The sequence below is a fragment of the Moschus berezovskii genome, chromosome 4 (assembly GCF_049115385.1).
Source record: "Moschus berezovskii isolate FMDL1 chromosome 4, NW_MosBer_1.0, whole genome shotgun sequence".
Classification (NCBI taxonomy): Eukaryota; Metazoa; Chordata; class Mammalia; order Artiodactyla; family Moschidae; genus Moschus; species Moschus berezovskii.
This window is the reverse complement of record NC_142463.1, coordinates 10699857-10760804: the sequence shown is the minus strand read 5'-3', so window position 1 is coordinate 10760804 and position 60948 is coordinate 10699857. Positions and strand designations below refer to the sequence as shown.

At 41.2% G+C, this 60948-nt stretch overlaps 1 protein-coding gene across 2 annotated transcripts; it reads right to left on the bottom strand.

The window, feature by feature from the left end:
* Positions 1–214: 214 nt before the first annotated feature.
* On the bottom strand, positions 215–42092 carry AGO4 (argonaute RISC component 4). Of its 2 annotated transcripts, none has more exons than XM_055401990.2 (18): positions 41709–42092; positions 34185–34350; positions 28546–28666; positions 22643–22824; positions 22332–22468; positions 22107–22241; positions 21023–21110; positions 18275–18422; positions 17641–17760; positions 17388–17516; positions 17034–17167; positions 15765–15949; positions 14377–14536; positions 12857–13172; positions 12441–12575; positions 6686–6787; positions 6172–6371; positions 215–4099 (listed from the first exon to the last, which is right to left on the bottom strand). In XM_055401990.2, the coding sequence occupies exons 1-18, from the start codon at positions 41725–41727 to the stop codon at positions 3991–3993; spliced, it is 2586 nt and encodes an 861-aa protein (XP_055257965.1). In that variant the 5' UTR covers positions 41728–42092; the 3' UTR covers positions 215–3990. The 2 variants fall into 2 exon arrangements, with proteins under 2 accessions (XP_055257965.1, XP_055257966.1); XM_055401991.2 differs by lacking the exon at positions 41709–42092 and adding an exon at positions 33940–34018 and having other exon boundaries at positions 34185–34303.
* Between the last annotated feature and the right edge of the window lie 18856 nt (positions 42093–60948).

Here is a 60948-nt window from a genome sequence, read left to right as displayed (position 1 = left end):
TTCTTAGAATATCACTGAAATAGATCTTCCTGTTAAGAGCTATACCCAGAACCCGGATGAAGCTTGTATGTTTTCACAAGTGAAATGTCCCAAGAAGCTCTTCTAAATTTCCCAAATAACAATTTCTAAAAATAGGGAGACCCAGGAGTTAAAAACATGAAGTTTCCCATTGTTCTTCTTTCTCAAACTTCTTTTTAAAAAGTAACCATGTGTATTGCTATGGTAGTATAATCGATATTTATTAGGCAGTTGACAAAACAAAACAAAACAACATTTGGCAAAAGAATGCCAATTTATTCATTTTTGGACACATGAACACAAAATATCCCTGCAGGCCAAAAAAAATTTGCAAATTTAAACAACCATCATCTTATCTCAACACGGGGATATCACCTCTCCCTTTATAGTTTAAAAAGTACCTCGTATTGCTAGAGACATACATCCAGTCCAAATTTAATAAAAATACATTTTAAAACATTACAAGTCTAACAATATAGAAACAAAAATGACACCATTAGTCAAATGAACAAATGCAAACATTTTTTTCAGTCACTAGACATAGAAAGAGCATGAATATGTCAATAGCAAGGGATAAAAAAATGGTTAATCAATAACAAGATCTTCCCTTTAATTTTACAAGGAAAAAGTCCTTGGAGTTGAAGCAGTATTGATACAATGCCCTCAGCCTCCACTTTCTTAAAATGAAAGCAGAGATACCACCTTGCTATTGAGCAAGAAAATCTTACAGCACATCCACAAAGGGTCGCTAGGGCAGGGTGGAGAGGGTGGGCCCGATTAAACAGTGGATTGATTACCTTTTCATACAGGTAGCTGAGCCAGTTAGGTAAGCTCTGATAGAGACTGGGCACCAGATCCTAAAACACAGACTGTATAGAATATGTCTGTTTGTAAATCGTCACCTTTGGAAGCAGCAAATAGAAATCATAGTACGAGCAAATGTGTTCTGCCTGCCCAGACTTCTGGCTGTGTTAAGCCAGCGAGTTCACTTTGCAGCTAACCACAACAAAACATAATGGGTTCACCGTTTGGATCTTCACCGCTCTTTGAAGGTCCCTGTGCCTTCTCCCCAAACTGTTCCTCTTTAGCATTGCCACATTTAAATCTTTCACACCACGTGACAGTGCCTAAACAGGCCGCATTAAAAAAAAACAACCAAACAGTCTAAACCTACTTCTAGAGAATGCACACTTCCCATTGATTGACACATGCATAATGATTCAGTCAGTCCCAAGGGTTTACTGTGTTCAAACTGTCAAGCCAAATTAAAACTATGCATTCAGACCTGCATGCAAGAGTATTGCTGCAACTCTGATTCTGCAGTGATTACCTCTTATAGACTCAGCCCTCAGCAAGTTTTTTCCCCAACAATCTCAATTCTTCTGTCCTTCCTTTTGTCTAAAACCACAGCATTGCACCTTTCAAGGTACTGTTTTCCTATAAAAATAGGCCTCCCGGCTTTTCCTCCACCACTATACTGATTTGCCCCAGTGTACTAGGACTGGCTGAGGTCTTACAAACCATAGTTCAAGGTCGAGCATATAGCCCAACAGCAGGAAGGCGAGTCAGGGCTTCCTGGCACTCTGCCTCGCTCCCTGCTTCATACATGCCAGGAGATGGTGAGAAGGGATGCTTCTTCTGTGCATTATTAACAAGCAAGTCCGAGGCACTCAAGTGCAGATGTGGTGCCCATCAGCCACCCAGCCACCAACAGTTCTTCACATCCTGTACTCCAGCAAGTCCTCCATCTCCTAAGAAAACTTTTGTTTTTTCTCCTCTTGGGTCAAGGGTAGCCAAGCTGAAGGATATTTTCTGTGCTCTCCCTGAACAAGTGTGAATAAAAAGCAGCAGCCAGTGCCTCACCAATGTGTCCTGATTTGTAGTGTCCAAGTGAGGTATTTGCAAAAAAGGAAAATCTTAAGAAATTAACATCTGCCATCTTCTTCACTCCCGCCCATGTTGTGCCTCAATTACAGAGCTTGCTTTCATCCCATTCAATGCAGAGAACAAGGACGTCTGCACTCGTATCTTAATGAGCTTTTAGGATCTGATATACATTATAAAACTCTCAGAGGCCAGTCTCAGCAAACACTGGTGGCATCGCTGATCAACAGCACATGGAAATGTAAACTTTAATGTATTTATAAGCTTGTTTAAAAGACTGAAGAAAAACAGTGCTTTATATTGCTGGGGTTTTGAGAAGGCTAGTTTAAGAGATTTGGACCAGCTAATGAGTTCAAGCAACATCCTTCACCGTTAGATCCAGTGTTTCCCCCACCAGCAGTTTCCAGACAGAGGTGGCAAAATTGTTTTACCACATTGTATCTGTCTCCTCCTCCGGCACCTTCCTCAACCATATGGAGGGGCTCTGGGCCTTTTATCCCTCCTTCCAGCTTTCACTCCCAAGGTTCCAGGACAGAGAATTATAAGTCAGTAAAAGTTGGGCTGGGAAACACTGGCTGGAACTATCAAGACTCTATGTAACTGTTGTCCATTCACAAAGTATTATCTACACTAAATACAAAATACATTTTCCCCCACATTGTAACTGATGCTTGCTTTAGACAACTCCCTTTGTTTGAACAAGAAAGGAATCCTGTCTCCCTGTGAACAGAATCCAGAATCTATTAAGAAAAATCAACCTTTTCTATGCAGTTTTAGTTTAATAAAAGGAAGGAAACCCCACCAAGTATATTTCAGGTTGAAAGAGAAGCAAAACATTTGCGCTACAAGTAATTGTTAGTGACCTTGATTCCCAGGGAAAAAAAGTTTTAAATGCTGGTACATTTTTGCAAGTTGCAGCATCACTCAAGGTACCTTAAGGATTGGCAAAGAATATCCAATAAGGAAGCATCCTGGTTCTAGCTTATTTTAAAACAAAGTGATAGGACACCAACTATGACTATAAAACAGATTAAAAATAATTATTTAAAAAGGCATGGAAATATATGTCTTTTCTGACCAGCTTCAGAAATTGCCAGATTATGATCTATAAGAAACAGCTGATAAAAATCATACCGAAATCTCATCTAAAAAAGTACATTGTTAGGGGGAGGAAGAGGAGGGACCTTAAAAAATGTTTATTGCCAAAGATAACTTTCTATGAGAAAAGTTTAAAAATCATTTAGATCTAACAAATCACACAGCAGCATAAAATGGGCACTTTTGAGAACTCTGAAAAATACTAAAAGCTAATTTTTTTTTTTTCCAAAGAGGGGGAAACATGAGTACTTTTGCCATGGCAGTGTTATCTGTCATCATGGCATGCATCACATCTGTGTTACACATTCACAAAAGTCAACCAAATAAGAGAACTGCCTGTCTGAATCTGCAGCCAAATATAGTGCAATTGCCTGGCAGCCTGTACTTGCACCAGCACCAGTCTGTAGAGATCAACAGAGAAAAGCAGTAAAAACTCATAAAATTCTGTAAAACTTACAAAAAAATTAATGCTCGTTCAAGGCATTTACAGTGGCGAAGTCAGAAATCTCCATTAAAAAGCCTATGGACCCACACAATTAAATAGTTACACTGAACTAAAGTAGATTGTTTGGTTTTTCTCTCCCATTTATGCACACACCCCACTCAATGAATACAGAAAAAAGGAAAAAAATTTTCTCTGGTAAGACTAGAGGGATGCGGTGAACACCACAGCTAGCAAAATAGTCCATAGAAACCTTTCTCATAAAGTCCTTTAGAAAGTTCAGGCTGATCAGCCTTTGCATGATGAGGTAAAAATTCAGTCCAGTGCATCAGAAAAGATAATCTATGAGTATCTATTACTTTAAAAAATGGCTCAATTTTGTTGATGCATCAGACAGTGCTGTGAAGTATAGATTCAGTGCAACTATTCCGAGTTGCTGGTAGAAGACCACCTGAAGTCAACTTGGCTCTCTCTAGAGGCAGTAGGCATTTGAAACATTTTGAGGCTGCGTGGGATAACAAACTGGTTGAGTTCTTTTTCTGAGACTCTCAGGCAAAATACATGGTGTGCTGGGTATCATGGTGGATTTGCACAGCTTTAGCCAAGGCCTGAGGATCTCGGCCATTGCTCTGTCCTGACACATGACTGCCTTCCGCACTGTAAAGAAAAGAAAGCAAAAAAGAAAAAAAAACCAGTGTAACAAAAGACCACTTCAAACTTCAGGTTTCAAATAGCATGAATAGTACTGGATTTGAGATCTTGAGCTCGAATTGTGACTCCTTAAATTATCTGTAATGTCTCTCTAAACATCAGTTTGCTCAACTGAAAAATACAACTTATTTAATAGACTGTTGCAATAATTAAATAGAATAGTGTCTGCAAAGACCCAGATCTTTATCAGTGCCTAAGCAAGGACTTCCCTGTCTTTTATGACTGGTTAATGCCCACTTGTTCTTTAGTTTTCAGTTAGATATCATTTCCTCCAAACAAATCTTCCCTGACTCTGAAGTTCAGTTCAGAGCCACATGAAATATACTTTCATGAAATCCCTACTTTTATTTCACTTGAAAGATCATTATTTGGATAATTATTTATTCCTCCACCAGGATAGAATCTCCAAGAAACTAGTAAATTTGTCTATCTTACCACTAAATCCCTAGTGCCTGGCACATAACAGTGTCTCAATAACCATTTGATGAATCAATGAATGTGCTGAGCACAGTGCTGGAACATAATAGATACTCAGCAAATGTTACTATGCCACCAGTCTTTCTTGTCTTCCCCTTACTAGCTATAGGACCCTTGACAAGTAACAACCCCTCTGAACTTTATCTTTTAGGATAACAATAACTTCTGAACATACCTCTTAAGGGTACCATGTGACACAAAGGGCTTAGTAAATGGGAAATTATCATCCCTCCTGAGTTCTCCACTTAAATTATTATTACCCCCTATCATCCAGGCTCAAAATCTTGGTCATCTTTTACATCATCCTCTTCTCTGTCACTTACACCCAATGGACTGTTGAATAATATCTATTTTATCCCATGAGTAGCCTTGAACTTTTAACAAAGATAATCTTGCTCTGACATACTTTTCCAGCTCCATGCCTGCTATTCTCTATTCAAATGCTCCAGTCAAAGAAAACTTGCTACTGTCCAAACACGTCACTTGTCTTGTCTTCTCTGTGTCCGTTATTCCCTCTGCCTGGAAAATTCTTTTCTCTTCTTTATATGAGCCAAACCTTACCCATCCAGCTATGAAATCTCTAACAGACTTTCCTCTGATGTTCAATTGCACTTTCATCTCTATTGCTTTGAGCTAATCGTCAGTTTTATGTTTGCCTGTATTGTCTACTATACTGAAACATAAAATCCCAGGAGACATGTCTTCCTCAACTTACTGTTTTTAGTACCTAGCACAGTGCTGAGTACATAGTGAATACCTAATAAATGTGTTGAATGAATATATATATTACAGAATGAAAGGTACAAAGCCACAGCTGGGCATTTTCCATAATAGTGTACTTTCAACCCGTACAGAAATAGACTTGCAGTGGAATGTCTACTATTTAGCAGCTGAATTCAGACTTGGGGAAGAGCCCAGAAACTGCTACACTTCACAGATGGTCATTTGAAAAGAAAAATTAATGGAGAGAACTTGTTTAGCTACTCAACAGTAGTTCAGTAACAGGTCAATATATCTGATTCTTTTGAGATCTTTATTTAGGGGTGAGAATGGTCTGGTACCCCACCTCTTCCCAACCCAAACCCAGATTCCTCCTGATGTATTCTCCAAGACTGTACTGAAAGTAATGTGACCTGGTCAGGACCTCCCCCTTGCATGAACTGGAATCCACAGGCCTGTAATTGCTCTGACTGGAGCCAGGGCACTGGGCTAGACGTCTTGCAAGGCTGCTTAGTACTTAAGCGGAACTGAAATGCATTTGGCTCTAAGGGAAAACCACAGGCAGTTCCAAATGAGATTCCTTTTTAAGGGGGACAGACATACCATACAAGTGTGAACAAGCATGGGCACTTTTTGAACCAAAAGTCACAATATCAGCTTTTCGGACCAAAAGTCATAACATGTAATTTTATTTGCTCCATGAAATGTAAACCCTAAAAGGAAGTTTAGCTCTTCCTAAAAGTTTTCAATGGTAGCTCATTTTTAAAAAGAAACATGCTGCCAACACAAACAGAAAGATTTTATTTGCCTGAGAAACTTGCCTGTCATGGTCCTTATCCACCAGATGATACCTTGCCCGGAAGGCTACGAGCCGGGCATAATAGGCAGGGGCTGGAATAGAGACTGAGCGTGTGCACCGCACATAGGTATGACACAGCTGGTAAGTTAATAACTGGAGCTCATCTGCGGTGAAGCAGTTGTCATCCCACAAGACCTGGTAATGTGAAGGACGGCTGGTTCCCTGGAGAAAGAATTGTATGATTAATGTCTCTGACATGCGTTTACTACCTGAAAGGAGAATGGAAACCTACTAAATTCAGAAATAGTCCTGCCTAGATTCATGGGGTCGCAAAGAGTCGGACACGACTGAGCGACTGAACTGAACTGAACTGAGCACACCTACTAGGAGATACTTAGACCAAAAGATAACAGTTTTAGGATACAAGTATTGACAAAGTTATGTACTGTGTTTAATAACAAGTCTACTTAAGCTAGTTCCTGAATTTTCAAACACCTCCCTATCAAGTCAAGTATCTGGACCAGCTTCCAAATTACCTGAATTCCCGCATGACTACAGAGGTAAAAGTCAAACTCGGATGGATGTGTGATGGTGCTATCCACAGTAGTGCCTGCTGGTACATTGCCACTTTTCCCTACCTACCAAAAAAAAAAAGGGTATAATTAGTCATCAAAGAGCAAAATTGCGTTCAGGCCATTAGTAACAAGTAAGTAAATTGCTCTTAAGTGAACTCTTGAAAATCGGTTTATTCAAGATGTTGAATTTTCTGTAAATTTCCCTTGGCCCAACTATTTCATCCTTAAATATTTTCACAAATAAATATACTCCACAGTTTCGCTAAGGGAATTCAGACAAAGAATTATTCTACCTGTGACTTTGGGTTGCATTATTGTCATCAATTTTATAGATGACATGCTGGTATGTTCACAGAGGGGAAAAAAAGACATTTAAGATGGACAAGTTTCCTGAGGGGAAAAAAATCAGTTTTATTCTTTATTTGGAGTTAAAAAAAAAAAATCAACTTTCAGTAAAAGTTAAGATGAAGGAATCTTCGCACTGGTTCACCAGGTTCAACAAAACTAATACTTGTACAGGATCAATAAAAGAATTCACTGGCACATGCATTATCAGGAGGAGTGTACTGAAATGAGAATTAGGAAAACCAGAGTTTCAGTTCTAAGCCCTTCTTTGCAGCTACATACATTGAACAAAGCATAGATTGCTTACATTTTAAAAAGTCTCAAGTTCTTCTATAACCAGACTCTAAAATCAAACTTCCAGAAAAGCAGAAATATAGAAAAATCTTGCTATTTGGTCAATTTTCATCCATTTGTGCGGTACAGAAAGATTCCATATAGGAAGTATATTTAGCATATTGGCACAAATTTGATGGGAATTTATTTGACTCCATTTTAACTATTGTTAACTTTAGTTGAATATCATATGCTATTCATATAATAAAATACATGAGTATAGAAAAGTCTCATTCCATCAAATTCATATGTGACCTTGGGTACCTATCTAGACAAGAGGAAATGTAACTGAGTTGTAATCATTCTAGTATCCTTCCCCAAACTGTATGCTTTAGGAATGCTAGTTCTTCAGGAAGTGTTTAGGTGTTTTATGGTCAAATAAATTTGAGGGACTCTGGTTTAAACCAAAGTTAAAAGGCCTTTCTATTGCATGACTTATCAGAATCTTTATCTAGTAATGCATAACCTTTAAGAGGGAGAAGGAGTATATAGCACTTCCCGAACTTATTTGACCACAGAATCCTCTTTTTAAAAACCTCTTGGAATCTTCAGATGAGAACCTGAAGAGGTGCTGCTCCAGGGGAAAAGGGTCCAGTAATGTTCCTTTTTAATAATTATTGCTTGAGCAACATGTGTAAGGCTCTGCAGCAGATGCTGGGGATGAAGACAGAGGCACAGAGAGAACTAATGACCCTGCCCTCCTACTCTTCACGAAAGTCATATGCAATGGACAGCAACGCAATGTAATAAGGGCCTTATGGAAGGCAGTGGGAAAAGCTGGTAGGAGGAAATGGTTGAGCCATGCTTTATAGCAGTGGTCCCCAATCTTTTCAGCACCCAGGGAGTAGTTTCATGGAAGACAATTTTTCCACAGACTGGAGGGAGGAGTAAGATGGTTCAGGCAGTTATGTGAGCAATGGGGAGTGATGTGGAGTGGCCGATGGAGCTTCACTTGCTTGCCCACTGCTCATCTACTATACAGCCCAGTTTCTAACAGGCCTCAAACTGGTACTGGTCTGTGGTCCATGGGCTGGGGATCCCTGCCTTATAGGATACATAGAGGTTGAATGGAGAGGGGATGGAATGGAAATGAAGACATTCCAATATCCTTTAAAGTCAGGAATGGATAAACAAACTGTGGTTCATCTGTATCACAAAATACTACCCACCAATAAAAAAGGAACAAGCTATTGATACACATGGAGAAGGAAATGGCAACCCACTCCAGTGTTCTTGCCTGGAGAATCCCAGGGACGGGGGAGCCTGGCGGGCTGGCGTCTATGGGGTCGCACAGAGTCGGACACGACTCAAGTGACTTAGCAGCATTGATACAAATAAAAACATGGTTGAATCTCAAAAGCACTATGCTAAGTAAAAGAAGCCAGACCAAAGGCTACGACTTCTTTTCATATGACATCCTGAGAAAGACAAAACTCTAGGGACAGAATATATATCAGTGGTTGTCAGCAGCTAGAGGTGAGGGAAAAGGTTAACTACAAATGGGCACAAGACAAGTGTGTGTCATGGAATCATTTTACATATGAAGGTGTAGTTACACAACTATATGCATTTGTCAAAACTTGTACAACAGCACAATAAAAATGGTGAATTTTACTGTGTCTACATTATATCTTATTATAAAAATGAGGGGGGGGGAAAGGTGGGATTGATGTGGTCATTCCAGGGATAAAAGTACACAATGTACATAGGAAATGGAAATAGTCACATCGGTGTATGAGAAGGTGTATGAGTACATGTTGAAAAAGCAAACTGAGATATTATGCTTTGGCTACCTTGGGGAAACACTGAACACCATAAGAAAGCATTCCGTACCCTCAAGCATAGGCAATGGAGGAAACATGAAGATTTTTGAGCAGTGGAGTAGCAGGATAGGATCTGTGTTTTAAAAACCTAGCCCTGACAGCAGGTGGAGGATGCATCCATGAAAGAGGAATGGAGACAAAGAGACCTCCACGAGTCTTCTGCAAAAATCCTAAAGAGTTCTGCCTAGGGCAGATGGAACACACAAGAGGAAGAGCTGAGACAAGAGATTTCAGGACAGAACACAGAAGACTGTTTGACCAACTGAATACAGGGAGGGAGGAGGAGAATAGAGGGAGAAGAACTGAAAGACAACTCTTAAGAATTGTCTAGCTTGGCTAACTAACACAGTGATACCAAGCAACAGAAGAACAGAGCATCAGGGGAGGAACAGCTTTTGGATGAGGAGAATCCTATTGTTTTGGATTATTCTAAAACAATCAGGAAAAGGTTTACATGTGTTTTGCTTGAAATGACTGTGGTAGATTGGATCACTGGGGCCAAATATTCTAGAGACCCTCTGGCGGAGGGGGGCAGGGGGTAGGGGTACATTATATATCCAATTAACTCACAAGTGGCCATGTAACTTCCTTTGACTGATAAAACGTGGCCTGAAATGCACCACTTCTAGGCAGAAACTTTAAGAGCCAGCATATGGCTTGTCATGTATCTGTTTTCTCCTCTGCTACAATGACTGGCCAAGTTCCAGACAGATGCTTCTCCATCATCCTAGGTTCCAAAGGGAGCACAGCGAGGTCACAGCTGCAGGAGGGCCACAGTGAATGTGTAATGTGATCAAGAAATAAATCTTTGTAAGCCACTGAGACTTTGGAGTCACCACAGCACAGCCTAGCCTATTTTGACTGACACAATGCCTACAGAACATCTAAGTAAACTGGTAGACAATTAGAAGTTAGAAGTACAGATCAGGAGCTGCACAGAAAATCTGGGGCTGGAAATACAGATTAGGTAATCAATAAGCAAGTCAGTGAAGCCAGAAAAGTAGGTGAGACTAAAGAGAGTTGAAATTCAGAAGAGAGAAATATGAAATGCCAGGAAGCATCAGTGTTTAATGGAGAGAGGAAGAAGAGTCAAAGAAAGCCTGATTATAGAGGTGGGTGGTGAACCTGAAATATCATATTGCTGAGTCCAAAGAAGGCAGTCATCCATAAGTGCTGCAAAGAGGTCAGTGTGGGAATTTGACAAGCTCTCATTGGATTCAAAATGAGCAAGTCATTGAGAGAACAACCTTGCTGGAGTCAAAGTCAGGCAACAGAGAACTGAAACATTATGTGAGAAGGTACAGAAAGAAAGTCAAGTCTTTTTTTCCAGTAAGTTTGGTCATTAAAGGGAGGAAAGAAAAATAATGGCAGGTAGACTTGAGAGAGAAGGGAAGTTTTAGAGAAGCCTGAGGAAAAGTTAAGAAACTTTAGAGGATGAGGCGAAGGAGGCAATGGAATGGGGAAAATTTAAATTTTGAAAAATAATGGATAATTAATGAAGTGAGGCTCTGGAGAAGGCAGAAAGGATTAAAACCAAAAGCACAGGCTGGAGTGGGGAAGCATAAGTGGGAGAGGTCAGTGTCCAAGATTCAAGGAACAGGGTAAGAAAACACAAGATTTAGCTAAATTTGAAAACAGAGGAGAGGAAGCTGAGAAAATTCATGCCTTCACAATTGTGTTTTCTGGAGGAAACAGAGGGTTGCTCTATTGCTGGCAATGTAAGTTGTTGCAACGAAGGTGTCATGGTTAGGGTTGGGGATTGAGAAGAGTATAAAGGATTGGAATAGATGCTACGGAAAATAGGAAAAATGAAAAAAAAATTGCAGCATCAAAGGCCTGGCTGAGATTAGCTATCAAGAACTTGTAACATGGTTCATTATTGAATAAATGACTTTTTTCCTCAGCAACTTCAACCAGCCTAAGAGTAGAAGCAAAGGAAACAGGCAAGTGCATTAATTTAGAGTTGGAGACTGGCAAGAGGCATATTTAGAGAACTGAAGATGTTTGTAAGTGTTAGGGGTGCAAAATAGGACTAAGGATTGGGACTGTCAGTCTTCAAAGGTCAGGAGTAACACCGGATGGTCAAAAATAAAGCTATGAGATAGACTGGGATTTTAGAAAAATAATCCAGGTCTTAAGTTCCAGGAATAGCAAGCTGACAGAGGGATGGAGAGTGACTATGCAGTTAAGGAAGGAATGGCAGGATACTTTGTGCCTAGACCTCAGGCAAGAGTTCAGAGAAGGTGAATTAGCAGAATCTAAGAAGTACTACCAAGTCAGAGTCTGGGCAATTTGGAAGACAGTATTTTGAATCTGTGCTGATTGATGAACCTAGGGCCCAAAGATAAAACCTTAGTTCTCTAATGATTCAGAAAATGAGAAGAAACAGCTCAGTTTTGGATTAGAGATAAAAACTAAGCAAGCACTAGAAAACAGTGAGAGTCACCCACAAGACCACAAGATTAGGCAATGGAAAGAACCGGTCTCTCTGGGAGTCAATCAGAGGGGACCTGAAAAAAATAAAGTAATGTCACAGAAAAGACCATAGAAGTAAAGTCACTCAACAATATGTGCCTATAATTTACCTAGTTTGTACATTAATATCAGATTATAAATAGGTTACACAGAATTTTTTTTATTGAATGTTGGAAATTATACCCAAAATTAACATTCATTTAGTAATTTAACCCTTAACAACCATGGAAGCTAGGTATTATATTTATCACACTTTATAGTTAGAACCATTATAGCTTAGAGAACTTAACGTGCCCATGATTAGTAAGTGTGACATCCTAAGTATTCGAAGTGCATACCCTAAAAATCCCCTGCACTGATGTAAAATTATTTGGAAAAGAAATGCTTCTTTATACCCTAGACCCATGCCTTAGACATTGATAACAAAAAGTAGCAAAGGGCAATAAAGTCCGAATAAATAACCCTTCTCTTTGGAGCTTGTCTATGTCACCATGTACCTAGCATGTACCTAGCATGCTTTTTGTTTCCCCCTCTAAAAACTCGAGAAACCAGTACTGCTGTCACATAAGAGAAATATTCAGTCTTGAAAACAAGAGTTGCTCATCTAAGCTCAATTGGAGTTAGTATGTTTATTAAATTATTATTAGGCACTTTTGCTTTTAGAAAAAAATTGTATGTATGCCTACTCAAAAACACATTCACTTGCATCAGATAATAAAGCTTATCCTATGTGTTCTTACCCTTTCTGTTTTATCCGCACAGAAGAGTCGTGTGTGATGTCTTTTCTGCACCACAATATAGGTTATTCCTGGCCGGTAATCTTCTTCCAAGCTAATACATGCCTTTCGAATTGCTATTAGTTCTGGCCAAGCTACCTAGGAGTTAGAAATGGGATGACGTTTAATTGAGAACTTGCCTGTCTCTTAGGTATCTCTCAGATCTGATTTACCCAGAGTGGTAGATTGGAGGAAGTTCCATCAGACACTGAGAAGCTCCAGAGGGAACTTTCCTGGTGGCCCAGTGGTTCAGACTCCATGCTTTCAATGCAGGGGGCATGGGTTTCATTCCTGGTCAGGGAACTGAGATCCCAGATGCCACATGGTGTGACCAAAAAAGAAAAAAAAATGTAGATGCCCCAGAGGGATAATGAGATTACCTGTTTCATCTGTCCCTCGGATACCCCTCCACGGTAATAGATGATCCGGGTGGGTTTGAAGCGTGTGGATTTGTAGAACTGGATCAGCAACTCTCGAACCATGTTGGTAAGATCCTGGATTACCTCCTGACTATAGAGGAGCTCCTGGGAGATCTCCTGGCGGGAGGTCTGCACACGAACCGTGGCACAGTACCGGCTGGGGTGGCCATCCATACTGCCAACCACAGCTGCAATGGATGGCTTCTTCCCATCGCCTGCTGGTGGGTGCGTGACATCTGCTCCCAGGAAGATGACAGGCTGCTGGAACACTGAGGGCCTGCTCAGATTTAAGGAGATGTTGCCACTCAGACATATGGACGAAAATGCTTTCATTTAGCAAGCTCACCAGATACAATCACAAACATAATCTTACAAGAGAGAATAAAGGTGTGCCCACTGGGAGAGACTTCTAAGGCCCACTGAGAGCCTGCCACCCAGTATCACCAATCTGAATTGACTAAAGAAGCCAACATGGTTCTCCTGCAATAGCAGGAAGGAAAGAGTCAAGTGAAAGTGAAAGTTGCACAGTCGTGTCCAACTGTTTGCGACCCCATGGATAGTCCTTGGAATTCTCCAGGTCAGAATACTGGAGTGGGTAGCCATTCCCTTCTCCAGGGGATCTTCCCAACCCAGGGATAGAACCCAGGTCTCCTGGATTGCAGATGGATTCTTTACCAGCTGAGCCACCAGGGAAGCCCAACATAGTTCTTCTGCAATAGCAGGAAGGAAAGAGTCAAGAAAAGAACCTAACCCAAATTTAACAAAATCTCTATTTGTAAAGGGGAAACTTGGGCTTCCCTCATAGCTCAGTCAGTAAAGAATTTGCCTGCAATGCAGGACATCCAGGTTTGATTCCTGGTTGGGAAGATCCCCTGGAGAAGGAAATGGCAACCCACTCCAGTATTCTTGCCTGGAGAATCCCCTGGGCAGAGGAGCCTGGCAGACTACAATCCACGGGCTTGCAAGAGTCAGACATAACTTAGCGACTAAAACACCACCAAAGGAAAAACTTTCCCAGAACAGTCTCTCTTAGGATCCTGGGATTTCTACAATGGATACTGAATTGCAGAATGCACATGATACTAGGACCAAACCCCCAACATGTGAGACTTAAGGAAGAGAATAAAGTTCGTCTCCTTCCCTCTTCTGTTTTTCTCCATAGCATTTATCACTTTGACCATATAATTTACATTTATTTTACTTATTGTGTATACGCACACACAGTGGGCCAGGCCCGCCAGGCTCCTGTGAGCCATCAGGGAAGTCTAGTGGTACCTTCAGGGGTTATCTACTGAGAGGGGCCACAAGGAAGCCTGATGAAGAGCTGGACGTGTTCTGTATTTAACCTGGGTGGTGGTTACATGAGTGCATATATGTATCAGAAAAAGTAACCAAGGGGTATATTTGAGATCTGTTTTATTGTAAATTATGTAAGTTAGATTTTAAAAAACAAATGGAAAACACAGAGTTCAGGATCTTACCTTTGATGAGGTACAAGCACGTTGTTAATTCCTCCAAGCTTTGCGTTTATCTTCAGGCAAAGGTTGGAAAGGGTTTGAGGTGAGGTCTTCACTACATTTTTTACCTGGACACACTGTGTAGCCATTCCTAGGAGTGTATCTCCAACACGCTTCACTTCCGCTACAAAAATAAGTTTATTAATTCATTGTGAATGTTGATATATTCTCCAAAATACTAGAAGTAAAGGGGAAAACTCCTACATGTTAACTTTCACAGAGTGCCTACCATATATTGTACATTGTGCTACCTGCTTTTCATATGTGGTCCTTTCATCTGCTAAACCCTGAGGGCAAGTTTTTTTTTGATAGTTCCTCTCCCTTCCCTTCTCTCCTGCAGGCCTGGAAGTCAGCCTACTTCCTCTGTTCCACCATGCTGCCTGCCAGCACTCACTCAAAAGTCTGTTGAGGTTCCTTTTCTCACAGGACTGGCCTCGGCAAAGAGATTAATCTCCCCAGCTCCCCCTCCTTAGTACACACACCAGCCCTTTGAATTTTAAGGGATTCTTTTCCTTCCTCCACCCCGCTCCCTGCTCTAAACATGACAGAAAAAGAGAAGCTAACAAAAGATACAAATATACAGAGAGCTGAAAACATTTTATAAAGTTCAAATCGCTGGTCAATGTAGTTTCCAAAGCCTTTGCGTAGATGATAGCCAAAAGAAATTTGTATCATTCCTCTTATAAGAGATACAAACTAAGCAGTTCCTGTTCTGGAAGTGGTAGGCTACCCTACCCTGAAACTCCTAAGTGCTTCTCACCAGACATTCTAGTTCTCCCTACTTTGGGGGCTATGGTAGAATTGCACTGCCCTCATTCCCACTGCATTTCCTGCCCCCTATCCCTGGTTGGATGGGCCATATAGTTGGCTGTGACCAAGAAATTGCAGAAGCTAAGAACCCTCCAGAGACTTCTCTGTTGGTTCGATGGTTGACTCCACCCTTCCAATGCAGGGAGCGTGGGTCTGAACCCTGGTCGAACAAAATCCACAAATGCCTCGGGGTATGGCCAAAACAACTCCCCCCCCACACCAAAACAAAATAAATAAAAATCTCCCCAGGCTTTCTGTGTAAAAGAAAAAAAGCAACTCTCCAGAGTTCTTTTCTCTCTGCCTTGGGGCCAGCAACATTCCAAACAGTGCCTGGGTTCCAGAGTGAAAATGATATGATGACATGGAGCAGAGGCTGCAATTGACTTTCAGTGGACACATACCAAGAGCAAAAAAAAAACCTTTGTTGTTTTGAGCCACTGAGAATTCAGGGTTGTTTTTGACTGCAGCATAACCTAGTTTATCCTGAATACTACACCAATTACTTGAAATCATCCCTCATTCATCATTAAAGGGGTCCATACCATATACTGGCGTCTTCCCAGGCAAGATAACCACTATAAGTTGTAGGCCCACATATGTCATTTTCAGGTGTTTAAACATGGGCTCCACGCTGTCAGCACCTTGTGCGTACTTGCAAAAACATGGCTGACCCTGGATGGGCATTCCTGCATCCTTAGAGATTTTACGGAGCTGGTCCGTGAAACTCCTGTTAAAATAGAACCAGTGGCACAGTGCTTTCGTTTCAGGGCACATTCTTAGCATTTAGCTCCCTCTAAGATATTTCTTTCAGTTCTGTAAATTTTTAGCCAAAATTATTAACAAACAAACAAGAAAAGCCCATCTTTCACTGGTTGCCAAAAACAGCTTAGAAGTTGTAACACTGCAATTATAAAGCAGAAGATTCTGTACTACTAAACTATCAGATTATCATTTGGAATTTTTAAAAATTATGCCTCAACTGGGCCTCAGGGCATTCCTGTTCAAAGAATTTCTTTAAACATTCAAGTCAGTGATTCAGGACTGAAGATAAAAGCAAGGTCAAAATTTCAGGTAACGTGTATTTTGGCAAGCAGGTACAAGAATAGTTGGGTAAGCGTGTGTTCAACTGAGAACACAGAAACATTCTGTCACAAAATCACCATATTTAGGATTACATTCAAACTTGTAACAGATTTGATTCCATAACAATGCCAAAGAAAACATCATTTTAAGAAAAAGCAAAATTCACAGTCAAGTTTTAAATTTTGGATTTGAGAAGTTACTCCAGTCTATGTATAAAGTTTTCAGGATAATTTCTTTCGTGCATTTGCCAATATTTTGTAGGATTCCTTTCTTTCACCCTAGTTCCCTTTTCCTGTGGTAATTTTTCCACCCTTCTCACTAACTTTATACAGATAACTGCATCTATAAGATGTGAACCAAAGATCTGAATTAGTGACTGTGAAGTAAGACAAGCTCCCTAGTTAATTACAATGATTAAAAATGAATCAGTTTTTATCTTAGCTGAAAAGATACAATTAACCCCAAAGGAAGCTTCACTAAGAACTCAAGAAATTGCCAGTCAGTACCACTTCAACCTTGTTAGTCACAGATTTCTGCTCTAAATGTAGGAAGCTGAGTCAGATTCTTAAGGTAATTCCCAAGTTTGCAGTTCACTGTTTTCCTACAGCCAGATGGTGTCACTACAGGAGTCAGAGATTCAGTGCCAGTGTACACAGCTCATTCACATAAAGACGGTATTTTCATATCTGCACGGGATATTACTAAGCTGAAAATATGAAGATACTCACTTTAGTAAATCTTCCCTACATTGTTTCTGAGGCGCAAAACAAGCAACTGCCCAAACTTTAATTTCAATGCCAGCATAAAACTGCTTTCCTCGCATGTCCCAGACACCCTGGTTGGGTGTGGCTACTGTTTTATTCTTTAAACAAACAAACAAACAAAAGAAACAAAAGAGAAAAGACATTACAATCCAAGTCCATTTTAAAGTTAATGAGAGGATACATAATTAGTCAAAAGACAAAAAGCAACAATGAGCAAAGGAATGGATAAATTCAGTGTGGTATCGTGGAAAAACCCTGGATTCATCTCTTTTTGACTGGTTGTTGGAAGAAACTTGTTGAATAAAATAAAAGGCTTACCCGGCCCCCGTACTGCAGCATTGGTGCTGGAAGAACCCTGCCTGTGAGCTCTGTCATTTCATTGTGGACAACAATACCAAATTCTTTAAGGTATGGGTCAGGTCCACCCACCATGCTGTTACTCTTCACCTAAAGAACAGGAAAGCCTGCATATATAAAAACCAAAGAGTAACTGTGTCCCATCCGGCATTTTCTATTGTTTCTTTTTTTTAATCTGAAAGCTAGCTTATCTTAAAGACCATGCCTTACTGACCAGTCTACTGATTTCTTCCTGTCGGTCAGGAGCAGATCTTGCTGTGGCCTTGATCATCGTGGAAGTCTGATTGTCTGTGAGCTTCTTTATACATCGCTGTCCTGCCACTATATTACAAACCTATCAAGAGGCAAAGAGGAATTAGTTTGTGTCTTAGGCTTCCGTATCTTAAGATTTGCTGAAGTGCAGCTTACATCTTCCATTTCCAAACAAATGAAAATTCTGCTCTAAGGTGAAGTTCAGTTCAGTTCAGTCACTCAGTAGTGTCCAACTCTTTGTGACCCCATGAATCACAGTACGCCAGGCCTCCCTGTCCATCACCAATTCCCGGAGTTCACTCAAACTCATGTCCATCGAGTCAGCGATGCCATCCAGCCATCTCATTCTCTGTCGCCCCCTTCTCCTCCCGCCCCCAATCCTTCCCAGCATCAGCGTCTTTTCCAGTGAGTCAACTTGTCACATGAGGTGGCCAAAGTATTGGAGTTTCAGCTTTAGCATCAGTCCTAGTTACCCATCCAAAATATTTCAGAGATTAATATTAAATTCTATCACTAGTTTAGAACATGACTTTAAAAGACACAAACACACATTCAAGAGATTGACAGACTGGAAAAGAAAATTTAGTTTAGCTTACCTCAAGTGGCAAGTATGTATGCTTTTGTTCTTGTCCCACTTGGAGACAGGGAAGATGGGGGTATTTCAGCTGCAGATTGTACTTTTGCTTAAAATATTGAGCTACTGTACATTCCATAGCTTGACCATTTTCTAACTGTAAGGGAAAACTATAAGAGAGAATATCTTTTTAGAAATTTCTTCAAGCTCTTTTTTCTAAACAAGCAAACAAACAAAAGCCTACTAACATTTTCTACCTTGACCAATCACTTAAAAAACAAAGGTCAATCTTTATTTAGCCATTTTCACTTAAGCCATCTTAGTATTTAATAAGACAGCGATTGTGTTGGAATTTTCCATGTTTGTTTGTTGAAGATAGGATGAGAAAAAAATTTAATTAAAATGGAAAAAGAACTTAAATTAAGAAGAAGCTGCAGAACCAGAAAATACACAGATTCACTAAAGGTCAGTTAACCCTTATCAATATAAACACAATCTCTTGCTGGCTATTTTTTTTGGCTGCACTGGTCTTAGTTGCAGCATACAGTTCGCTGACCAGGGATCAAACCTGGGCCCCCTGCATTGGGAGCATGGAGTCTTAACCACTGGACCACCAGCAAGTCCCTCTTGCTGACTTCTTAGAGATGAATAAATGCAAATAAGGCCCTGGACCATTCACATATGAGTTTTAATTGCTTAAGAGAACTTCTGGTAAAATGAGTGCAGTATAGTTACTGAGGCCACATTTTTAGATTCCCTGCTGCTGCTGCTGCTAAGTCACTTCAGTCGTGTCCGACTCTGTGCGACCCCATAGACGGAAGCCCACCAGGCTCCCCCGTCCCTGGGATTCTCCAGGCAAGAACACCAGAGTGGGCTGCCATTTCCTTCTCCAATGTGTGAAAGTGAAAAGTGAAAGTGAAGTCGCCCAGTCGTGTCCGACCCTTAGCGACCCCACGGACTGCAGCCTACCAGGCTCCTCCATCCATGGGATTTTCTAGGCAAGAGTACTGGAGTGGCTTGCCATTGCCTTCTCCATTAGATTCCCTAAACCAGGACAAATATACGTGGATTTGGAGGCCACAAAACCAAATACATGAACTTGAGACCATGTCAAGATACTTGATACAAACTGGAGAATGTGATTTAAGAGAATCCTTATTTGGCTCTTCCAGGAGACAAATTATCTCAAACAATCTGGCACAATAATAACTTTAATCTTGATTTTTAACCGTTAATGCCCCACAAAGTAATAATGCAGCGAGGATCATCTATGTGATATCTAAATCTATGTGCTTTTAATTTTTAAGCAAAAATTATACAGTTCTGTAAGTTTAATTCTTCTTATAGGGTGTGCTGTGCTGTGCTTAGTCACTCAGTTGTGTCTGACTCCTTGCGACCACATGGACTGCAGCCCATCAGGCTGCTCTGTCCATGAAATTCTCCAGGCAAGAATACTGAAGTGGGTGGCAAACCCTCCTCCAGGGAATCTTCCCAACCCAGGGATCAAAACCCAGGTCTCCTGCACTGCAACCAGATTATTTACCTCTGAGCCACCAGGGAAGCCCATTCTTTTGGGTAACATGCAGTAATTAAATAATGAAAAAAGACAGGATTTAAAAAAACAAAACCAAATGCTATAATTTGTCACTATAACAAAAGCTATAGTGACTTTTATTTTCCCTAGAGAATGCATTCAATGGTATAACATGAAGAATACATAGAATATCACTTTATAACTCAAGAAATTCATGTGACAAGTACATGAGTTCATACTGAAGAACGTGTTCAAATCAGACTGAATTGATATACTACATTTATCCAGAGGCCACTGTAAAATCTCAATTATCTAAAGCAAAGTCATGTAGGTGATTCTGATTACACTTGTTTGAAAAAGTCTTCTGAGTAAGTATGTAAAATAATGTAAAGTTAATATAGTTAAGTTCATGCTCTTAGCCAGTATTTATATTTAGCCAGACATGAGTTTAATGATCTTGATTACAAGAATAAAACTTACATATATGGTAATTTAAAAAGCACTTTCATATATATTTTCTCATTATGCACAGTTCTCAGTGGATTAGAAGTTAGGTGACTAGAGAAATGAAATTGAGGAAGTATAAATGAATCTGCTGCTGGAGGCATGCCATACACACTGACAGCTGGAAGAAATGACAGTCAGCTCCAAAAGGGGGGAGAAAAATCCACATAAAACTCAAAGCAACATATATCTTCCCATGACAGCGTTTATGACATACAGTTCTTAATAGATCCTTTTGGGCCATGCGTTGAGAATTACAACACTAGAATAAATGATGTTTATAATGATGACTCTGTACCATTATATGAAAGTTGATCTATGTTCAGCATATTTTAAAGGCAAGAAATACATTTTATTAGTATTTCTATCAAAAACATTTAAAAGCTTTTTAAAAGCTTTGGCGTTTAAAATGAAGATCTGGGTGAGTTTTTTCATTATAATGTGTGCGTGCAAGCTAAGTCACTTCAGTTGTGTCTGACTCTTTGTGACCCTTTGGATTGTAGCCCTTCAGGCTCCTCTGTCCATGGGATTCTTCTGGAGTGGGCTGCCATGCCCTCCTTCAGGGGATCTTCCCAGCCCAGGGATCGAACCCATGACTCTTGTGTCTCCTGCATTGGCAGGGGGGTTCTTTACCACTAGCACTAATATGGGATACCAATTTCTCAAATTATTATAGTAGCTTCCTTCGATACAAAAAATGTAATGGTACAATTTTAGATGTGGTTAACATACGTTTGATGACTGGCTGGCCGTCTGGTCACATTACACACTCGATATTTTCGTTTCATCTGTCCACAATGGGTCACCTCAACTTTCAGACCTGAAGTTAAAAAAACATCAAAACATCAGTATTAATTAAAATCATAGTGACCAAAAAAAAAAAAAATATTTGAAGGTTTTCTTCAGAAAGGCATGACATTGTACAAGACAAAGTTTGCAAACATACGGGAACAATTTTATCATGCATAGGCAAAAAAGCCTCAGCCAAGCAGAAAAAATTAGAACCCAGATGACTGAAGATTAGCAATCTACTTTAATGTATTACTTCATTCAATAAATATATATCATGCATCAATCATGATTTAGTGCTTACTTAGTCTTAGACCTAGAGGTAGCCCTAATGAAGCTTATGGCATAATGAGAGAAGACAGCTAACAAGTAAAGAAGCAAAGAAAATCTGAGAATAAACAAACTTGCATTATTGTATTAACCTGAGAAATCTTAGAAATCTGAGACTCATCCTGATCCTTCTCTCGCCTTCTCCAGGAAGCCTGGAGGAGGACCACCCTGAGCCCCAGAGGGTAGAAGGAAGACACAGGGAAATGCAGGGAGATGAGGGATGGGGAAACGGGAGCAAGAACAGCATGCGAAGTCAGACACCTGGGGAAACAGACATGCTCCCCCCCACACACACACAGGCGCACACCAGGGGTGTCCATCTTTGCCCCAACCAGAGAACACTGGGGGAACATCACAGAAGGAGTGGGTACCCATGAGACATTTCAGTCCTTCCATTTTATTAAAATGAAGGTTTTCAAGTAAGTAAAAGTAACAGTTACTAAATGCCTGACATGTGCTAGAAGTTTATACATCCAGTTGCATTTAATTCTCACAGCAACCTTACAAGATTCATATTATTATTTTTACCTTAGAGAGGAATACACTAAGGCTTACAGTGGTTAAGTAATTTGCCCAAAGCCCCAATGATAAAACTGGCAGGAATGGGATGGAAGCCCAGGGGTGTCTGACTGTAAGACGGTGCTCCCTGGACCACACTGAGCTGCCTGACCAAGACCACAGTGATGCAAATACCTACCTCTGATTTCTTTGGTAAACTTGACACGCTGGGAATCTGTTAGAGGTTTGGTTTGTTCATTGATGTTCTGAATATCTAAAACCTCACACATGAACTCAATGATAGGCTGAGCCCGGTAGAAAGCAGTTGCAGATACTAAAACAGAGAAGGATACTTGGCTTCAGGGAAAGAGAAAAGACCAAAAAACCAGCCCAAAGAGTAAACATTAACGGAGTTCCATCCTACCATCAATATTGAGCATCATATTCCACATGGCGGGTCTCACGGACTGATGAAAGCCAAACCAAACTTCCCTGCCCCCTCCCAGAGGGTGGTAGTAACCTTCAGGAGGTGAGAAAAAGGAGCGACCCACTGGAGTGTACCTGAAGAAACAAGAATTTGCATGCTTCACAATAAAAACTTGAAAGGATCTTTCATTTCACTCTCAACTTTGTAAACTGAAACCAAGTTTGAACTATGACTTATGCAGAAGTCATGGGCACCAATGCAACCTACCAACAAAAGTCTGACATTTGTGGCAAAGAATTCAAACTAACCTCATGGAGGGAAGGTGTCTTGTGATAACATCAAGTGCTTGAACTGAGTCATCTGGGACTTCATTCAAGTGCCCGGCCAAAGCTTCTAAAAGCAACTGAAGGCTCACCACTGACACCCACTGAACAGACACTTTAAAGGTTTGGTCTTTACCCTCACCTGGAAGGGTCACTTCCATATCAACCTAAGGAAAAATACATATACAGACACATTTACAAAGGCTGAGAGACCCCAGGAATAGTCAATATAGTATACCTATAAGGATATCTAACACTTTCTGTAATTGCTAAACATTGGAAACAACTTATGTTCCATCAGTAGGGGGATAATTTAATATTAAATATTATGTAATGTTCCACAGTTTATTGTGATCGACACAGTCAAAGGCTTTGGCATAGTCAATGAAGCAGAAATAGATGTTTTTCTGAAACTCTCTTGCTTTCTCCATGATCCAGCGGATGTTGGCAATTTGATCTCTGGTGCCTCTGTCTTTTCTAAAACCTGCTTGAACATCTGGGAGATCACGGTTTACATACTGCTGAAGCCTGTCTTGGAGAATTTTGAGCATGACTTTACTAGCATGTGAGATGAGTGCAATTGTCTGGTAGTTTGAGCATTCTTTGGCATTGCCTTTCTTTGGGATTGGAATGAAGACTGACCTCTTCCAGTCCTGTGGCCACTGCTGAGTTTTCCAAATCTGCTGGCATATTGAGTGCAGCACTTTCACAGCATCATCTTTCAAGACTTGAAATAGCTCAACTGGAATTCCATCACCTCCACTAGCTTTGTTAGTAGTGATGCTTTCTAAGGCCCACTTGACTTCACATTCCAAGATGTCTGGCTCTAGGTCAGTGATCACATTATCGTGACTATCTTGGTCATGAAGATCTTTTTTGTACAGTTCTTCTGTGTATTCCTGCCACCTCTTCTTAATATCTTCTGCTTCTGTTAGGTCCATACCATCTCTGTCCTTTATCGAGCCCATCTTTGCATGAAATGTTCCCTTGGAATCTCTAATTTTCTTGAAGAGGTCTCTTGTTTTTCCTATTCTGTTGTTTTCCTCTATTTCTTTGCATTGATCGCTGAGGAAGTCTTTCTTATCTCTCCTTGCTATTCTTTGGAACTCTGCATTCAGATGCTTATATCTTTCCTTTTCTCCTTTGCTTTTCGCCTCTCTTCTTTTCACAGCTATTTGCAAGGCCTCCTCAGACAGCCATTTCGCTCTCTTGCATTTCTTTTCCATGGGGATGGTCTTGGTCCCTGTCTCCTGTACAATGTCACGAACCTCCGTCCAGAGTTCATCAGGCACTCTATCAATCAGATCTAGTCCCTTAAATCTATTTCTCACTTCCACTGTATAATCATAAGGGATTTGATTGAGGTCATATCTGAATGGTCTAGTGGTTTTCCCTACTTTCTTCAATTTAAGTCTGGATTTGGCAATAAGGAGTTCATGATCTGAGCCACAGTCAGCTCCTGGTCTTGTTTTTGCTAACTGTATACAGCTTCTCCATCTTTGGTTGCAAAGAATATAATCAATCTGATTTCGGTGTTGACCATCTGGTGATGTCCATGTGTAGAGTCTTCTCTTGTGTTGTTGGAAGAGGGTGTTTGCTATGACCAGTGCATTCTCTTGACAAAACTCTATTAGCCTTTGCCCTGCTTCATTCCGTGCTCCAAGGCCAAATTTGCCAGTTATTCCAGGTGTTTCTTGACTTCCTACTTTTGCATTCCAGTCCCCTATAATGAAAAGGACATCTTTTTTGGGTGTTAGTTCTAAAAGGTCTTGTAGGTCTTCATAGAACCAATTAACTTCGGCTTCTTCAGCATTACTGGTTGGGGCATAGGCCTGGATTACTGTAATATTGAATGGTTTGCCTTGGAAACGAACAGAAATCATCCTGTCATTTTTAAGATTGCATCCAAGTACTGCATTTCGGACTCTTTTGTTGACCATGATGGCTACTCTATTTCTTCTAAGGGATTCCTGCCCACAGTAGTAGATATAATGGTCATCTGAGTTAAATTCACCCATTCCAGTCCATTTTAATTCACTGATTCCTAGAATGTCGACGTTCACTCTTGCCATCTCCTGTTTGACCACTTCCAATTTGCCTTGATTCATGGACCTAACATTCCAGGTTCCTATGCAATATTGCTCTTTACAGCATCGGACCTTGCTTCTATCACTGGTCACATCCACAGCTGGGTATTGGTTTTGCTTTTGCTCCATCCCTTTATTCCTTCTATAGTTATTTCTCCACTGAGCTCCAGTAGCATACTGGGCACCTACTGACCTGGGGAATTCCTCATTCAGTATCCTATCATTTTGCCCTTTGTTACTGTTCATGGGGTTCTCAAGGCAAGTATACTGAAGTGGTTTGCCATTCCCTTCTCCAGTGGACCACATTCGGCTGTGGTCCATGTGATCAGATCGGCTAGTTTCCTGTGATTATGATTTCAGTTTGTCTGCCCTCTGGTGCAAGAGAGTTTCAGAAAAACATCTATTTCTGCTTCATTGACGATGCCAAAGCCTTTGACTGTGTCGATCACAATAAACTGTGGAACATTCTGAAAGAGATGGGAATCCCAGACCACCTGACCTGCCTCTTGAGAAACCTGTATGCAGGTCAGGAAGCAACTGTTAGAACTGGACATGGAACAACAGACTGGTTCCAAATAGGAAAAGGTGTACGTCAAGGATGTATATTGTCACCTTGCTTATTTAACTTCTATGCAGAGTACATCATGAGGAACGCTGGGCTGGAAGAAGCACAAGCTGGAATCAAGATTGCCGGGAGAAATATCAATAACCTCAGACATGCAGATGACACTACCCTTATGGCAGAAAGTGAAGAGGAACTCAAAAGCCTCTTGATGAAAGTGAAAGAGGAGAGTGAAAAGGTTGGCTTGAGGCTCAACATTCAGAAAACAAAGATCATGGCATCTGGTCCCATCACTTCATGGGAAATAGATGGAAAAACAGTGGAAACAGTGTCAGACTTTGTTTTTTTGGGCTCCAAAATCACTGCAGATGCTGATTGCAGCCATGAAATTAAAAGACGCTTGCTCCTTGGAAGGAAAGTTATGACCAACCTTGATAGTATATTAAAAAGCAGAGACATTACTTTGCCAACCAAGGTCCGTCTAGTCAAGGCAATGGTTTTTCCCGTGGTCACGTATGGATGTGAGAGCTGGACTGTGAAGAAAGCTGATCGCCGAAGAATCGATGCTTTTGAACTGTGGTGTTGGAGAAGACTCTTGAGAGTCCCTTATACTGCAAGGAGATCCAACCAGTCCATTCTAAAGGAGATCAATCCTGGATGTTCATTGGAGGGACTGATGCTAAAGCTGAAACTGCAATACTTTGGCCACCTCATGCGACGAGTTGACTCACTGGAAAAGACTCTGATGCTGGGAAAGGTTCGGGGCGGGAGGAGAAGGGGACGACAGAGAATGAGATGGCTGGATGGCATCACCGACTCTGTGGACATGAGTTTGAGTGTACTCCGGGAGTTGGTGATGGACAGGGAGGCCTGGCGTGCTGTGATTCATGGGGTCGCGGAGAGTCGGACACGACTGAGCGACTGAACTGAACTGATTATGTAATAGTTAAAAATAAAGTAGATGCTGCAACATAGATGAACCTTAAAAACATTATGCTAAGTGAAATAGCCAGACATAAAATGACAAATATTGTATGATTCCTCTTACATGAGGTACCTAGAAAAACTTCATAAAGACTAGAAGTAGAATAGTGGTTACCAGAGATAGGGGAGGAGGAAATAGGGAGTTGCTGTTTAATGGGTACAGAGTTTCAGTTTGGGATAATAAAAAGTTCCACAGATAGATAGTGGTCATGGTTCCATAACAATATGAATATATTTAATGCCACTGAATTGTACACTTAAGAGTGGTTAAAATAGTAAATTTTATGTTATATATTATTTAACCACAATAAAAAAATTTTAAAAGTAAGGTAGATGTAAATGTACAGAGATGGAAAGATCTCCCAGATATATTGTTAAGTGAAAAGTGAAAAAATAAATCACAGAACAATATGCAAACAAATAATAATGTATATAAACATGCATAAATGGGCTTTCCTGGTGGCTCAGTGGTAAAGAATCCACCTGCAATGCAGGAAACACAGGCTTGATCCCTGGGCCGGGACTATCCCCCGCAGAAGGAAATGGCAACCTACTCCAGTATTCTTGCCTGGGAAATCCCATGGACAGAGGAGCTTGGCGGGCTACAGTCCACGGGGTAGCAAAAGAGTGAGACACCTCTTAGCGACTAAACAACAACAACAACAAACATGCCTAAGTAGCTAATGCACATAAAAATATCTGAAAGGACACATACGAACTATTATAGTAGTTCCCTCTGAAAATGAAAATGGGATGAGGATGCAAGCAGGTGGGGAAGCAGGAAACCGTAGCATTTCTAGATTGTCTGAATACGTTTATAATGAGTATATAATTATTCATTGCTTTTAAATTTTAAGAGCAAATGTCTTAAAAAGTTATTGTGGTATCATAAATATTTTCATAAGTGAGTGTTACACAATATTTTACAAGTAATAAAAATTCTACTGTTCAGATTCAGGTGGCACTTTCACACTGTGAGAAAGTTGGAACATATATAAAGATGAAATTAGTTCAATTCAGTCCCTCAGTCGTGTCTGACTCTTTGCGACCCCACGGACTGCAGCATGCCAGGCTTCCCTGTCCATTAGCAACTCCCGGAGCTTATTCAAACTCATGTCCATCGAGTCTGTAATGCCATCCAACCATCTCATCCTCTCTTGTCCCCTTCTCTTCCCACCTTCAATCTTTCCCAGCATCAGGGTCTTTTCAAATGAGTCGGTTCTTCACATCGGGTGGCCAACATATTGGAGTTTCAGCTTCAACATCAGTCCTTCCAATGAATATTCAAGACTGATTTCCTTTAGGATGGACTGGTTGGATCTCCCTGCAGTCCAAGGGACTCTCAAGAGTCTTCTCCAACACTACAATTCAAAAGCATCAATTCTTTGGCGATCAGCTTTCTTTATAGTCCAACTCTCACATCTATACATGACTACTGGAAAATCCATAGCTTTGACTAGACGGACCTTTGTCGACAAAGTAATGTCTCTGTTTTTTAATATGCTGTCTAGGTTGGTCATAATGTTTCTTCCAAGGAGTAAGCATCTTTTAATTTCATGGCTGCAGTCACCATCTGCAGTGATTTTGGAGCCCCCAAAAATAAAGTCTGTCATTGTTACCATTGTTTCCCCATCTATTTTCTATGAAGTGAAGGGACCAGATGCCAGGATCTTAGTTTTCTGAATGTTGAGGTTTAAGCCAACTTTTTCACTCTCCTCTTTCACTTTCATCAAGAGTCTCTTTAGTTCTTCTTCGTTTTCGGCCATAAGGGTGGTATCATCTGAAAATCTGAGGTTATTGATATTTCTCCTGGCAATCTTGATTCCAGCTTGTGCTTCATCCAGCCTGGCATTTTGCATGATGTATTCTGCATATAAGTTAAATAAGCAGGGTGACAATATACAACCTTGACGTACTCCTTTCCTAATTTGGAACCAGTCTGTTGTTCTATGTCCAGTTCTAACTGTTGCTTCTTAACCTGCATACACATTTCTCAGGAGGCAGGTCAGGTGGTCTGGTATTCCCATCTCTTTAAGAATTTTCCACAGTTTGTGGAAATAATCAACCTAAATCCTAAGAGTCAATTATCGATTAATTAAAAAACAAGAAAATATGTACAGAATAACAAATCTATCACCACCATGAGAAACAGCTTTAAGAATTGAATTGTCATTGGAAAGGGAAATATCTTTGTCCTATGTAATTACTACTAAACGACCTAAGTCTAATAAATGTTTCTTGCTGTTAACACTTACCCTATCCCGTCCAATGGGCAGTGGATGTGCTGTGTACATGTTTCTTTTGCCATCATAGCCAGGCTGCCGATCACCAAATATTTGCATCTTGAAGTGCCGCACCATTGTATCTACTACCTCCCTTAACAGTAATGGAGACAGTGGAGGTTAGCTCTGAGAAATGGTGGTGAACAGGAAACTATCACTATACCTTAATTATCTAAATTCAGGTCAAAACTCCTTGGAGGACCTCCCTGGTGGTCCAGTGGTTAAGACTTCCTGGAGAAGTCTTAAGACTTGTGTTCCTGGAGAACCCAACCCAGAGGGTATGGGTTCGATCCCTGGTTGGGGAGCTAAGATGCCAGCAATATTGTAACAAAGTCAATAAAGAGTTGAAAAGTGGCTCAGAGCAAAAAAAGAAAAAGATGACCCAGGCCAGTTCTGCCTGGAATATGAGGATCAAAATTCTTTGGAAAAAGCAAGAGTTAAAGTTACAGATTCAAGTAATTAAAAAAAAAAAAAAAAGCAAGTGAACAAAAGCAATCATGGGATGACAACAAAAAAGGAGAGAATAAAAGGAAAGAGAAGAAAATTTGCAGCATCTTCTCAGATTCTTGCTTTCGAAAATCCTCTCCTATGATAAATAGAACCTTATAAGAGTAACCTATCTTAGGTATCTAAATTTGGCATGTTCATAACTGAACAATAATAAGTTTGTTATCAAATATGCATCCTGATTCAAGTACACTGGTTTTGGAAAAGAGAGTGGGCAGACATCTGAGGATCAATAAATCTAAGATGCATCATAGTCAATAGACTAAGGCAACTCCTTTGACTAAAGTAATTTATTATTCTGCACTGTTGCTGTTCAGTCACTCAGTCATGTCCGACTCTTTGCTACCCCATGACTGCAGCACGCCAGGCTTCCCTGTCCTTTGCTATCTCCTGGAGCTTGCTCAGACTCATGTCCATTGAGTTAGTGATGCCATCCAACCATCTCATCCTCTGTCGTCCCCTTCTCCTCCTGCCTTCAATCTTTCCCAGCATCAGGGTCTTTTCCAACGAGTTGGCTCTTTGCATCAGGTAGCCAAAGTAGTGGAGCTTCAGCTTTAGTCCTTCTAATGTCATATTATATGCCAAACTGCTTCCAAGCAGTATAAAGAAGGGAACATCATAAAATTTCCTCCTCCCATAAAATATCCCCATTCCATTACTAGTGTAGTTTCTTTCTTTTTAGAATGAAAGCCTTTCTCTCAATCAAACATGAACAGTGTTTTGTCATATACACCAGATCACACTGTATGTAGGATCTAAGATGAATGCAGATGTGGGGAAACTAGAATCTACTGTTTAAGATAGAATTGAATCTGTGAGTATTTGGATTGAATCTTTAGTATTTGGAATACTAAAGTCAGTGAAAAATCAGGTGCTATGCCTCATCAATATTAGTGAGCGCATGTGTGTGAACTGTATCTTAAAAGCCAAAATAAATCACAACTAGCTAAGGCACTGGGGCTTCCCTAGTGGCTTAGCAGTAAAGAATCCACCTGCCAAGAGACACAGGTTAGATCACTGGGATGGAGAAGATGCCCTGCAGAAGGAAATGGCAACCTTCTCCAGTATTCTTGCCTGGGACATCCCATGGACAGAGGAGCCTGTTAACGCTACAGTCTGTGTGGTCACTAAGAATCTGACAAGACTTAGCAACTAAACAACAACACACAAAAAGCCAAGGCGTTAAGACTACTACAAATGAAATCTGTGGGAAAGTCATATGTTTTCAAACTAAGTCACGCAACTGCAAAAAACTGATGGAGAAATATAGTTTCATACATTCCCAATTTTAAAAAGTTGACTTAAGAATAGTATATTTTCAGACTGAGAGAGTAATTTCTTATCTTACATTCTTAAAATATAACCATAAAATTTTACAGTAAGAAAACATATTTTCACCTCTATTCTCACTTAATCTTCACAACAACCTGTGAGACAAGCAGCACAATAATTTTTTCAAAGAGAAAAAGTTAAAAATTCAGAATGGCAAGTAACTTGCTCCTGGGAGTTGTATGGCCTTGGACAAGTTACTTACTCTCTCACATCTATTTCTTTATTTGTAGGATTACAATAATCATAAAATCCACCACAAAAATTGTCATATTAAGTGAATAAGTACACATAGACGAACTAGAACAGTGCTTGTCATGCAATAAGCCTACTCCTTGCAGGACATTTGGTCCTGTCCAAAACATCCATGAAACATTTGGTCCACAACAAGAGGGCCTTGATATTCAGCTCCATCCAAAACAAAAATCTGGCATGGGCTGAATACGTTCACAGACGTTTTGAATAGGACTAAATTTCAGAGACCTTTTGACGTGGACCAAATATCTTATGGATGTTTTGGACGAGACTATATGGCTGCGGGACTTCCCTGGTGGTCCAGTGGCTAAGACTTAGCGTTCCCAATGCAGGGGGCCTGGGTTCAATCCGTGGTCAGGGAACTAGATTCCTCACAACTAAGAGTGTTCACAACTAAGAGTTTGCACAACTAAGAGTGCGCATGCCCCAACGAAGAGCTCACATGCCACAATTTAGACGTGGTGCAGCCAAATAAATAAATAACAATAAGTATTTTTTAAAAAGGGGGCTTCCCTGGTGGCTCAGTCAGTAAAGAATCTGCCTGCAATGTGGGAGACCTGGGTTTGATCCCTGGGCCAGGGACGATCCCCTGGAGAAGGAAATGGCAACCCTCTCCAGTATTCTTGCCTGGAGAATTCCAAGGACAGAGGAGCCTGGCGGGCTATAGTCCATGGGGTCGCAAAAGAGTTGGACACAACTGAGCAACTAACACAAACATTTTTTTTAAAAAAAGGATTTTCTTTAAAAAAAAAAAAAAGAAAGAAAAAGACTAAATGGCTGCTAACCAGCCTATTTACTCTGGTATGCTCAAGGATATAACTCCAGGAATCTTCATTTCTCTTGAATCATCAAAATTTTCCACTCTACTGAATTATTCTTTTAAGCATACAAATACCTACAATTTCTCTCATCTTAGAAACACTGAAATTTGACCCTTCCTCCTCATCTGAGCAGTCCATTTCTCTGCTTCCCACGGCATCAATCTCCTGACAAAGTTGTCTCTAACTGCTCCTCCATTCTCTCTTCAATCTTCTCTCACGAGGCTTTTTCTCCTTCAAAACTACTCTTACCAAGGTCCCCAGTGAGCCCCACATTGCAAAATTCAATGCTCCTTGAGCACTGATGATCAGTTCTTTCAGCTTAAAACAGCCTCTTCCCTTGCCTCCTCACTTGGCCCTGGTCTTCCCTCATCCCAGCGGCCTCTCCATGCCACCAGTCTCCTTGCTGATTCTCCCTCATCTCCCCAGTTTGCAAGCACTGTCACCCCAGGACTCAGTCTGAGAGCCTCCCTTTCTTCAACCACACTCACTTCCTACATGACCTCACCCAGTCTCATGGTTTTACCACCAATACGCTGATGATGACTCAAATGTCTGTCTCCAGCCTATAACCTGGCCCCTGAGCCCCACCTCATGCATTCAACTTCCTGCTTGAGGTCTCCACTGGGATGTCTAGCACACATCTCAATCATAGCATTTCAAAAACTACAGCTCTCCTGACCTGCCACCCCTGTTGCCTCTCCCATAGTTTTCGATTCATGGCAACTCCATCTTTCCCTCTGCTCAGGACAAAAACCCTGGAATCAGCCATGATTCATTTCTTTCATACCTCACCTTTAATCCATCAACAGATCTTGCTGACACCACCTTTAAAATATTTGTAGACTCTGACCACCTCTTGTCACTATCTCTTTTACAAACCAGGTTCAAGTCACCATCCCTTTTCACCTGAATCATTACAAGAGCTTCCTAATTGATTTCTTGGCTTTTCAGCCTTAACTGCCAGGCTTCATCTTCAACACAGCAGCCAGAATGATCCATTCAAAATCTAAGTTAGTCACATCAAATGTCTACTCAAACCCATCTAATCAGAGTAAGCAGTAAAGTCCTAGGATGACCTACAAGACTCTGCTTGATCAGGCCCTTAGGAGTTTCTCTATCACTCTCCCCCTCACTCCAGCAGTACAGGCTTTATCTGCTGTTCCTTGAATACACCATGCAAGCTGCTACCTCTGCCTGGGGTTCTCTTCTAGGAGATATCTCTCACCTCCTCTAGGTTTCTCCTCAAATTTCACTTTTCAGTGAGACTTTCCCTAACTACACTATTGTAACATGCACGCACACACATGTACACATACACACACGCATATATATTATGTGTATATTACATGCACATATAATATGCGCACTCATATATACACGCATGCACGCGCACATCTTACATAATATGTGTGCAACACATATACATGCTTACTCACTCAGGCATGTCCAACTCTTTGAGACCCCATGGACTGTAGCCCGCCAGGCTACTCTGTCCATGGGGATTCTCCAGGCAAGAATACTGGAGTGGGTTGCTATGCCCGCCTCCAGGGGATCTTCCTGACCCAGGGATCAAACCCAGGTCTCCCACACTGCAGGTAGATTCTTTACTGTCTTAAGATATACATATTTACAATATACATATATACCATATGTATGTATCTATACATACACACATAAAATCAATGGCCCATCCTCAATCTGTATCTTCCATCCTTGTTTTATTTTTCTTCATAGACATTATCATCAACTAGTAAATAATATGTTTTATTTGTTTATTCATTTAGTTTTGGACTTTTCCCCCATTACAGCATAAGTTCCTCAAGGGTAGGAACTTTTGCCTGTTTTTTCATGTTATATTCCCAGAACACAGAACAATGCCTGACACACAATGAGCACTATATGTTGAATGCATCAATATTAGCCATTACCATCTCTTCTATTACTGTTGGTTTCAGTTATACAACAGTCAAACAATTAAAGGTTTACATGAGACTGAACTATACCAGAAAGCCAAAAAATTGATCTACAATGAGAAAAAAAATCAAGCCACAAAAAAAATATTTCACTTGACAGTAAAAGTATTCTTGAAAAGGCAAGAACTATAATGTTAATGACTGTCTGAATATCAGTGAAGAAACAGAGACGAGGAAAGCGAGTGATCTCAGCACACTAGAAGAAGATCTGTTATAGGGCTATATCTTCACCTTCGGTAAACTCCTGTTATACAGACCACAATACTTAAATCATCCTGTCTAGACTCCTCTTAACGCTAGAATTAAACAGAGCTTCTCTCTGAGTTTAATTTCTTCAGTACCCCAAGATGATTCTTCTGTCTTTACACTTACATTTTTCTCATGTCCAATACCAACTCTTAATAAGAAAATTTGAATTTCCAGATAGTTCTATTTTCCATAGATATCAATGGTTTCATCTATTTCTCATAAATTTCTGCTACCTTTGGACGTGAAAGAGGGCCCATTCTTCATTCATTATTTACTGACTGAAGGATGATGCATCCAGCACTCTGCTAGAATCTATGAAGGAGAACCAAGTATGAGACAGCATATCTGCTATCAAGAAACTCACCATCTTAGAGAAAAACAAAGCCTACATGTTAAAAGAGTTTAGAGAACAAGATTCATAATAAATAAACTATGTGTATTTAAATACATATAGAAGTGTATTCTTTTTAATCCTTACCTGTTGACTCTACGAGGCCGTTTTTCTGGTTTAATATCCACATCATAGTGATACACATCTATTTTGGGAATCTGAACCTGAAAATGGTTGGCTAACAGTCGAATTGGTTTTCCAACAGTTCCAAGGCCAGGACGACGAGGTGGCTGAAACAGGCTGGCTGGAGGTCCTGAAGAGATTGAAAGATTATTTGATGTGCTATTGTTTGTGAAGGATAATATTCCCTTCATCGTGATGATGATGATAGCTACAGTTGAGAATTCCCTGGCAGTCCAGTGGTTAGGATTCTGCACTGTCAATGCCAAGGACCCAGGTTCAGACCCTGGTCAGGGAACTAAATTCCCACAAGCTGTTGCAGCCCAGCCAAAACAAAACAAAAACAGCTACAATTATTGTGATCTTAACATTCGCTGAACATACTCTGATATAAAAAGTTATGTCAAAAGCTTTTTGGCCTAAGATTCTCTAGATTTCTAAATATTTTTTCTATGCTGCTATTATTTTGAATATGGGGGATGTCAACAGTAGATACAATATGATGAACTCTCAGATGCACTCTACCTCTCTAAAATCTTTTATCAGTATCAGCAGATCTACAACTAGGCTTACAAAATTGTATGCGTTTTAAAATAAAATCATCTCTAAACTCTGGAGGCCATCATCAGTGCAGGCTGGAGATGATCCATTAATCCTCCACAAATTAGCTTGATTATTATAGTTTTGTACAGATTGTCAGAGATTAAATAGCAGCTATCCTTATCAATTTAATTGCTAATTTAGACAGTGAAACAATACCAATGAGGCTAGACTTTCTTCCTTATAACCTGAAATTTAAAAAATCTGGACAATCTGATATTTCCTGACCATAAGATTTAGCTTATTTCTTCAACAAACATTTATTCATTTATTCCATGTCTAAGCTGTACTGTAGATTCAAAAAAAAGATAGAACCTCTGCCTTCAAGGAACTGACAGTCTAGACCAGCAGTTCTCAACCTGGGGGAGCTTTTGTCCCCCAGTAAACATTTGCCAAATATGTGGAGACCTTCTTGGTTGTCACGAATTGGGGGATGATACTGACAATGCACATGACAGCCCCCCAAAATACAGAAGTATTCAGTCCAAAGTATCGAATAGTACTGACGCTGAGAAATCCTGGTCTAGATAGAGCAGTCATTCCAAATTATTCTGTTGATGGTTAACAAGATATTCTATAAAAAAAGAAAGGTTTCCATAAATGAAAAAAGAACCCTGCATATTCTCTTCCCTTCTTAAAACTCCAATATATATATTATCATATTAAATTCTGTAACAAGTCAGGTAATAAATACGCTTGTTTAACTCATCATTTACCTGACTTATTTTTCCCCAGAACACACACACATGCACACACACACTAACTCTTTCTCTGTTTTTAAAATCAAACATCTATCAATAGTCAGTAAATTAGGGTTTAAGGAAACAGTCTGGGAAATATCTGTCTACAGAAAACCTTATTCCTTTCTGATGATATTGTCAAATACACACCAGTCCAAAAAATAAACATTTTTTTTCTGCTATGAATAGGTGTTGAGTAAAGTGAGCTGTATTTACAAAGGGAAGTTACAACAGGTTCTCTTGTTGCAATGGTATTTCACCAAGAACAAAGACAATTCACCAAGGAGAGAACACTTTGAAGTAAGAAGCTGTTCTGGTCCAATTTCACTTAGGAAAATCAAAGCAAACACTTCAATGAAATTTGTGTTGACAGATCACCACACACTAATTCCTAAAATACTGAAAATCTTTTCATGTATTAAATTCACTGTTCATTCTTCCCATGAATTATACTTGTCTTTCAAAACTCTGGTCAAGTGCAACCTCCTTGGAAAGCTTTTCCAGACTCTCCTAGGATAGAGGATGCATCTTCTGTGTCCCCAAGATCTTTTGTATAGGGAACATGTAAGACAAGTATCTAGAAACAACTTGTTAAATTACGGTTTCCTTTGCTAGACTGTAAACTCTTAGAAGGCATGGACTTCCAATTCAAAGTTATCTTAAAACCTAATTCAATGATGAGCACATTGTAGGAATTCAATAACTGTTGAACAGTACTAATAATATTTGTAGCAGTTTCAGATAGAAACTAAACAGAAATCTAGTCATTTCTAAAATTAAAGACTTGATTATTTTTCATTAAAACAAAAGCACATAATTTATACTAAAATATATTTCTTAGAGCTGAGTTCCATTTCTGGTGAACAAGGGGCTCTACTCTGGGTGTGATAAGGCATTTATAAACAATGTTAGAAGCAGGCAATAAATAACATCAGAGGTGGACAGGCATACTGTATTCACCCAACTAAATCATATAGATAAGTCAGCCTTGCATATTCCAAGATACACTTAAGCAATCACTGTATCACAAATCCAGCTTTATGATAGAAATTTGCAAACAGAAATCTGGAACAAATGACTTGCCCAAGGACATATGACTTCCATTTTAAATCATGACTAGAATCTAGGTCTCCTAACTCCCAGTTCAGGGCTTTTTCTTCTTCAGTATATTTCACAATCCTATGGCATCTATACCTCTCAGAAGTACTTGATGCTCTTTAAAGAGACAGAGGCAGAGTAAATGAAGGAAAGGGATTAAGAAGTGGAGAAAAGCAAATAGTGTGTTTCTTTTCCATGGCAAGAGAGAAAAGTTAGAAAGTGAGTGATCATTCCTTTTAATAAGTTTAGATTTATTTAGAAAAATATATTCTAAACTTTTCCATCCCCAAAGCTGGTTTCTTTGAATTTATCAAGCAACTTCTGAAGAAATAAAGTCTGGAACCAAACTGCCTGGGTTTCAACCCTGGTTTTACCACTCCCTAAATCCTGAAAGATGATGCTGTGAAAGTGCTGCACTCAATATACCAGCAAATTTGGAAAACTCAGCAGTGGCCACAGGACTGGAAAAGTTGTCTTCATTCCAATCCCAAAGAAAGACAATGCCAAAGAATGCTCAAACTACCACACAATTGCACTCATCTCACACACTAGTAAAGTCATGCTCAAAATTCTCCACGCCAGGCTTCAGCAATAGGTGAACCATGAACTTCCAAATGTTCAAGCTGGTTTTAGAAAAGGCAGAGGAACCAGAGATCAAATTGCCAACATCCGCCGGATCATGGAAAAAGCAAAAGAGTTCCAGAAAAACATCTATTTCTGCTTCATTGACTATGCCAAAGCTTTTGATTGTGTGGATCCCACCAAACTGTGGAAAATTCTGAAAGAGATGGGAATACCAGACCACCTGACCTGCCTCTTGAGACCTGTATGCAGGAAGGTTTCAGGAAGCAACAGTTAGAACTGGACATGGAACAACAGACTGGTTCCAAATAGGAAAAGGAGTACGTCAAGGTTGTACATTGTCACCCTGCTTATTTAACTTATATGCAGAGTACATCATGAGGAACGCTGGGCTGGAAGAAGCACAAGCTGGAATCAGGATTGCTGGGAGAAATATCCATAACCTCAGATATGCAGATGACACCACCCTTATGGCAGAAAGTGAAGAGGAACTAAAAAGCCTCTTGATGAGAGTGAAAGAGGAGAGTGAAAAAGTTGGCTTGAAGCTCAACATTCAGAAAACTAAGATCATGGTATCTGGTCCCATCACTTCATGGGAAATAGATGGGGAAACAGTGGAAACAGAGTCAGACTTTATTTTGGGGGGCTCCAAAATCACTGCGGATGCTGATTGCAGCCATGAAATTAAAAGACGCTTACTCCTTGGAAGGAAAGTTATGACCAACCTAGATAGCATATTAAAAAGCAGAGACATTACTTTGCCAACAAAGGTCCGTCTAGTCAAGGCTATGGTTTTTCCAGTGGTCATGTATGGATGTGAGAGTTGAACTGTGAAGAAAGCTGATCGCCAAAGAATTGATGCTTTTGAACTGTGGTCCTGGAGAAGACTCTTGAGAGTCCCTTGGACTGCAAGGAGATCCAACCAGTCCATTCTAAAGGAGATCAGTCCTGGATGTTCATTGGAAGGACTGATGCAAAAGCTGAAGCTCCAATACTTTGGCCACCTCACGCGAAGAGTTGACTCACTGGAAAAGACTCTGAAGCTGGGAGGGATTGGGGGTAGGAGGAGAAGGGGACTACAGAGAATGAGATGACTGGATGGCATTACCAACTCGATGGAGGTGGGTTTGAGTGAACTCCGGGAGTTGGTGATGGACAGGGAGGCCTGGCATGCTGCGATTTATGGGGTTGCAAAGAGTCAGACACGACTGATCAACTGAACTGAACTCAACTACATGACCTAGGGGCCAGTTTCTTAGCCAATTAATTTCCTTATCTATAAAATGGAAGAGGTATGATAATACTAGCACCTGTCTCATAAGGCTATTGTGAGGCTCTCATGAGGTGATGTATATAAAAGGCTTGATGTGCCACGCTACATGGACTGTAGCCTGCCAGGCTCCTCTGTCCATGGGATTCTCCAGGCAAGAATACTGGAGTGGGTTGTCACGCCCCCCCTCCAGGGGATCTTCAACCCAGGGATCGAACCCACATCTCTTTAGGCTCCTGCATTGGCAGATGGGTTCTTTACCCCTAGCGCCACATGGGAAGCCCAAAAGCCTTAATACGGTACCTCATAATGGTAAGCACTTGATAAGTGTTAGCTATTATGACTGCACTTGTATAAATGTTACAGTTATTTCTCAAAGGTCCCCATGTTGGGAGCATCTCAAGAACTTAGTGACAAAGTCTGAGAATTACATCTTCCAAAAAGGTAACAACTATGACTCAACAGAGACTAGATGAAGTCAGCTTAACGGAAGAGGAGGGCATTAGACACGTGATCCAGACTCATCCTCATCATTTAGCCCTGAGCCCTTGATATAGACACTTATGCTCTCTGAACCTCATCTGTAAAATGGGGATAATACCTTCCTTACCTACCTCGCAGAAGATCAAATGAACTAACAGCTGAGAAAGCACTTTCCAAACTGTAAAGCACTGTAAAAAAAATAAATGTTAGCAAGTGGTAAAGAATCCACCTGCCAATGCAGGAGATGTAAGAAATGTGGGTTCAATTCCACATTGGGTTCAATGCCTGGGTGGGAAGATCCCTGGAGTAGGAAATGGCAACCCATTTCAGTATCCTTGTCTAGAGAATTCCATGGACAGGGTGGGCTACAGTCCATGGTGTTGCAGAGTCGGACACAACTGAGCACGCATGCACTATTAATATGACAGTGTTAGTTACTCATCATGTCCGACTCTTTTGTGACCCCATAGACTGTAGCCCGCCAGGCTCCTCTGTCCATGGGATTCTCCAGGAAAGAATACTGCAGTGGGTTGCCATTTCATCCTCCAGGGTATCTTCCCAACCCAGGGACTGAACATGGGTCTCCTGCATGGCAGGTAGATTCTTTACCATCGAGGCACCAGGGAAGCCTTACTATTAATATAAACAAAATAAATGGTAATCTAATCTAAAACTTCCTAGTTGCTGTTAGAAATTGAAACTGGGTGAGAGAGAGCAGAGCAAGACTAAACATGCTTCAGTGATTGTTCAAGTGAGGAGGGAACAGTGCACTAAATCTATGTGCTTCAACAAAGAAGCAAGAAAGCTTCTCCAGGTTCTTGGCCTGGATGAAATATCCCACAAGACTAGCAACTCCCTTCGCTCTGATTCTATGCTCAACAAGCAGCTTCTTGTTATTAATTGGGTTTCCAAGGTACTGTGACACCAAAAATGGAGTTTGCTAGACAGCAGGCAAGAAAATATTCCAACCAACAGAAAAGATCTGTGTTGGCTCTTTCATTAGTATCTCGTAAATGTGGTTAGTGAGAATTAATTTTCCATAATCCTGGGTGAACTGATAAGCCCTCAAACCTGCAAAAGCTAAAAAAAAAAAAAAAAAAAAGAGTCCCTGGGATGTTCCTAACACCAACAGATTGATCTTTTCCGTGAAATTTAGTTTGTATACAGTTACATAGCCTCTTTCAATATCAGCTCATAAAGCCAACAGTTGATTCAGTTATGACCTACTAACAGGGAAGAGAAGGAAGAAACATTTGTTGAGTATTTTCAATGCATTACTATCTACAACAAGACTTCTCACATACATTACCTTATTTCATACTCACAGCAATCTTGCAGCACATAATTATTACTACCCTCATTTTATAGATGAAGAAATGAAAGTTCAAAGGAATTAAATAATTTGCCCAAGGTTATACAACTATTAAATTACTAGATTGGATTGAACAGAAGTCTGTTACATTCCTAAAGACCAGATCCTGCTTTTAGCTGGAGGATGTAGTTGAAGGAACTCAGTGTAATACTCACATTGAGGTTTATCTAATAATATTAATGTGACAAAACCAATTTATTTTTAAGAGGCATATGAAATTAGATTATGAAGTCCTTTAAAAAATAAGCAGCAAATTAAGGTGGAGTTGAATCAGTCAGTCATGTCAACAAGTTTTAAATAAACAAACACACCTTCAAAGTTTCCAAACTCAAATAGTAGACTGAGTTTTCTATGCACTAAAACAATGAAATGCTCCACAACTAAGTCAACTACGTAGATAAGATATAATATTAAAGTTAATTCTAACACAGACCCCCTAAACCCTGACCTACATTAGAAACTTGGAATTCCAAGTGGGAGCAGCAGACTCCAATCTGCAGGGCATTTGTTACAACCTGGAATGATTCTTCTGGTTTGGGCAAAGTTGGGGAGATAACCAGAGGCCATTCATAACGACGAGGAATTACAGTTTCCAAAGCACTTTCTCCTTCATTTGATCCTCAAAACTACTTCCAACCCAATTAGAAGATACTCAGGGCGTTAAAGCTTGAGCTGGAGTCGCCGGTGTGTAACTCGCCTGTCACGGAGGCGCTAGGACAGACCACTGCGGGTCTGTTGCGCAGAATGACAGGTGGACACAGATACAGAAACATATTCCTCGAGACTTCAGGGCCTTTGAGAAAGGGTGGGCACTTTGCCCCTTGCCTTCAGGGCAAAGGAGAAGTGTTTAGGGGAAGTTCTTCTTCCTTATCTGACGGCTCTGGACTGTCTGCCAGGGCAAAGAAAAATAGGGGTGCGGCCCCAAGCCAAAATATCCCTGGTGGCGGAGTCCTTCCCGGTCCGGTCCGGGCCAGGCCCCGCTGCGTGCCTGGTACAGTCGTTCCTTCTGTGACCCCCTCTGGCCTCGCCTCCACCCTGGAGCACAAACCCCCTCCCTGAGGTTGGGTCAGCTCTCCCTTCCACCTAGGGTCGTGGGCCACCTTCCTGGGCCTCCCCGCCTTAGACCTAGAGAGCCGGCTCATCTCTCCAGGCTGGGGCGCGGAACCCGTGCCCCCGCCCGCCTCCCGAGGCCGGGGTCGGCTCCCTCCGCCTTGTGCAGCTGGGCACGGCCCCGTTCCCCCAGGCCTGACGGCCCAACCCAGGTACGCACGAGCCGATCCGGGCCACCGGATCGGGCCAGCCTTCCCGGGGTCCGGTCCGGGTCCCGGCTCGAGTGCGCTCCTCACCCGGTCCCAGCGCTTCCATGGCGGCGGCGGGGGCCGCCTCGCCCCGGTCCCCGGCGCCTCCCGCTCCGGGCCCCGCCGCCGCCGCCGCCGCCGCCGCCGCGTAACGCTTGATCTCCGGAATATTGGCGCTCGGGCTGCGCCGCGGAGACGCGGGCACTGGGCAAGGGGCGGCGGCGGCGCCCGGCCCGGGGACAGGGACCCGGCTCCCGCGGCTCTTCCGGCCTCAGCGACAACAAAAACAATCCCCGCCGCAGCCGCGGCTGCCAGCGGGAGCGGGAGCGGGAGCCAGCGCGCGCGCCCGCCGGGCGGGGAGGGGGCACGGGGCGCGGGGCGCGCGCGGCCCGGGGGCCCGGCTCGCGGAGGGGGCGTGCGCGGCCCGGGACGCCAGGTCCTCCCAGCCCGGCGCGGGGCAGGGGCGGGGTGGGGAGCGCGCGCGCGCGCCCGGGGAGGGCAGAGCCCCGCGGACCTGTCGGGGGCGCGCGCCCGCCCGCACAGCCCGGTGGCCCCGGGCGGCTTTCTCCCGCGGGGCTCTGGGGGGCCTACGCGCTATCCACCCAGACTCTCCCAACACCCGGTGGCCAGAGAAAGGTCGCCATTCCAGACTCCGCTGATCAGGACACAGCTCTCCACTTCCCTCGGTGGAAAGTGTCTTGAGATTCACGTCGGACACCTCTACTCCTTCCTCCCACCTCGGACCACTTCGTTCTCTTCTGTCTCCTCTTTCTCCGCTGTCCTGGGACTGAGGACACCGGGGTCACACGGACGCAGCATTTCCTTTCCATTTCTTCATCCAGGGGTGTACTCTTAGGTGCCCGTCCCGACCATTGCAGCCGAAAGTACCACGGGAATGGACTATGATAATGATGCACTCTCGTTGACTATGCACTCTGCTCAGCAAGTCACCAGTCACTTCAGAGAGAAAGGTTTTGCTTTCTTGGATGACTTCACGGTAGCGGCCAAGAGTCAAAGGAGCAATTCCCAGCTCCAAGATCAGCCCAGTAGACCCAGCATCCTTGGGACTTTGAGTTGGGACTTTCAGTTGGAGAACATAGGACAAAACCAGTTTCTAGTCTTGAGAATAAGGCAGCTCTCCGGCCACCAGTTAAAAAGGTACAATGTGTATATCTTGTACTCGTTTGCTAGAGCTGCCATTACAAAGTATCAAGGACTGAGTGTTTTAAACAACCAAAAGTAATTTTATTACAGTTGTAGAGGCTAAACATCTAAGATCCATTGGTTTCTTCTGAGAGCTCGCTCTTTTGCATATAGATGACATCTTCTCCCTATGCTTTCTCATGGTTTTTCCTCTTTATACAGTCTGTGTCCAAATGTCCTCTTCTTGTAAGGACGTCAGTCACACTGGATTAAGGCACACCTTACAGATTTCATTTTACTTTAATTACCTGTCACTCTAAAGACCCTCTCTCCAAATACAGTGAATTCTGAAGTAATGGGACTTAGGATTTTCAGTTCAGTTCAGTTCAGTCGCTCAGTCGTGTCCGACTCTTCGCGACCCCATGAATCACAGCACGCCAGGCCTCCCTGTCCATCACCAACTCCCGGAGTTCACTCAAACTCATGTCCACAGAGTCGGTGATGCCATCCAGCCATCTCATTTTAACGGTGTGCAAATTCTTTGGGGGCACAATCCACCCCATAACATGTGTAGTGAGATAGTCATTTGAGCATCTGCAATGTGCAGCCATAGAGCCAAGAAATTTTTGTATGATAAAAATGATTTAAACAAATATTTGGGGCACACCATGGCCAGGCACTGTGTTACGGGCTTCACATGTCGTTTAGTCTTCTTGACCACCTGTAAGGTAGGTATTATTAAGGAAAGTATTTGTACAGATGAGGAAACTGCACCTCAGGGAAGCTAAAGAAGTCAGGCTCTGCAATACATGATACAGCTGAGAAGCATGGAAAAATTGGAGTTCTAAATCCTGAATTCTAGTGCTGGCTGATTCCATCCTTGGTTGGCTATAGAACTGAGACTTTTAATCAAGTCTCTAGATGCTAGTCTGTTGATACCATACTCCAAGTTCTTTCCATAGCACCATGCCGCTTCTCTGTTAAGCCAGATATTAACTGGAAACTATGATAGGGTCAGAAAGTTTGAAGGGGAATTAGTACTCACTAAATGAACAGACTAGCAGACAGTTAAGAGGATAAGGAAAACCGACTAAAGGTCAAGCTTTGAGTTAAATCTAATAGCCACCTCCCTTCTCCACTCCAGGCTAAATTCTTCCTTTTCACACAGCGCTGGTGGCTTCCAGCCTGGATTGAGACTGACTTTCCCCCTCCTGCTTCCTAGCAAATTTCCCCCCATATTCTATTTGGTATGCTGAGCAGAAAACATAGCTTGTTTCCTGCACTGAAAATAGCCCAGAAACCTCGGAGTATGAAGTGTACTCGGGCCATAGTCTGGACCGCAGTCTCTCACCCTTGTCATTCGTGACTGCTCTGAGGATCTGCATTCTCCCCAAACTCACTCCCTTTCAGGCAACTACTGCCCCCTTTCCGAAGACCCTTCTGACTGAACCCCCGAAACCAAAGTTCTATAGTCAATAAGTTCCCCTAAACCTCAGTGCGTTTGACAAGCCCTCCCTCCACTTCCTGCTGTGGCTGAGAAGCTGGGCCCCAAAATACCACTTCCCCCTCAGCTTTCTCTGATGGTGCCTGCTCATTCTCCCACACCGCACACATTTACAGGACAGGGTGGGAGATGAGTATAGAATTGACAATCTGTTTGCCACCTCCCCACTTACCACCGCCCCCGCCCCCTGAATGTCACCAAACCTCGAATTCTCATTCTCATGTTAAAACTACTTCCCATCTTATCAGACTACAACTACTACAGGGATTCCCTTGGTAGTATGATTAACTCAGCTCTTGGTCTCCTGTCTCAATTCAGGACTGGTTCCCATTGCATTATAAATCCTTGAGAGCAGGGCTTATGCCTTATTCCGGTATTTGGGTTTGTGTTTCTGTTGCCTAACCTGTGGTTGTGTTGTTGTTGTGAAAGTTGCTCAGTCGTGTCCAACTCTTTGCAACCCCATGGACTGTAGCCTGCCAGGCTCCTCTATCCATGAAATTCTCTAGGCCAGAATACTGGAGTTGGTAGCTGTTTCATTCTCCAGGAGATTTTCCCAACCCAGAGATCGAACCCAGGTCTCCTATGTTGCAGGCAGATTCTTAACCATCTGAGCCACCGCCTAATATGTTACTTGGCGCCAAATGCCTGTTTGGGGAAATGTATAAATAAATAAATGAATGAACAAGTAATGTGTAAACTGTGGGAGCTAGAAATGGTCCAGCGGAGGCACTTAGGTGGAAAGCTCTGGGTGAATTCCCAGCTTCTCCAGAAAGCAGACTTTCCAATCTGGGTTCACATTCTAGTTCCACAGCATACCAGCTCTAAGAACCTGGGACAAGCCCCTTCACCTACTGCTGAAGGATGTTGTGAGGAAGAAGTTAAACCAGAGATGTGCATGTTCCTGGGTGTCTGGAACAGAATGAGTGCCCAATAGTAACCAATTCTCCTCCTTGCCCTCCTTTCCCACAGCTAAAAGCTGCTCCCCTGCTACTGTCTTGCTCTCCCTTGAGAGACAGTGAGCTTATGATCTCAGCTCCGTCCTGGAGAAGGGAGCAGAGCCATCAGGGACTGAGCGTGTTTACACATCCTGTGTCTGAGCCGTCTGAGCACAGGGACTTGGCGAACCCATCTGACAGTGAGAGCCAGAACACGCTCAGTCGAGGTTTATGAATGGCACTGGACTTCTTGAATGTATCAGTGCTCCCCCCTGAAACCAGATGTTGCCAGAGGGAGCCTTGCTAGTGGACACTGTGCCAGATGGCAGGGCTCCAGCCACCCATGCTGCTTGTGCCACTCCAACCCTGGTCTGGGCTGCTGGTCTCTGGTGGTGTTTTGACTTCCCAGCCTCTCCTCATTCAATCGTTCCACAAGTCTAGAGCTTAGAAGTTGAGGAGGAACTTCTTTGCAGTCGATCAGTTGGGCTAGGGGCTTTCACTCTTCTTGAGTTGGGGACCCCTTGTTCAAACAAAATTCTTAAGTGGGAGCTGAAGTATAGCCACTCTGTCTGAGGACGGAGACCTGTGTTGCACATTACTGAACTAGGCTAGCTGTCCAAGAGACACTGCCTGGCATCTCCACAGAACTTCTGCCCACCTGCTACTACTCCATTGGCAGCCTTGGTCTTCTGCATTAAAAAAAATTGAGATATAGTTCATATGGTATAAAATTCACCATTTTAAAGTGTAAAATTCAGTGGTTTTTAGTGTATTTGCAAAGTTGTGCCATCATCCCTACCATCTAATTTCAGAACATGTTCATCACCCCAACAGAATGCTTTAGTAGTCACTCCCCTCAGTCCCTGGCAACCATTCATTTTTTTTCTGCCCTTTATGGATTTGCTTATTCTGGGTATTTCACATAAATGAAATTATACAATATGTGGTTTTTAGAGCTAGTTTCTTTCACTTAGCATAGTGTTTCCAAAGTTCATCCCTTATCAAATATATGACTTGTAAAACTTTTGTTCCATATTGTAGGATGTCATTTCACTTGTTTTTTTTTTTGCCCATGCCATCCAACTTGAGGGATTTTAGTTACCCTACCAGGGATTGAACTCAGGACCTGGCAGTGAAAGCATGGAGGCCTAACCACTGGACCACCAGGGAATTCCCCATTTCACATTCTTTATGGTGTCCTTTGAAACACGAAAGGTTTTCATTTAAAAGTCCAATTTTTCTTTGATTGCTTATGCTTCTTTGTCATCATATCTAAGAAACCTAATTCAAGGTTATGAAGTCTTATTTCTAACTTGTTAAGAGTTTTACAATTTTAGCTCTTAGAGTTTTTTGATCTATTTTGAGTTAACTCATGTATAGGGTGCGAGGTGAAGATTCAGATTCATTCCTTTGCATGTGGATACCAAGTTGTCCAGCACCATTTGTTGAAGACTATTCTTTCTCCCAATGAGTTGTCTAGCACCCTTGTCAAAATTAATTGATTGCCTATAAGGGTTTATTTCTGGACTGTCAATTCCATTCCATCATTCTTAAGTCTATTGTTATGCTATTGTCTTGATTGTAGCTTTGTAATAAGTTTTGAAATCAGAAAGTATAAGTCTTCCTATTTTTTTCTAGGATAAGCATTTTTTTTTTTGCTCATGAGTTTATGAATTGACTTATGGGCTCTGCAGATCTGGGCTGGGCTTGGTGGGGTTCACTTACAGGTCTGGTCAACTATAGTCCAGCAGGGTGGTTTTGCTAATGTTGGTGATCTCTCTCACTGTCTGGGGCATGGCGGGGAGAATGCAGCTGACTTATGTCTGCTCTGTGTGGCCTCTCATTATACAGCAGCCTAGAAAATCCCATGGATGGAGGAGCCTGGTAGGCTGCAGTCCGTGGGTTCGCTATGGGTCGGACACGACTGAGCAACTTCACTTTCACTTTTCACTTTCACACGTTGGAGAAGGAAATGGCAACCCACTCCAGTGTTCTTGCCTGGAGAATCCCAGGGATAGGGGAGCCTGGTGGGCTTCCGTCTATGGGGTCACACAGAGTCGGACACGACTGAAGTGACTTAGCAGCAGCAGCAACAGCAGCCTGGCCATGTTTTCAGGGAGCCTTTTCCAAACAGAGTTCCAAGAGAGCAAGTGGAAGTTCCTGAGACTTCTTGAAACCTCTGCTTAAGACTAGCACCCCATCTAAGTCCTTCAACTTTGTTCTTGTTTTTCAAGATTGTTTTGGCTATTCTGAGCCTCTTGCATTTCCATATGAATTTTAGGATCAGCTTGTCCATTTGCACACCTGCACACAAAAAAGGCCGTTGACTTTTCATAGGGCTTGCATTTAATCTGTAAATCTTCTGAGGAGTAGTGCCATCTTAACAGTATTGAATATTTCAATCATGAACACAGGCTATCTTCCCATTTATTTAGGTCTTTAATTTCTTTCAATAATGTTTTGTAATTTTCAGGGTACAAACCTTACATTTCTTTGGTTAAATTTGTTCCTAAGTATTTTTTTTGGGGGGGTGCTATTGTAAATGGAATTGTTTTCTTAATTTCATTTTTCAGTTTTTCATTGCTCATGTATAGCAATACAATAGATTTTGTATATTAATCTTGTGTCCACAACTTTACTGAATTTGCTCATTACTTCTAATAGTCTTGTGTGTGTGTATTTTTTTTTTTTTTTTTTTACTGTTTTCTATATATTAGATCATGCTATCTGCAGATAGAGATTGGTTTTACTTCTTTTCTGATATGCAGGCTTTTTCTTTTTCTTTTTTTTTTATTGTTACTGCACAAGAGCTCCAGAGCATGTGGGCTCAGTAATCGTGGCACTCAGACTTAGTTGCCCCCATGGCACGTGAGACTTAGTTCCCCGACCAGGGATTGAACCCATGCCCCCTGCATTGGAAGGTGGATTCTTAACCACTGGACCACTAGGGAAGTCCCCATGCTTTTTTTTTTTTTTTTACTTCTTGCCTAATTGCCCTGAGTAGAATCTCCAGTACAATATTGAATAGAAATGACCCTTTTGTTCTGTTTTACAGGCAGCTTTCTACTTGTTCAGGGTTTAAGGGCAAGGAACAGAGAGACTTGGCAACTATATTTGATTTCCCCATCTCTGTCAATGAGATGCCTTAGCTAGCAAGGAAGGTAATGCATGAGGCTTTGACAAACAAATCAATTAATATGTTTGCTTTTACTTTCAGCTTTTATTTCTACTACACTTTTTAACAAGGGTGATTGATTTTTATTTTTCTTTAAGACAAAGTTAAGAGGATGAATTAGGGCATTCCCTAGTTCATAAACCTGGACTCAAATTCCAGTTCTATATTGTAATTCTCAAAATTCAGTTTTGTAGACCATGTGACATTGGTAAGTCGCCTCACCTCTCTGCACTTCAGCTTTCCTCATATGTAAAGTGGATGCTTTGTGGGTTATTGAGAGAATCAAAGAAGATAAAGAGCAGAAAGCACTTCGCATAGTGCTGGCACTTAGGTTGGGCTCAAAAAAATGCCCATTCCCTTTGATTTCTGAACAAGCCTCCTTCATCTATAGGTTGGAGAAAAGAACTAATTTTTAAAAGATTTTTTTTTCTAATGTCCAGAGTGGTCCAAAGAAGGAAGGGTTCTCATGAAATAGTGAGCTCCAGGCTTTGGGGGAGTGTGTTTGTTTAACCATGTTCACACTTTGTTCAAGCATGTTTGAGATGATGAAAAGATAAGAGTTTATTCAGTTTTGTGAAAATATTTATCAACATATGTTATTTCGTTTTCTCAGTAACTATTTATCGAATCTTGCCGTGTGTCAGACCCTATTCTGGGTCATGGGAATACAGGGGTGAGCCAGAGAAGCAGGATTCCTGTCTTTATGGAGTCCACAGTCTGGAAGTGAGACTAACAAGAAAAAGAAAACAAACCAAAACTAATGAATAGATAATTACAAACTGTGATGAGAATTGTAGAATAAATTAACAAGATAAGATTGAGTACCTAGGAGAGGCAATTTTAGAAAAGGTGGGAAGGGATAGCCTCTCTGATATAGTGACATTTGAGCTGAGAACTAGTGGTGGTTTTAAAACATGGCTGTAAATTCTTTAACATCTCACTCATTAAAAGGTGGCTCTATGTCTTCTCGCTTTGTTTTGGCTGCACTAGCTCTTCCTTGCTGTGAACAGACTCTTCTCTAGTCATGGCTTGCAGGCTTAGTTGCCCTGCAGGATGTGGAATTTTAGTTCTCCAGTCAGGGACTAAACCTGCGTCCCTTGCATTGTAAGGTGGATTCTTAACCACTGGTCCTCCAGGGAAGTCCCTATGCCCCCTTTCTTTGAATACAAGTGGGCTTATGACCACTCTGACCAACAAAGAACTGCAGAATTGATGCCACGTGACTTCCATGGCTAAGTTATAAAAGGTCATGCAGTTTTTCCTTGCTTGCTGGCGCTTTCTTTCTGGGAGCCCAGACCTGCCCTATAACTGACTACCCTGAGGTCACCACTTTGGAGAGGCCATGTGTAGATGCTCCAGCTGACCGTCCCAGCTAAGACCAGCTTTCTGGCTATTCTTGCCAGACAAACAAGTACAAAGCCTCCAGATGATTCCAACCACCAGCCATTTGAGTCACCCTCCATCTATTTGAGTCTTGCTAGCTAAGACTCCAGTCATTGCAGAGCAGAGACAAACCATTTCCACTATCATTTTCTGAATTCCTGACCAACAGAATCCATGAGCATAATAAAATGGTTGTTGATTTTTTAATTGATATATAATTGACATACATTATATATCAGTTTCAAATATATAATGTAATGATTTGATATGTCTATACTGCAATATGATTACCTCAGTAAGTCTTGTTAACATTTGTCACCATATAATAAACATGGTTTTCCTTGTGATGAGAACTTTTAAGATTTACTCTCTTAGCAATTTTAAAATATGCAATTATTAACTATAGCCAACATGTACATTATATCCCCAGGACATATTTATTTTATAATTTGAAGTTTGTACCTTTTATATATATATATATATATATATATATAATTTTTTTTTCATTTTTGCTAGGCAGGATCTTAGTTCCTGGGCCAGGTATCAAACTCATGCCCCTGCAGTGGAAGTGCAGATACCTCACCTCTGGATTGCCAGAGAATTTGGAGAAGTTTATAGTTTTTGACCCCTCTTCACCCATTTCCCATCCCCAGCTCCTGCCTCTAGCAAACATCAATCTGTTCTCTTTATCTATGATTTGGTTTTTGTTTGTTTTTATATTTCACATATAAGTGAGATCATAAGATCTGTCTGACTTACTTCGCTTAGCATGATGTCCTCAGGATTCCATCCATGTCATCACAAATGGCAAAATTTCCTTTTTTGTGAGCTGAATGATATTCCATTGTATATATGTATGTATATATATTATATATATGCACATTATATATGTATGCTGCTGCTTAGTTGCTTCAGTCGTGTCTGACTCTGTGCAACCCTATGGACTGCAGCCTTCCAGGCTCCTCTGTACAGAGAATTCTCTAGGCAAGAGTACTGGAATGGGTTGAGATATATATATATATATATATATATATATCACATTTTCTTTATCCATTCATTCATTGATGAGTTTGCTTCCATGTCTTGACTATTACAAGTAATGCTGCAATAAATCTGGGGGAGTGAATGTATCTTTTGGAATGTTTTTGTCTCCTTGGATAAATACCCAGAAGTGGTATTTATCCAAGTGCTGGATCATATGGTATTTCTATTTTTCATTTTTTGAGGAACCTCTATATTGTCTTCCATAGTGGTTATACCAATTTATATGCCCAGCAACCATGCACAAGGATTCTCTTTTATCCACATCCTTGCCAGAACTTGTTATAAAATGGTTGTTTCTTTATGTCACTAGTTTTGGGGATAATTTGATATCCTGAAATAGATAGCCATATTGCTGAAGAATTGATGCTTTTGAACTGTGGTGTTGGAGAAGACTCTTGAGAGTCCCTTGTACTGCCAGGAGATCCAACCAATCCATTCTAAGGGAGATCAATCCTGGGTGTTCATTGGAAGGACTGATGCTAAAGCTGAAGCTGCAATACTTTGGCCACCTCATGCGACGAGTTGACTCACTGGAAAAGACTCTGATGCTGGGAAAGGTTGGGGGTGGGAGGAGAAGGGGACGACAGAGAATGAGATGGCTGGATGGCGTTACCGACTCTGTGGACATGAGTTTGAGTGAACTCCGGGATTTGGTGATGGACAGGGAGGCCTGGCGTGCTGTGATTCATGGGGTCGCGGAGAGTCGGACACGACTGAGCGACTGAACTGAACTGAACTGAACCATGCTATTATTATTATTATAACCATGCTATCTTTCTGTAATGTGATAAAAAGTATCTACCAAAGGTGAACATTTTACTTGTGGTGGGAGTTCCCCATAAGGGGATGCCCACACTATGACCCCCCATGAAGGAAATCATCCAGAGCAAAATAAGTATGTAAATATTATATACAGATGTGTTCTATTAAATTAAATAACATCTTAAATACAGATGTATCCTGTAAAGGTTGAACATATTACTGTAACATGCACAAGCTGTGTTACCCATGCACGGAATAGATATAAAGAGTTACTGGAAAAGTATTTGGGCAGCAACTTAGTCTCCAGGAAACCCACCTCACATCAATTGTGAACACATTGTCCCCTAGTCAGGACATTTCTATGGGACCAAGGGAGGTCAGCTATAGCATTTCTTCTATGATGTCTGCTGTCTGCTGAATGAAGCTATTCCAAGTAAACAATTTGTTTAAATAATACATTCATGCTTCTGTTAATTGACAGTCCATGCCCAAAATTATCTCTTAGAAGCAAAATGGTGAACCACAAACCTCACTAAAATAAACAAGAAAAGCATGCCAGTTAACACTTCTGCTGCTGCTGCTAAGTCACTTCAGTCATGTCCGACTCTGTGTGACCCCGTAGACGGCAGCCCACCAGGCTCCCCTGTCCCTGGGATTCTCCAGGCAAGAACACTGGAGTGGGTTGCCATTTCCTTCTCCAAACACCTCTGCTAGTCAACATCATATTGGAGTACTTTACTATTACTGTGTGTGTGTTAATTGGTCAGTCGTGTCTGACTCTGCAACCCTGTGGATTGTATCCCACCAGGCTCCTCTGTCCATGGGATTCTCCAGAAAAGAATACTGGAGTGAGTTGCCAATCCCTTCTCCAGGGGATCTTCCGGACCCAGGGATCAAACCCAGGTCTACTGCATTGCAGGCAGATTCTTTACCATCTGAGCCACCAGGGAAGCCCCAACTATTACTGAGAGACTAGAAAAAAGAATGGAAGAAAGGTACAAGCATTATTTGAAAATGAAAGAGTTTTCATTTGAATTTTAAAAATCTAGATTTTGAAATCAAGATTTGAAATAGAAAATATAAGTGGACCACCAAAAAAATTATTAGAATGGATGAGTGTTAATAAAATAATTATGTATAAAATTACTGTAGAGAAATCAATAGCTTTCTTATATAGACTAGTGATAACTTATTAGAGTATGTCATGGAAAAGAATCAATTCACAGCTGCTGTAAAACCTATGAAGAACCAAGAAATAAACTCAGAAAGAAATGTGAAAGTTCAATATGAATAAAATTACAAAGTTTTACTCTAAGATATAAAAGAAGTTCCAAATATATTAAGTCATATGGGAGATTGCTTATTTTAAAGATATCATTTCTACTCAAAGTTATCTATTTTTTTTAAATGAAATTTGTCAGGTTGACAAAAAAAAAGGCAGAATAGCCAAAAATGTTGACCAAGTAGGAGGAGGGATTTACCCTCATGCTTGTGCTCATGCTCAGTCGTGTCCAACCCTCTGCGACCCTGTGGACTGTAGCCCGCCAGTCTCCTCTGTCCATGGGATTTTCTAGGCAAGAATACTGGAGTAGGTTGCCATTTCCTACTCCAGGAGATCTTCAGGACTTACCCTATTAGATATCAAAATGTGCTATGAAGTTATAATTATTAAAGTAGAATATTATTGGCCCAAGAAAAGATTAACATTAAAAAGTAAACAAACCATAAAACAGACTACAAGGTCCAATACCAGCTCTATCCCCCTCGTCTATCTATTTCTCTTGGAATTAAGTACATAAAAAAGAAGGCATTTCAAATTGGAGGGGAAATTAATGTCTACGACAAATGTTGAGACAACTGGCTATCCATTTGGGAATAATAATATGTTCCAATCATTTATCATGCCATACGCAAAACTAAATTTCAATTTGATTAAAATAGATACACTATAAAAACAAAGTAATAGTGGATAAGATAGAATATTTCCAAATTGTGAGAGGGAGTGTAGGAAAGGCATTCTTAATGGTACATCAAATTTACAGACTACATGGGGCTTCCCTGGTGGCCCAGTAGTTAAGATTCTGCACCTCCAATGCAAGGGCCATGGGTCTGGTCCCTGGTTAGGGAACTAAGATCCCACATGTTGTGAGGTGTACCCAAATTGAAAAAAAAAATTTTAATAAAGTAACAGGAATTTTAAAAATTTTACTATGACTAATTCATGTTGCAGTGTATGGGGTCGCAAAGAGTCAGATACGACTGAGCGACTGAACTGAACTGAATTCATGTTGAGGTTTGACAGAAAACAGCAAAATTCTGTAAAGCAATTATCCTTCAATAAAAAATAAATTTAAAAAGATTCTAGAAACTGCAAAGAAAAAGACTGATAGATTTAATTACATAAAAAATTAAAACTCACAAAACCACCATAAAACTAATTATAAAGAATTCCTACAAATTCATAAGTAGAAAAATTGGCAATTCACAGAAGAAACAGAAATGCTAACAAACATGAAAAAAGCTGTGCAATCCTGAGCACAAACAAAAAAAGCAAAGAACAAAATGAGCTTTTTTATTATTTTTAAATAAGATATTTTAAAAATATAGTGCTTGAAAAACATTTTTGTATTGATTAAATCCAGTTGGTAAGAGTGAGGGAAATTAATACTCTCAAACAGCATTGGTGGGATTGTAAATTAGGATAACTGTCTTGGAAAATAGTCTGTCAGTGTCTATCAAAAATTTAATTGTGCTTCCCTTCAAATCCTTAATTCCATTCTTGGTCTCTGTTCTTGAGAAACTTGAACTTCTGTACACACATAACATATAACAAGGATGTTTGTTCATTATAGCATTGATTACAATAGGAAAAAATAGAAATGACCTTAGCATTCATCAAAGGGAATGGTTTAAAGAGTAGATTACACTCATATTGTGACATAATAAGTAAAATGTATGAGATGCTTCTATATGTACTGACATAGAAGGAGCTCTAAACTACACTGTTAAATTGAAAAAAATCCAGTTGTAGAGTAAGATGCAGAATGATATTGTATATCAAAAATATAAAGCGTATAGCTCCCTTTAGCTATCTCCCAATTCCCTCAAAGAGGTGACTACTCTCAATATTCTATGTGTATAATCCCTAATCTTTTCTGTGCATTTATAGTTGCACAGATGTAAGTCCGCACCATGCGATCTCACACAGGCAAGCACAGAGGAAAGTCTATGTAAACTGATACAGCAAAACCACCATGTAAAGATGGAGGACTGGAGTGTTGCATCCACACGCCAAAGAACACTGAAGATAGTCCACAAACCACCTGAAGCTAGGACGAGGCAATGATGGATTTCCCCTATAGGTTTCAGAGGGAGCATAGCCCTGAAAAATGATACATTTCTATTGTTTTAATCACCCAGTTTTTGGCATTTTGTTATAATTGCTCTGCTGCTGCTGCTGCTGCTAAGTCATTTCAGTCATGTCCAACTCTGTGCGACCCCGTAGTCGGCAGCCCACCAGGCTCGGCCGTCCCTGGGATTCTCCAGGCAAGAATACTCTAGGAAACTAAAATAGGCAGAAAAGGTTGAAATAGGGAGACCAAGAAGTGAGCTGTTGCAATGATCCAGGTGAATGTTGCTGGTGGCTTCAGTCAAGGTGGTAGCTGTGGATTCTGGATCTGTTTTGAAGACAGAATTTGCTAATAGACTGGGTATAGGGTTAAAAAGAGAGAGAGACAGAAGCATTATGGATAATTCTTAAGTTTCAGTGCTGTTAGTGTCCCAGGTGTCTGCATCTTTGTGCCTGAGTGCAAAAGGAAAGCCATTCTAACAATTCCTACCTTAGGCTGGAAGTGCTGGAAATTAACCCCACCTTAGGAGAAGCCCTCAACCAGTGATTCTCAGGAGTTGGTATATGAATATCCCAGCTCCTTCTTCTCAGATGGGATAATTCTGAACCATGTGTTTGACACTATTTCCCACAAGATTAAACTTCAGTCAATCAGTGGCAGCTGGCTTACCAACACATCTTTATTGGCTGCTTTCTCTTCCATGAATCTCTTCCCTAGTCTCCTACTAGTGACCATTGCTTCTCTAAAATAAACTATTTGTACTTGACTCTTTATCGCAGAGTCTGCTTTTGGGGAAACTTGTACTAATACACACAATTTTCAGCTTGAGCAGTTGGAAAGGTATTTATTAATATATATTAACTAACAAATTGACATTTATGAAGATGGAGAAGACTTTGGCAGGTACAGATTCTTGGAGAAGGGAAGATCAGTAGAACATTTTGAACACAATAATTTTGAGGTGCTTGTTAAGTCACCAAGTGGAGAGGTTGAATAGGCTTAGAGTGGAGTCAGGGGACAGATTGGTCTAAAGATATACATTTGGGAATCAACAATATACAGATAAAGAAAGCCGTGAGGCTGGATGAGATCACTAAAGGAGTTACTGTCGATGGAGAAGAAAAGAGGTCCTGGAATTAGTAGGGTCTTGGGCACTGTAACATTTAAAGCTCAAGAAAATGAAGAAGATCCTGCAAAGGAAATTGAGAAGGGATGGCCAATGAAGTTGGAGGGAAAGAAGAATGCATGAAATCTCAGAAACTAAGGGAAGCAACCCTTGTTGGTTCCTTCTCTTTTAGTTTCTTTCACTTATTTTGGAGTTTTTCTCTCAAATGTCCAGTGGTCATATTTTGTCCATTTACATCAAACAGTCAGGTTTTAAAAGGCTGATTTGAATCCTGTATCCATGTATGGGTTTTGTCATTTGGTAGCTTTCCCAGCAGAAGCTAAACTCCAGATCATTTTTCTGAGGCCGTTCAGTTTCTCCAGAGAAGAATTCCTCATTTTCAAGCCTATGGAGGAAACAGCCTAGTCAACCAAATAAGGAGACTGTTGGGGTAGGGGTGGAGCGAAAGTGGACAGAGAAGTGTGTGGTTTCTTCATTCACTATGTAGATTTCCAATGACTCCCCCTTTTTCTAGTAAGGCACCTCTCTGTTTCAATTGCTCTCCAGACTAAGCCTCCAGATTCCCGCCAGGGAGAAGTAGTCAGCTGACAGGTCCAAGATGGTGGAAGGAATCTGAAGGCTAATGGATCCTTACAGAGACTTTCATCTAATATTTTCATCCTGAACCTATTTTTCTCCCTGGGTCTTTCTTCCGGAATAGCTGGGTCCTCTGGTATGTGAGCTCAGCTGGAGTTCTGTGGCAGGAAATGGCTTGCTTCTTATTAGCACCACCTCTGTGGACACTTGGTATGCCGTTTTCCATTCCATTCCATTCCGTCGCTCAGTCGTGTCCAACTCTATGCGACCCCATGGACTGTAGCCTACCAGGCTTCTCCGTCCATGGGATTCTCCAGGCAAGTATACTGGAGTGGGTTACCGTTTCCTTCTCCAAGCCCTGCTAATTTTCCCACTTGGCTTTCCAGCTTCTCATCCTCTCATGTCTCCTCTCCCACTCTTTTTATCCTTGTGTGTTTATTTTGGCCTTATCCACTTGCTTTCATTTTTGTGAAGCTCCAAGAAGAGATAAGCACATGTGTTCAAACTACCATTTTTCCTTCTCAACAACAGTATTTTGAGGTCATCAAATGTACAGCAATTTTCTAGGATCTGGGGCCAGAGTTTCATGAATTCTTCCCTGGAGAACCCACATTCCTTGAATTCTTCGTGCCTCCGCTGTTCCAGAGTATCTCTTGTTTTCTTTTTCTCAGAGGTTAGAACTGGGCCAGAAGTATTTTTGCCTGGTCAATTCATCTGTTTTCCAGTTAACTGACTGTGGAGGCATATCCTACTTGCCAAGGAGCCAACTCAGGTTGACTCCTCCCCTTTGTCCATTTTTCTATGTCCATGATATTCACACAGGAGGAATACATATGTGCAACTCTACTAAGTTTGGAAAGTGATAGTAAGTAATGAAAAGGAATCTCTAAGTTATATGGGGAGAATATTTGGAAACTTCGGGCTGAGGATATTATATGGAATGGGTGGGGGTAATTTGGTCCATAAATTTTATTTTATATCATTATCCACACATCCTTGTGTTTCTGAATCTGCTGAAGTTAGTACTAGTAATAACTGGAAAATTTCTATTTGCTTGTTTTAAGTCAGTAATATTCTAAGTGCTGAGTTGTTAGCTTATAAAATACCATTATATATTAACTACATGATTCTCAACAATCCAATGAAGTTCAGTTCAGTTCAGTCACTCAGTCGTGTCTGATGACTTTGCGACCCTGTGAATCACAGCACGCCAGGCCTCCCTGTCCATCACCAACTCCCGGAGTTCACTCAAACTCATGTCCATCGAGTCGATGATGCCATCCAGCCATCTCATTCTCTGTCATCCCCTTCTCCTCCCACCCCCAATCCCTCCCAGCATCAGAGTCTTTTCCAGTGAGTCAACTTGTCGCATGAGGTGGCCAAAGTATTGGAGTTTCAGCTTTAGCATCAGTCCCTCCAATGAACACCCAGGATTGATCTCCTTTAGAATGGACTGGTTGGATCTCCTTGCAGTCCAAGGGACTCTCAAGAGTCTTCTCCAGCACCACAGTTCAAAAGCATCAATTCTTCGGCGGTCAGCTTTCTTCACAGTCCAACTCTCACATCCATACATGACCACTGGAAAAACCATAGGTGACTAGACGGATCTTTGTTGGCAAAATAATGTCTCTGCTTTTTAATATACTGTCTAGGTTGGTCTCCTTCCAAGGAGTAAGCGTCCACTAAAGAATCTAAAGCACACAAAGGTTAAATAAAGGACTAAGGTGAAGAAATTGAATCTAGGCATTCAAACTCCAGAGCTCAGATGCTTAACCACTAGCCTATGCTGCCTCTTATCTTAGGACTAGATCACATTTTGCTTTCTTTAACTTGTTAGAAAATGAAATTTTAATTAGAAAATTTTAAGATACCAAGTCTCAGAAACCAATCAAAATTTTTCCATACTATTTATTTATTATTATATTTAAGACAGAGACCACATCTTGATGATATCCTCACTGATTTTAGCCTTCTGTTTCAATTGGGATTCTTCAACCATCTGAATAATCCTGGCCCCCAAAGTTGGTATTGCTTCCCTGTAGTTGGAGCCAGTGATGGCATGGATGTGTGCAATCTTACAGCAGAGTCTCTGAGTACTTAAGCACTTGGTTTGGGTTGCAGTTCCAGCAAGAATGAGGGGTCATTCTGATCATTTTCATTATTTTCCTAGGGTCAGATTAGGTGAGTTCATACTAAAATTCAGTTTCAATTCCCTTTTTTCTTATTTGAGATATAAAAGAAAAAAAGATCTATTTATGGATGCACCCAGTAGGGGAGGAGGAAGGATGAGCAGGGGTACTACAGACTCAACCAAAGATACTACAGTCATTTTGCAAAAGCTAGAAGCAAGGAAGTAGGATAGAAACAGATCTTTTGAAGGACAGCAAAATTGAAGGGTAGGTATGGAGATTTCCCATGTACCCCTGCTCTCATACATACATAGTCTCCCCCATTATCCGCATCCCCTCCAGAGTGATACATTTGTCACAATTGATGAACCTACATCGTTATTGCCCAGAGTCCCTGGTTTAGTTAAGGTTCACTCTTGCTGTTGTACATTTTATGGGTTTGGACAAAAGTATCAATCACTATGGTATCATATATTTTCACAGCTCTAAAAACATATATTTTGGGGATACTCTTTCTGCCCCCTTCTGATGCCTATGTCAGAAGCTTTCTCTATCTTCTTTATACTTCAATAAAACTTTATTACACACAAAGTAAATTAATTTTAAAAAAACATATATTTTCACTGGATTGCTATTTTTATTGTTGTAGTTAAGGCTATGGTTTTACCAGCAGTCATGTATGGGTGTGAGAGTTGGACTATAAGGAAAACTGAGCACAGAAGAATTGATGCTTTTGGAACTGTGGGGTTGGAGAAGACTCTTGAGAGTCCCTTGGTCTGCAAGGAGATCCAACCAGTCTATCCTAAAGGAGATCAGTCCTGGTGTTCAGTGGAAGGACTGATGTTGAAGCTGAAACTCCAGTACTTTGGCCACCTGATGCAAAGAGCTGACTCATTGGAAAAGACCCTGATGCTGGGAAAGATGGAGGGCAGAAGAAGGGGACGACAGAGGATGGGATGGTTGGATGGCATCACCGATTCAATGGACATGAGTTTGGGTAAACTCTGGGAACTGGTGATGGACAGGGAGGCCTGGCGTGCTGCGGTTCATGGGGTCGCAAAGAGTCAGACATGACTGAGAGACTGAACTGAAACTGAAAATCATAATATCAGTATTTTGGATTCATCTGTATTGTTGTGTATATCAGCATTTCTTTCCTTTTTATTGCTAGGTACAATACATTGGATGAATATACCATATGAATATAACAGTTTATTTAGCCATTCCTCTGTTGATGAATACTTGAGCTATTTCAAGTTCAGTTCAGTTCAGTTCAGTCACTCGGTCATGTCAGACTCTTTGCAATCCCATGGACTGCAGCACACGAGGCTTCTCTGTCCATCACCAACTCCCAGAGCCTACTCAAACTCATGTCCATCACATTGGTGATGCCATCCAACTATCTCATCCTCTGTTGTCTCCTTCTCCTCCTGCCTTCAATCTTTCCCAGCATCAGGGTCTTTTCCAATGAGTCAGTTCTTCACATCAGGTGGCCAAAGTATTGGAGCTTCAACTTCAGCATCAGTCCTTCCAATGAATATTCAGGACTGATTTCCTTTAGGATTGACTGGTTTGATCTCCTTGCAGTCCAAGAGACTTGCGAGAGTTTTGGGTTAATATTAATAAAGCTGCCCTAGACATTCTTTAGGGGAAGGCAATGACACCCCACTCCAGTACTCTTGCCTGGAAAATCCCATGGACGGAGGAGCCTGGTAGGCTGCAGTCCATGGGGTCGCTAAGAGTCTGACACGACTGAGCGACTTCACTTTCACTTTTCTCTTTCATGCATTGGAGAAGGAAATGGCAACCCACTCCAGTGTTCTTGCCTGGAGAATCCCAGGGACAGTGGAGCCTGGTGGGCTACCGTCTATGGGGTCACACAGAGTCGGACACTACTGAAGCAACTTAGCAGCATCAGCAGCAGATATTCTTTTGCAAGTCTCTTGTAGACCTGTGCTATTCTTTCTCTTGGGTAAATACCTCAGAGTGGAATTGTTAAGTAATTTTTTTTTAAAGAAACTACTTGGATTTTTTTACAAAGTTGTTGTGTCATTTTACATTCCCATCAACAGTGTTTGAGAGTTCCAATTGTTTCATGTCCTTGCCAATGTTTGTTGGTTGTTAGTCCTTTTTTATTTTTGCCATTCTGGTTGATATGTTG

What these genes read in the sequence shown, in the direction of transcription:
- AGO4 (XM_055401990.2), bottom strand. An exon ending in CGGCCTCGTAGAGTCAACAG is followed by an intron (nt 28,667 to 34,184) that starts GTAAGGATTAAA and finishes ATTACTGTTAAG; the next exon opens with GGAGGTAGTAGATACAATGG. An exon ending in GTAGTCATGCGGGAATTCAG is followed by an intron (nt 6,372 to 6,685) that starts GTAATTTGGAAG and finishes TTCTTTCTCCAG; the next exon opens with GGAACCAGCCGTCCTTCACA.